At 45.5% G+C, this 63,445-nt stretch overlaps 5 protein-coding genes across 7 annotated transcripts; 1 reads left to right on the top strand and 4 right to left on the bottom strand.

The window, feature by feature from the left end:
* Positions 1–2,802: 2,802 nt before the first annotated feature.
* LOC124655657 (probable amidase At4g34880) lies at positions 2,803–7,895 on the bottom strand. 2 transcript variants are annotated; one of them, XM_047194519.1, is made up of 5 exons: positions 7,371–7,895; positions 7,068–7,282; positions 3,561–3,794; positions 3,258–3,456; positions 2,803–3,159 (listed from the first exon to the last, which is right to left on the bottom strand). In XM_047194519.1, exons 1-5 carry the CDS (start codon positions 7,893–7,895, stop codon positions 2,803–2,805), a joined length of 1,530 nt encoding a protein of 509 aa, XP_047050475.1. The 2 variants fall into 2 exon arrangements, with proteins under 2 accessions (XP_047050475.1, XP_047050476.1); XM_047194520.1 differs by having other exon boundaries at positions 7,068–7,161; positions 7,388–7,895.
* A 15,925-nt stretch (positions 7,896–23,820) lies between these two features.
* LOC124655656 (probable amidase At4g34880) lies at positions 23,821–29,282 on the bottom strand. 2 transcript variants are annotated; one of them, XM_047194517.1, is made up of 5 exons: positions 28,758–29,282; positions 28,455–28,669; positions 24,580–24,813; positions 24,272–24,470; positions 23,821–24,177 (listed from the first exon to the last, which is right to left on the bottom strand). In XM_047194517.1, the coding sequence occupies exons 1-5, from the start codon at positions 29,280–29,282 to the stop codon at positions 23,821–23,823; spliced, it is 1,530 nt and encodes a 509-aa protein (XP_047050473.1). The 2 variants fall into 2 exon arrangements, with proteins under 2 accessions (XP_047050473.1, XP_047050474.1); XM_047194518.1 differs by having other exon boundaries at positions 28,455–28,548; positions 28,775–29,282.
* A 10,756-nt stretch (positions 29,283–40,038) lies between these two features.
* On the bottom strand, positions 40,039–40,707 carry LOC124657174 (skin secretory protein xP2-like). The gene is made up of 2 exons (XM_047195771.1): positions 40,665–40,707; positions 40,039–40,464 (listed from the first exon to the last, which is right to left on the bottom strand). The coding sequence occupies exons 1-2, from the start codon at positions 40,677–40,679 to the stop codon at positions 40,039–40,041; spliced, it is 441 nt and encodes a 146-aa protein (XP_047051727.1). The 5' UTR covers positions 40,680–40,707.
* A 12,044-nt stretch (positions 40,708–52,751) lies between these two features.
* Positions 52,752–54,264, top strand: LOC124658329 (bifunctional peptidase and (3S)-lysyl hydroxylase JMJD7-like). The gene has a single exon (XM_047196686.1). The coding sequence runs from the start codon at positions 52,752–52,754 to the stop codon at positions 53,808–53,810; it is 1,059 nt and encodes a 352-aa protein (XP_047052642.1). The 3' UTR covers positions 53,811–54,264.
* A 480-nt stretch (positions 54,265–54,744) lies between these two features.
* On the bottom strand, positions 54,745–55,158 carry LOC124651714. The gene has a single exon (XM_047190755.1). It carries the CDS (start codon positions 55,156–55,158, stop codon positions 54,745–54,747), a length of 414 nt encoding a protein of 137 aa, XP_047046711.1.
* Between the last annotated feature and the right edge of the window lie 8,287 nt (positions 55,159–63,445).

Genomic DNA, 63,445 nt, shown 5'->3' with positions numbered 1-63,445 from the left:
ACGTCGTCTTCATCAACAACCGAACGTGTGACCGAGTACGGAGGTGCTGCCCGTTCGTGGCGCCGGAACCGATCGTGATCAAGATCTTCTACGCGCTTTTGCAAGCGACAAGTGAACGTCTACCGCAGCAACAAGAGCCTCATCTTGTAGGCTTTGGAATCTCTTCAAGGGTGAGACTCGATACCCCCTCGTTGCTACCGTCTTCTAGATTGCATCTTGGCTTGGATTGCGTGTTCGCGGTAGGAAATTTTTTGTTTTCTATGCTACGTTATCCTACAATACATATCCATACCATGATTGTTTCTTAAAGATATTGTGGGGCTTCTCATATTCCACAAATGGTGCACTTCGCATTCAAACGCAAATTCTCCAAGTGCACACATTATGGTGGAGTTGTCTTAATATCTTATATGGAATCAAGGTTTTAGCTTATCATAATATCTATATGTGACTCTAGCTCGGTTTGTCATCGTATACCAAAAATGGGGAGATTGTAAGGGTATTTTACCCTTATCCATTATTTTGGTAACAATGACACCGTTGCTAGAGTAATTGGACTAATACATGTCTATGAGATTATTCCCAGGTATTAGCCAAATAGGCATAATGGTGTATCAATGGAACAAGAAGGAAAAAAGAGACCCCCCACTTCGTCAAAAATGAAAAAAGATCTCCTCAGCAACAGGCCGGTCACCGGCCCGGTCAGATCGGCCGTGGCACCGGCCAGCCCGGCGCCGACCGGCCCCTGGACCGGTGCACACCGGGCACAGCCCAGGGGACTTTTCCCTTCGTCCGGTTTGGACCGGCGTCGTCCGATCCCACGCCCAGCCAGACCGGGCTCTGGACCGGGCGCCCCGGTCCGGACCGGCTTCAACACTGGTGGCAGCCGAGGGCCATGTACTGCGCGACAAGTTTGGCCCCGGTCACGACTCGGCACCAGGTCTGGTCTGGACCGAACGGTCCGGCCCCTGGCCCGGTCTGACCGGCCCATACACCGGGTGGCCCGGTCCCAGGCCCGGTTGACCAGGTTCCTCTAAGAAATGTTGAGGTGGACAAGTTGCAACGGCCAGATTTCAAGTGACACTATAAATACTCGTTCTCCTACCTCTGAACAGTTAGGCACTACACTACAAGCTATTCTTGAGCTCTCTCTCTCATACTCCATTGATAGAAACACCACAAGCCTCAGATCTCCCTCCTCCTCCACTCAAACTCAAATCCCTCCGGGAAAAAGTTAGAGGAGGCCCTGATCTACCGTTCTACTGAGCCAAATCTTGTTCTCCCTTGTATTCATCAAGAAACTTGCTCTCTAGGGTTCCTTGGAAACCCAAGGTGGGCAAAACAGGTCCGGAAGCATCCGGTTGTAGATTTTCTTCTGACAAGATTGTGAAGGTTTGGAGGCTACCTCAAAGTCTACCACAATTGAGTGAGCTATTCCTTCGTGAGATAGGCTCCGGGGAATAGGGTGAGCCTTCGTGGCGTTGGGGAATCCTTCGTGGGACCTCCACCCCTCCAAACGTGACGTACCTTCTTGCAAAGGAAGGGAACACGAGAATAAACCCTCGTCTCCGTGTGCTATCGGTTATCTCTATCCGAACTCCTTACTTGTGATATAAATGCCTGTGAGAGCATTCGTGCTCGAGTTACTTGTATCATCATATAGGGTGCCTCACCTAGTTTGCATTATGCTCACCTTTATATTTCGCAAGGCCTAATATTGCAAAAAGATAATTAAAATTTGTAAAAACCTATTCACCCCCCCTCTAGGTTTACCATCTCTGAACTTTCAAAAACAGTAGCAACAAAGTGAACAAATCACCACAGATATCTACACAAAATCCCATCAATTTTCGATATGCGGTGGAACAAACCTCGCCGGACAACCAAATCGGTCGACGACTACTACATCGAACCAGATCTGGCGACTAGATCCCGTTCGAATACTGACCTGACAACGGCGGAAACGATTCACCCTTGCTTCTGAACTGAGGGCGGATGATATCGAGGTCGCGCGCTCTCGCCACAGGGAATCGGCCCCTCGCCGTCGCCGTCGCCGTCTCCGTCGGTCCTGAATGCCAGGAGAACAGAGGAGAGAAAAGAACGGGCGGAAGGAGGGAAATAGATTTCCGATTCAAAATATTTCGAAAAAGCCGGGCCAAAAAATGAAAGATGAACGATTTCCAAAAAAAGAAAGGGACGAGGCGCGCGAAATGGGAATTGACTTCGCGCTCCGCGCGAGCGCTTCACGCCGACAGAAACCAACCGCTCGAGCGGTTGAGTGCCAGGGAGAGAATTCGTGTTGTTTGCCCCCTACATCATTAGGCTAATCTAGAGCGTTTGATTTAGCAGTTCTCCCTACAAAAATGTATAACCTTTTATCCATCTTATAGATTCACTCATTTTTTTTTGGTATCTTGTCTACTTTTAGTGTGTAGGTTCACTCCATTTAGTTTGTATCTAGTCTACTAATATAAATCTAAAACATCTTATATTAGTGCACAAAGGAAGTATCTTATAAGCTAGTCTCCATCTTTTTTTTTGTCATTGTAGTACTTCCTCCGTCTGCAAAAAGATGTCGCAGATTTGTGAAATACATATGTATATAATTGCGTTTCAGTATATAGATAGATGCAAATCTAGAGAAATCTACGATATCTTTTTTTTAAACAGACGGAGTACTAAATTTTATTCAATGTTTGAAATAACTGAATGGCCACGTGTACATATAAGCTTCAAAACACGAAAATTCACAAAAAAGAAAAAGTCACAAGAACCCAGTTCCGTCGCGGCATGCGCTTCTTCTTATGCCATGAAAGTCGGAGCCTTCCTGACCTTGGTAACTTGCTCGAATGCATATGCCATCTCGATCAGCCTTGGCTCGTATCCCTTCATTCCACCGAAGCACAGTCCGAACGGCACCCCCATCTTGCCGTACCCCGCCGGCACGGTAATCCCTGGCATGCCGCCAATGGCAAGCACGCGAGACAAGAAGTCGTTGGGCGTCACGACAGCGTCGAGCTTGTGCTCTTTCATCAGCTTCTCCAGCCCATCGGTGGAGAGCTTTTTCAGCTGCCTGATCGCCGCTTTCTCCGTGGCACCGATGCCAGTCGTGTTCTCGGCCACCAGCAAGATGAGCTGCCCGACCTCCTCCAGCTTCTCCTGTCACACGCATAAATATTTTCAAATCAGATGCATGCCATTAACGATGACAAAATGCATACAAAATCAAATTAATGAATCTGAAAGCTGGAGCTGACCTCAACGGGATGTGCGATGTTGAAAGCTATGACCTCCGCAAGCGATCGGACTGGGGAGTATGTCAAGTCGGAAAGGTATGCGTTGAGGCTCAACTTGAACTCTGCCGGTAATGCAATCTGTTGACCATTGTTTAAGGTATCCAGTATGGTGCTTAGGTTCTCTATGTCAAGGTTCTCGATAATGATCGCGCCTTGTTCCCTTCAAACAAATGTTGCAAATGTAATAGTACGGTATATGATTTTATATTTAAACCACATATAATCTTTCGTAACATCCTAAGACAATAATGTGTAAACTAGTACCTGATCGAATTGAGATGTTGCTGGTAAAGTTGCAGCGTCCCGTTTGGGTTGTCGAAGAAGCCATTGGGTACACCAATCCTCTTCCCCATTAGTCCATCATTCTTCAAGAACTGCATGTATCCGCCATGAGGGATGTACTTTGAAGCTGCCCTCGTGGCTGCCGCGTCGAGGGCGTCGTAACCGGCGATGGCGTCCAACACGCGGACCGCGTCCGTCACGGTACGGCAAATGGGCCTGCGGATTGATAAGAATAAACAATTACTCAATTGATATAAATATGCAATTTACTTGTTTTATGCACGTAGAGATGATAATTTGTATTGTATGAAAATATTGCAAACACATAGTAGGAGTGTAGGACATATGGTATTAAACCTCTTGTTAAGTTGTACAATTATACTTTTTGTTGGGAATTTACACCTGTACTTGATTTTTTTTGTGAAACACGGTACGCTCACATATGCGTACATACACTCACGCATATAAACGTACGTAGGTACCTTGATTAGCACAGTACAAGATGTCACCTAGGGATGCAGTTTGTCTAACTTGAACCATTTTCTAAGAAACATGCAATTCATATGAAAACTGGGTTCTAGTTGCGCATTTCTTGTGAAAAAATGTAGCTCATAACAAGTACGGGTTGAAGCTGCACATTTCGTAAAAGAAAGTGCATCTCGTATCAAAAACCGGTTACTAGTATATATTTTCTCAAAAAATGCAACTCGTTGCAAAAACATGTGGTTAATTGTGTGTTTGGAAAGTGCACCTTGTATCGAAAACAAGTTGGAGCTCGACAGTTCTGGAGAATACGGAAGCTCCTATGCCACAAGTGTTACTAGTTGCGCATTTCTTTCGAAAAAAGTGCTACTCGTATTAGAGTTCGTCATTTCTTGTGAAAAGTTCCGCTCGTATGGAAAATTGTTTGCTACTTGTATATTTCTTGTAAAAAAGTACATAAAAATAAGTGAGCCTATCTCACTTGGTTAGAGAAATGAATGTACAACCCAGCCACCAAAGTTCAAAACCCTAGGATTTTATTATTTTGAATAAATATTCGATGTAGCATCTACCGCATTCCTTTAAAAAGAAGGTACGAATAACGGTTGCTAAAAATGCAACTCGTATTGCATACATGTTAGAGTTAATTTCATATTTCTCGAGAAAAGTGTATATCGGAAACCAACTTCTAGGTCCATATCTATTCTATTCTATTATATACTAAAAGCAAAATATGGATGCAAAATAAAGCAACCACGTTTGTCCACATATGCTTAAAATATATACTATGTTGATCCTTATTTTAACGTTTGAGATTAAAAGATAACAAGTGTTTCGTGCAACAATAAACACGTACATATAAGTACTTGACACGTGAGTACAGAAGGAAAATATTTAGAATATATTTTACTGGATATCACATAGCTATTACCATCAAAGATCTCGTACGATTTTAATGGAGTGTTTAAAGTAAAGATGGAAAGCAATCTGACCGGACTCCCTAATTCCATGGGACGTGCAAGGCAATGCCTTCCCATCAAAGATCTCATATACTATTTTAATGCAGCGTTTAAAGCAAATATGGAAATAAATCTGACCGGACTCCCTAATTCCATGCGACGTGCAAAGCAATGACAGTTTGAAACAAAATGCTGGTATACAATTTTGATGGGGGGAAATTTGACCGGCCGGGCTCCCTAATTTCATGGGATGTGCAAAACATGACCAACGGTATAGTTTGAACAAGAAAAAATTCTGATCGTGGTGTTTCTCTAGATAAAACACTTATTCTTTTTGAGAAAAAGTTGCAAGGCTTATCCCAAAGGAGCATAGCTCCGATCGTTAAAAAATCAGGCTAGAATTAGAACGTGGTGAGATGGTTGATTTGGATGGACTATATGGATATAGTAGAATAAAAGAACTCCTCAATAAAATAAAATAGACTAAAGGAACTCCTTTCCAACATTAAAGAAAACGTGATAAAAACTGAGCACATCATGGACATAGCATTTAATTTCCTAAGATTCAGAAGATTCATTTACATGTAAAAATACCGAGTATAGGACATAAATGGTGTCGGATAAGAAGAGTAGTCTGTAAAATTCCAAATACAAAGTGGAAGAATAGTTCCAAACTAGAATCAAAGATAAATCGACTAATATTAAAAGATTAAAACATATTGTGGCTGCAACGAACAAGCTTGAAGAAACAAATCCTACAAAATATTCCAATTTACAATGTTTCATATGTTCTAAGCATAGTGATTGGCATAAAATGAAAGTTATCACGAATGTGAATGAAAATGGGCACTTCTAAATTTCTAATCAACACAAGTCTGTAGCTACAATATATTAGAAGGTAAAATATAAGAAACTAAATTTGATAACTAAAAAAATTAGTAACAACAATATTTTAAAATGGGAGGAAACAAAATTTGACAACAGAAGAGAAATATAAAGAAGTTTGATAGGACAGAACAATCATTGATGAGAGTAATTTTAAAAGTATTTTAGGGAAGAGGTTATAAGGCGTAAATCATCCGGAAATGGAATAAGGCATATTGGTTGTTCTAAGATGTATAAGTCCTTACGAAAAACCGGGTACTATATATCATAAAGAACAATATGTGAAGTGTGTGAATTTAAGATAATATGTACTAAAAAATTATTTATTATACGGTCGAGCAACATACGTAATTAGATCTAGAGGTGGGAAAGGATGCGTGAGCATGAAATTATTCTAATGGAGAAGTCTTACTACGATATGTTTATATCTGAGACTTTTTTTTGTGTGTAATTAGGAGTTGATGCCAAAATAGGTGTAGAAGAAATTAAGTCCAAGTGGTCTCTGAAAGTGCAATCAAGTCATATGCTTAATTTTTTTTCTGTGTATAGTTAGTCGATCATGTCTACACTTTAGAAAAAGAAATATTCCAAATATTGCAATTTTAAGAATAACTAAAATCTAGCCGCGCAAATGCGCGGGTCACGCAGCTGGTTTTTAGAGAAAAGTGCAACTCCTTTCGAAAACCAATGGCTAATTGCATGGTTCTTGAAAAAATTATCAGCATAAATCTGTTAGAGTTGCACATTTCTTCAGAAAATGTAACTCATATAAAAACTAGTTGATGGTTGGTTGCGCATATCTACTGAAAATGGTGCAACTTGCATCGAACACCAATTGGACTTGTTCATTTTGTGTGGCAGGTGCAACTCATACACCGGCTACTAGTTGCACATTTTGTTTAAAATCTCTGTTCGTACCCTGGCGGCTGGAAATTTTGTTTCAGTTTTCGTCCCATATTAGCACGTTTTTTGAAGAAATATCTGACCATTCTGCAGTCGACTGAGGCTTAAAAAAATCTCAGCGGGCTGCTATTTATCAATCCGTTAAAAATACTCCAACTTGTCTTGAGAGAGAAGTTTGCGTGATACTTCACAGTCACTAGTAAAAATGCATGATTTCAGCAAACATGCACACAAAGTGAAATACGGCCAAGCATCTTACCCGACGGTGTCTTCCCTAGGTGTGATTGGGACAACCCCGGCCCGGCTGGTCAACCCCACCGTAGGCTTGATCCCGACCACCGAGTTGAGCGACGCAGGGCACAGTATGGAGCCGTCCGTCTCGGTTCCCAGCGTCACAGCCGCCATGTTCGCAGCTGCCGCGATGGCCGACCCCCCGCTCGACCCGCACGGGTCAGCCGACAGCACATACGGATTCTAGAGCCAAACAAGAAGATCAATATACACATGCTTAATTACTAAATGACCTATCCACCGGAGCAGAACAAGAACGCGATCGAATTACCCTGGCCTGGCCGCCGCGCGCGCTCCAGCCGTCTGTGCCGTCGAGGCTGCGGAAGTTGGACCACTCGTCCATGTTGGCCTTGCCCAGCACTATGGCGCCGGCGCGCCGGAGCCGGGACACCACGCCGGCGTCCCGCTTCGTCCTGGACCCGAGCAGCGCGAACGACCCGGCCGTCGTGTTGAGCTCGTCGCGGGTGGCAATGTTGTCCTTGAGAAGGACGGGAACGCCGTGGAGCTGCCCGCCCCTGCCGCCGATGGTGGAGAATTTCCCGGAGCGGCGCTCCGCGTCCGCGCGCTCGGCCTGGCGCAGCGCGTCCGGGTTGACCTCGATGACGGCGCGCAAGAGCGGGTTGAGGTCGTGAATGCGGTCCAGGTAGAACTGGACGAGGCAGACAGAGGTGAGGCTGCCGTTTCTGAAGCCCTGCTGGATTGTGTCGACGGTGGCTTCTTCGATCTGGAAGCCATGACCGCCAACGGCTGCGAGCAGCACAAGGGCGGCGGCCACTGCCAGGAACAGACGCGGCATCTCGTCAATGTTTTAGTCTCTATGTGTGTCTACTGAACTGTGCTCGGCTCGTCAAGCTAATATGGGTGTTGATCTATCTATCATCTTCCGAAGGGCCTCTCCCTATATATATATATCTTCATTCAATTCAATTGTTATGTTTCGTGGAAATGCCTCTTTTCTATATACTATTCTGTTTTGTTCGAAATATTTATTATGTTTTCGTCCAACAACTTGGAAATTAAACGACCTCTTACTTATAGGAAGCTGTGCTCTGGTAAACAATGGTTGTTTTGCTAGGAACACACCACGCAATGTCGTGGCTATTATAAGTATATGCGGCAACTCGCCTGCTTGACAGTGGATAATACAAAAGACACATGTGGTCATTATAAGTTATGTTTGACAAATGGCAGTCGACAACAAGCTGCTTCTTTCACAACTTTTCACCAAATTGTTTATTGGCTTAGCCAATTATTATGGTGTGGAACCAAGAAGAGCATAAAGGATATTCCCAAGAAGTTGCTTGTTACTCCTATGTACATATGGATATAAACTAATTGTATGTTCTGAGGGTTGAACATTGGCGCTCTCAGCTCTTTCCAGCATCTCGACATGTCTCTTTTCCGGTAAAATAAATAACTATTACTACCTCCATCCTAAATTTAAGGCTTATATTATTTTTAGAAAGTAAAACTATGTTAAGGTTAACTAAGATTTTACCAAAAATCATTAACATGCCAATTAATATCATTAAATAGATAATAAAATATATTTTCATATGGTATATACAAAATATTCGATTTGTTGATAGATTGTTTTAAAGTTTGGTTAAACTTTACTTTGTTTGACTTTTCAAAAAAATATGCCTTAAGCTTTGGATGGAGGTATTATGTTTGACCCGTTAAGCTTAGGAAGACACCATCCAACATCGTGACCAAACGTGCAATGGAAAATTAGCAATAAACAGCCACCCAAGTCTCCAAATTATACAAACTACAACTAGCTATACTAGGGAATTATAAGTTTTGTTTGACCAAAGGGAGTCGGCAACCTATTTTAATCAAAAAAATTATATTCTCCTTCAAACAGGTTTTTGCTGTACTATATTAATATAGCAAACACACGATACAACCACGGTAGTCTCAAAAGGAAATCAAATGCTGGGGCAGCAGCAAACACATGCCCCAAACAAACAAAAAAAGAAGAAATAAAATGGAGAAAGAGGCGGAATAACTAAACAAAGGTGGCCCGAAATAGCTGCGTCCTCCGGAGAAGTACCACTACGCTCTCAGCAGAGGCTCATAAAGTACCAACAAACACCTTCAAGAAGGAAAGCAACAACATTGTTGCCCGAACCAGATGGTCCTAGAGTTTCCCCCAGCACACTGGGGAAAGTAGACGCAGGGTAGCCATAATTCCCTCTAGGAAGGAATGGAGCCATGATGTCTACGGGTGCTTCTATTCTTGTAGACAGTGTTGGACCTCCAAGAGCAGAGGTTTGTAGAACAGCAGCAAGTTTCCCTTAAGTGGGTCACCCAAGGTTTATCGAACTCGTGGAGGAAGAGGTCAAAGATATCCCTCTCATGCAACCCTGCAACCACAAAGCAAGAAGTCTCTTGTGTCCCCAACACACCTAATAGGTGCACTAGTTCGGCGAAGAGATAGTGAAATACATGTGGTATGAATATATATGAGCAGTAGTAACGGCGCCAGAAAAGTGCTTGCTGGCGTGTGGTTGATGGTGGTAATATTGCAGGAAGTACAGATGCAGTAAAACAGTAAACAAGCAGCGGTAGCAATATTTAGGAACAAGGCCTAGGGATCATACTTTCACTAGTGGACACTCTCAACATTGATCACATAACAGAATAAATAGATAGATGCTTGACTCTACACTCTCTTGTTGGATGATGAACACCACTAACTGTGTAGGATTACACGAACCCTCAATGCCGGAGTTAACAAGCTCCACAATATTCGATGTTCATATTTAATAACCTTAGAGTGCACGACAGATCAACATAACCAAACCAAGTACTAACATAGCATGCACACTGTCACCTTCACGCTACGAAAGGAGGCATAGATCACATCAATACCATCATAGCAATAGTTAACTTCATAATCTACAAGAAATCACAATCATAGCCTACGCCAAGTACTACACGATGCACACACTGTCACCATTACACCGTGCAGGAGGAATAAACTACTTTAATAACTTCACTAGAGTAGCACACAGATAAATTGTGATACAAAACACATTGCAATCATAAAGAGATATAAATAAGCACTTCACTATGCCATTCATAACAATGAATAAGTATTCCGTGAAATATAGCCTAAGAGACCCACACGGTGCACACACTCGTCACCTTTACACACGTGGGACAAGGAGTCTCCGGAGATCACATAAGTAAAACCCACTTGATTAGCATAATGACATCTAGATTACAAGCATCATCATATGAATCTCAATCATGTAAGGCAGCTCATGAGATTATTGTATTGAAGTACATAGGAGAGAGATGAACCACATAGCTACCGGTACAGCCCCTTAGCCTCGATGGAGAACTACTCCCTCCTCATGGGAGACATCAGCGTTGATGAAGATGGCGGTGGTGTCGATGGAGGAGCCTTCCGGGGCACTTCCCCGTCCCGGCGGCGTGCCGGAACAGAGACTCCTGTCCCCCAGATCTTGGCTTCGCGATGGCGGCGGCTCTGGAGGGTTTCTCGTACCGTGGCTTTTCCGTATCGATGTTTTAGGTCAGGGACCTTTATATAGGCGAAGAGGCGGCGTCAGAAGGTCAACGAGGCGACGACACAACAGGGGGGCGCGGCCCCCCCCCCCTTGGCCGCGCCGGCCTACTGTTTGGTGGGCATGTGGCCCCCCCCGCGGCTCTCGGGTGTTCCGGAAGCTTCATGCAATCCTAAGATGCTGGGCGTTGATTTCGTCCGATTCCAAGAATATTTCTTTACTAGGATTTCTGAAACCAAAAACAAGCAGAAAACAGAAGCGGCCCTTCGGCATCTCGTCAATAGGTTAGTTCCGGAAAACGCATAAATATGACATATAATGTGTATAAAACATGTAGATATCATCAATAATGTGGCATGGAACATAAGAAATTATCGATACGTCGGAGACGTATCAAGCCACCATCGAGCGGCACCGCGCTGGTGTTGAGCAAGTCGACAAGGATTTCTCTTTAAAAGACCCTATCCATGACCCCAGGACAATCCGTTGCACAAGATTGAGCCCATTTTCAAAACTAGGACAAGTCAACTCTAATAGAAAAACATGAAGAAACAAAGTGCCAATGCAACATGAATGCAACTAAACTCAAGAAAAAAAATCTAAGAAAGACACCTAAAGACTTTCGGGTTGCCTCCAGGGAAGTGCTTTCTTAAAACCAAGTAACCAAGATTTATTTGCTCCAATCTTATTTAAATATATGTAAACCAGAGAATTATTTATTCTTGCCTCCCATGGAGGTTTGAAGCATTTACTCTCACAATTCGGTTGAAGTCCCACCCGCTTAGAGTGTATCAGAATCTTGTAAATAAATAGGTACTTGTTTCCAAGTGAAGATGGACGCACCAAGCGTGGTAAACATGCCTCCCTAGATAGCTTCAATAAGCACATTAAGTGGAATATTATTTGTAAACCAAAACATCAGGGTGGTGATTATGAGTGGAGTTTTTAGAGTTAAAGAATATGAGCTTACTTAGAAAGTGACTATATAAACTATTGAACGAGCTAGGAATGTGGCAAGAGTTGCTTCACAAAAAATTTGCAATCTGAAACTCTATCTCAGGTTTCAGATAAACCAACTAACTCACCAATTTTGAAAAGAACTAATGAATGTAAAAGATGAATTCTTCAGGAGAGGATCGCTAGCAATAGGTAATGGTTAGGACACCAGTTTTTGGGAAGATATACATCTCTATATAATATTGTCTATCACAAAAATGTTACAGTTCAAAAAGAGGAGCTAAGAATGCTAGGCTACAATTGCGGGGCTGTTGTAATTAAAACTCTTCTTCTATCTAATCGATTGGTAGTTCGACTGCCCGTTCCTCAAAATAATGTTACAGTTGCAAACGTTTCTGCATCGCCACCTCTAAAAGTAGGTTTAGGAGGACTTTAGCCTAATAACTATGATTGGTGGATTCACTTAGTTCGGCAACTAATGTTAGTTCAGCTATCAGCTATTTTGATTTACTCGGCAACACTGCTTATCTTAAGAAGTACATTTGGAAGATTAAAGTTCTACTTAAAATTCAAAATTTTATATGGTTCTTACACAGGAGGGATCCTTACTAACGATAATCTTATTAAGGGAAATTAGCATGGGTGTACTAAATGTTGTTTTTGTGATCAAGAGAAGACAATGCAACATCTTTTATTAGATTGCCCTTTTGCAAAAAATATTTGGAGGATTTTATACATGACTTTCAACATCCATCCTTCTATTAATATTACAAACTTTTTGGTAATTGCCTGAATGGTGCCGCAAAGAAAGATAAATAACAAATTAGAGTTTGTGTGTGTGATTTATTATGGCTTATGGAATGCTCGCAATGATTTTACCTTTAACAAAAAAAGCATCATTTTTGCATGTCGTCTCTATGGCTATACATTGGATCCATGTGATCCTATCTCTAGCCGACAGAGAAGCAGCATGCCAAGAATATTCAGTGCAACCGGTTGGCGACGTTATCACGGAATTTCTACAGCCGATACGTGAAAGACAATTAACATGAAGATGTTAAAGCATAGATGGATTTGTGTTCCTTTTAGATGGCTTGTTCATGTTGAGATCTTGAGTGACCCTGAGATGTAATAATTTGTAATACTCTTATCATAATAATACATTAAAGAGCCGTATGCATCAATTGGTAGTACTTTTTCCGTGCAGAAATGTAAGATATTTTAGTTTTTTATAGGCTCACTCACTTTTGTTTGTATCTAGTCTACTTTGAATCGTATAGGCTTGCTCTTTTTAGTTTGTATCTACTATATTTAAAAATATCTAAACCATTTTATATTAGGGCACGGAGGAAGTATATCACACAGCGAACACACATACTAGTACTCACTATCCATCGTTCATACGAGAACCGACACACGACAAAGGTGCGACGACGCTGACGCTGACACTGGTCATCCACACTCGAGCACACTTTATTTAGCCCCCGTCACGCGACACCGCGCACACCACCCGACGCCTAGTAAAAATTAGCACTCCACTCTGCTGGCTGACAAAGCATCACGCCGTGCCACGTAGGAGTACAAGACTGCCAGTCTGCCACCGTGGCATGGCAGAGACGCGACGCTGAGCCAGCTCCTCCGCGCTCGCTCGCGCGGGCGCGGGGTCTCACTCGGTGGCCTCCGCGGCGGTCACGGGCGCCTCCTCCTGCGCCGGTGCAGCCGGTGCTTCTTCAGCGACAGCGGGAGCGGCAGCCTCTGGCTCGGCAGCCGCCGTTTCCTCGGCCACCGCTGCCTCACCCTCCTTGGTCTCTGCGTCGACCGCGGCTGGTGCCTCTACGTCTGGTTCCTTGGGCGCCTCGGTCTCCGGCTCGGTCGCGGTTGCTGGCTCTGGCTCCTTGGTCTCCTCCGCCTCCTTGGCCTCAACGGGGACAGGCACCTCGGCTTCGACCTCAACCGGCGCGGGGGGCTCCTCCGTTTTCGCGACCTCCTCGGCGGCGACGGCCGGCGGCGGCGTCTCCACTGCGGGCGCCTCCTCGGCCAGCGCGGCGGTCGGGTTCTGGACCTGCACGTTTGCACGACGCGCACACATGTTAGCTCTCAGATCGGTCGAGCTCGATCATGATCAACATGACCCGTTCGTTCGATCACATATGGAGATCAAAACATAGACCTAATCCATCGAACGGTCGAATCAATCGGAGCATATGAAAGAGAATAGAAGAGAGCGAGCTACGTACATCAGCGGTGGCCATTGCTAGCTGTCGTTGATGCAAGGAGATGTACAAAATGGAGGAGAGTGGCTAGCTGAAGCTAGTGCGCTGCTACTGTGATGACACTGATGATTGATCGGAGAGTGTGTGTCTGTGTGGAGCAATGGGTCGGGGAGGAGGGGCTATATATAGTGGCCTGGGAAAGTGTTGAAGGCCAAAACGGGGAGAACGAAAACGCAAATTGCACACGAAAGAAAAGAAAAACGAAACGGTTGTGTCGATCGATCGAGAGACTGTTGAACTCCAGTCCAGTCCACCTCAAGATCATGATCATCATCAGGAATCTTTGCGAGCTGGATGTGCAAATAAACATGTCCTGACGACGTGCAAGCGTACGTTCGTCACGCAGCCCAAAGGTGTCTGTCCGTGAGTCATGACCACTACTAGACCAGGGTGGTGCGCAGCAACAGTACGTCGATGCACGGCCGCCGTGTAGTTTATCTCGCTCAGCTTATCGCGAGGCCGACAGGGATCATGTCACATATTCAGCAGATCATACTACGCATCCACAGATCGATGGATCGATCGGTGTGCCGTGAAAGTGCCAAGCGAGAGCTGGCAAAGTCTGATCGAGCTGGTCGCGCGCGGTGGCAAGTGGGGGAGCTTTTGCGTTGCGAGATTGGGGATCAGCGGCAGCGCGTGCAGGGTCTAGCTCTGGGTTGTGCATCTCATCGTTCTTGCTTGCACGTTCTGCCCTGTCATTGCCATCGAATCATCGAGCTCTAGCCGATTAAACGAGGCTACTAATTCATTCTGTGAGCTGGATCAAAACGTATTGATTAGTGTTTGTTTCTGTACGAGATTATATAGTTGCGTGAACAGGGGCGGCTGTCGGGTTAGCGCGAAGACACTGAAACTGGAACAGACAAATGTGCGTACCTGAATAGCAGTGATTCGATTTTTGGAATGAAAGCATCACCACTCGTTGGCGCTCCCCACGCCTAAATCCGGACGAAACAACCGCCGGATTGGACGAAATTAAGTCGTGGGGAGTACCGTATTTCCAGTCGTCCACCCGAAGTTCGGCGGATAGAGTTTAAATTCAAACAAATCGCCGTCCCGCGCTACAAGTACGGCCAGTTGATCGGCAAAAGGAGCAAAAGGATCAGCCACAGATCGGCGATCGGAGGGAAAGTACACGGAGACGAGGCTCGTCGGCGGTCCCGGCTGGCACGGCGGTGTCCGACGGACCAGTTCCCTCACACGCCGTGGCCGAAGCGGCTGCGGCGGGCGACGAGGAAGCAGCGGCAGTGGACGTCGAAGCAGCCGCAGTCGACGAGGTAGATGGTGAGGTAGACGAGGTAGGAGCCGGCGGAGACGACGAAGGACTGGCCGGAGTGGCTCGGAGGATGTCGCTGCGGTGGCCCTGGTACCAATTCCTCGTCTCCTCGTCCATCAGTTCCATGTCGCCGCCGCCCATGAGGAACGCCAAGTCTGTGTTCCTCTTCTTCGCCGCCGCCGTCGTCTTCGACGAGGCGATCCGGACGCCTTGGTTGGCGAGCATCTCCCGCCACCTGCCGTCGAACTTGTCGTTCCTCCCGTCGGCGTGCGACCTCAAGTCGGCCCAGCACTTGTCGATCGACGCCCGCATCCTGTCGGCGGGATTGTCCGTCCGTTTGAGCTCTTTCGGCTTCTTCGGCCGAGTTCGGGCGCCCTTCCGCCGCGCAAGCCGCCGGAGCGTCGGGGTTGTACTGCTCGGTCTTGCTCTTCGAGAGGGTCGTGCGAGTTTCCTTCCACTTCTCGCAATTCTCGAGGCGGGCGTAGACGTTGAGGAACTTGAACTGCAGGCCGGTGTCGTCCGTGTACATGTCCAAAGCTCGGCGCAGGCTGGGAAAAAAGAGCACGGCGATACGGGTCGGGTAACGACGATGTACCTCGGTGATGCGGGGTCGGCGGAGCATACCTTTTGCTCCAAGTCGTGGCCGCTGATCGGCCGTTTGTCGACCTCCTCCCGTATGCCGTGCCATTTGCTGCACGCCGTCCGCATGATCCCCCAATGGGTGGCCATTGCCTTCTCTCCCCGGTACACGTTCATGTTCGTCTTGTTGAAGTAGGGATCGACGAGTTTGCGTTCCTCGTACGCCTGCTTCACTCGAAGCCGTATGTGTCGAACGACCGATTGGCCCCGATTATGCCGTTCGTGGACACGGTCATCCAAGCTTCGGCGAGGCACTCCTCTTCCTTCGGCGTCCATTTGATACGCGGTTCGGCAGGCGGCGAGTCCTTCTTCCTCTTCTTCTTCCCCTTCGACGAGGTTGGCGGCGGCTTGAGTTGGCTCTTCTTCTTCCTCGTCTTCTTCTTCGACGGCTTGGCTTCCGTCGGCAACATCCTCCCGATGCCCGTTGCGCGCCGCCACGGCTGCCGTCGCCCTCGTCTCCTCTTGCGTGAAGAACCCCGGGCACGCAGCGGCGGCGGCCATGAAGAACCCCGGGCTCGCAGCGGCGGCCATGGAGCCGGAGGTGATCATCTCGTGGATCTCCTCTTCGTTCGGCGCCGCCATCGCACCGAACGGGAGCGGCCCTCGTCGCAGGGCCGGCGAGGTGTCCTCGAACAGGCCGCCGCCGCCGACGTCAAGCTCGGGCGGCGACATCGTGGACCTGGACGGTTGGACGTAGGCGCCCTCTTGGAACACGGCAGTCGGCGACGGCGAGTACAACGAAGGGGAGAAGGACGACGGGGAACTGGTTGTACCTTGCGTCGGCCATTGGCCGGGGAACACGCTGCCGCCGCTCAGGGCCATGCTGATCATCCTCGCTTGTTCGTCCTGGGCCGCCGCCGCCGCCCTCTTGACGGCGGCTCTTTTCACCCTCTCCGCCCTGGCGCTTGTTTCCACCTCGCGCCGTTTCTCGTCCGCCGCCCACTCGGCGTTCGACATGCCCGGCGGCTTCGTCTTCTTCGCCCGCATCTTCCTCGCCGGCGCCTTTGGCGGCATTGTGGTGGACGAGAAGACGAGCAGGAGAGTGGTGGTGGACGAGAAGACGCCGCCGGGAACTGGAGCTGGAAGACGAGGAGACGAGGAGATTGGGGAATTTCGGCGGGAGAGAATGGGGATATGCAAGCAAATTGGAGGGAATGGGGATATGCAAGCAAATTGGAGGGAAAATCGGCAGGATTTGGTTTTCCAGTCGCCGACTACGCGGGTCCACACGACGTTTCGCGCCAAAATCTTTCGTCCGGAGTCCCCGAGCGCGCCCGGGGGCCGGGGATGGCGTGGGCTCGCCGGATGGATGAAGGGCCAAATCCGGACGAAAACGAGGAACCGGGGGCGCGACTGGGCCGAATTTCGCCGTCCGGATGGAAAAAACGCTCGCCGGGGGCCTGTTCGGGGGGACGAGTGGAGATGCTCTTAGATCTCGATCTCGAAGTGGCCACCAGAACTATGCTAGTTAGACAGACTTTATTTTTCAGCAGTTTATTGTTAGCATTAGGATTCAACATAATTCTCCTAATCGTCATCTAGAACACCAAAACAGTAAATCGATAGGGGTTAAACTAACCAGAATTAGGAGAGTGTCCATGGCGATGGACATGACCTCATTGTGGCGTCGAGCTTGTCGAGGAAGAGGAGACAGAGGGCCGTAGTCATTGACGAAGCCCATGGACGCCAGCACTGGCCGTGGCCGGTGGTGGTGATAGTCTTCTGATCCCCTTGGCCCTCGTTTTAGGATCTGGTAGTTAGGAGTATTGGGGTTTTTGACCCGTACATGTGTGTTTTCCCAAAGGGGCCTTCCTCCTCTTTTTATATGTGCAGGGCCAGGGGACAGGGACCTAAACCAGAACATTGTTTTGGACCTCCGATCAAGGCTCCAAGGTGAGGGGAACGTGGTAGACCATTATATTTCTCTCGGTTTGTTTGTTACCTGAGAGCAGTTCCAACATTCTCCCCCTTGATCGTAAGGATAACAAACATCATAAGACCACTCTCAATAGAAATAACATACCAAAATAAAGTGTTACGATGACCAATGAAATGTCATAGAACCTCTTTACCTATAGTACATCATTCTATATCAAAACGGAAAACATATTACTTTACGAGAGTTGGTTTATTTGACGGTCCTTATTTCCAGGATCAAAAAGGCTTCCCATCAACCCATGCCGACAACATAATCGTAAATATGGGTGATAAGCCTTCGATTAAATGGATCCATACAAAACATATTGATATGCTTAACATTAATACGTTGATCCTGGATTCTATCTTTCACAACACAAAACATATTGTCTATGATTTTGGCAACACCATTTGACTTGTTTTTACTCGCATAGAAGACTGCGTGTCACAATGCAGTAAGTGGTTAAAATATTGTCTACCATTTTAGTTTTGGGAATAAAACTTCTTTGACATACAACCTGCCCAATAGCCTCATAACATGCCACTTAATAGTTTGCATCAGTACTCATGCCATCAATATTAAATTTGGAGCTTTTCCACGATATAACTCCACATGCGAAGGTGAGGATTTAACATGACGCGGAAACTTTAATATCCACACACCTCGCAAAAAAAGTCTAAATAACCCACAACCTCTAGGTTACCAAACATCATATTAATAAGCATGTAAATTTTATTGTCTTGCATGTAGTGCAAAAGATCTTTTGGCGGCTTTTCCAGTGGTGTATTGCTGGACTTATTGTACATTTTCCAATTATCCTAATCATAAATAGGGCATGTTCATTATTGAATAGACATGTTGCTTATGCCAACTAAAACATAAGGAACCGATATTATCTGATCAGTTTAAATGGTTCCTTGGATATATAAATGTCCACCTTTATCGTCCTTAACTTTAGTAGCAGGTGAGACAAAGTACTAGTGCATAATATTTTTCGTTCGTACTCCATCAACATGTATAGCATCATAATAGAACTTATACTCCTTTTGGATCGGACTTATATATTGGCGAACCTCAATACAATCAAGGTATGAGGCATTACCAAGACCCTTCATATCATAATAGAGAAGACTGAAATCTCTTGGATAGCTAGTAAGATTCAATCTACATAAAATAGTGAAGCTTACTCCCCCTCGTCTTGAGGTACTATTGTAACAAGATTTCCTTAGAGTCAAATTTAGTTTTGTAGGACCATATATGGCCTACCATTATTTAACTCATTTAGCAAATTCTGTTAAGTTCCATACATCAGTAAATCTCATAATCTTCATCATACATGGCAAATTCACCAAGATAAAATGTCCATACACATTATTTATCACAGGAAATTTGTTGAGGCTCAACACCAAGTGTTGCATTAGGGACTGCATAACTCTCAACATAACTGATGCGTATGAACAAATATCTCATGGAATTCTCCTTAAGATTCATGCTCATAAGCTCAAGGTCCCCGTGATCACTTTATTTAGGAGAACATGGCTCCAAAACTTGATAGTGCTTCATTTCAGTTCTAAACCACAACGCCATTGGGCAGAAGGTGGAAAAGAACTTGATAAAATTATTGCGGCACATGATTATAAACGACGTTGGTCAGAATTACAATCATGAGCCACATGGTACTGACAAACTTGCCACTTTTAGTGAAGCAAGACAAATGATCATAAACAACGTTGGTCAGAAATATAACCATAAGCCATATACTACACCATAAACAACATTAGAATGGCCAACTTGCCACTTAATCATTCATGTGTGTTTCATAGTGTTCATAAGGGAGTAAGAACACATTAACATGAAAAAGGAGTCAAAGTTTTAGTGTGATTTTTCATTCATTCTCTCCAAATAGGATTTTTTGGTGTTTCGATGTCAAAGGGGGAGAAGAGAGTAGAGTCTAGGATCACGGGGTTCCTTGGTTGCACAAGCCATGCTGATACTTTATTTGCTTCTTATTTGGCTTGTGCTTATTTGCTTGCTTTTCATTTGCTACTTTGAATAATTCGTGTCTGGATAGGTATTTGTATTCTTAATCTCTATGTTGGCATGATTATGCTTTATGCTTATATATCTTGATATATACATATACATACCATGCTTGTTTCCTAAAGATATTGGGGGGCTTCTCATATTCCACAAATGGTGCACTTTGCATTCAAACGCAAATTCTCCAAGTGCACACATTATGGTGGAGCTGTCTTAATATAATCTTATATGGAATCAAGGTTTTAGCTTATCATAATATCTATATGTGACTCTAGCTCGGTTTGTCATCGTATACCAAAAATGAGGAGATTGTAAGGGTATTTTACCCTTATCCATTATTTTGGTAACAATGACACCGTTGCTAGAGTAATTGGACTAATACATGTCTATGAGATTATTCCCAGGTATTAGCCAAATAGGCATAATGGTGTATCAATGGAACAAGAAGGAAAAAGAGACCCCCTGATACGTCTCCAACGTATTTGTAATTTCTTATGTTCCATGCTACTTTTATGATGATACACATATGTTTTATACACACTTTATATCGTTTTGATGCATTTTCCGGAACTAACCTATTAACAAGATGCCGAAGTGCCAGTTCCTGTTTTCTGCTGTTTTTGGTTTCAGAAATCCTAGAAAGGAAATATTCTCGGAATCGGACGAAATCAACGCCAAATATCTTATTTTTCCCGGAAGCTTCCAGAGCACCAAAGAGGGGCAAGAGGGGAGCCAGGGGGGCCCCACCCCACAAGGCGGCGCGGCCAAGGGGGGGGGGCGCCCCCTATGGTCTGGCTGCCCCAGGACCCCTCCGAGGCTGCCCTTCCGCCTATATAAAGCCTCCGTCGCGAAAACCCTAAAGGAATAAGCCACGATACGAGAAAAGTTCCAGAGCCGCCGCCATCGCGAAGCCAAGATTCGGGGGACAGAAGTCTCTGTTCCGGCACGCCGCCGGGACGGGGAAGTGCCCCCGGAAGGCATCTCCATCGACACCACCGCCATCTTCATCGCCATCGCTGTCTCCTATGATGAGGAGGGAGTAGTTCATCCCCGAGGCTAAGGGCTGTACCGTAGCTATGTGGTTCATCTCTCTCTCCCATGTGATTTTTATGTGATCATGAGCTTTGTGATCTAGTTGAATATCATCTATGTGCTACTCTAGTGATGTTATTAGAGTAATCTATTCCTCCTCCATGATGTAATGTTGACAGTGTGTGCATCATGTAGTACTTGGTATAAGCTATGATTGTGATCTCTTGTAGATTATGAAGTTAACTATTACTATGATAGTATTGATGCGATCTATTCCCCCTTTCATAGCCTGACGGTGACAGTGTGCATGCTATGTTAGTACTCGGTATAATTGCAATGGTCTATTATGCATTCTAAGGTTACTTAAATATGAACTCCAAATGTTGTGGAGCTTGTTAACTCCGGCTTGAGGGAGCTCTTGTAGCCCTACACAATGAATGGTGTTTGTCATCCAACAAGAGAGTGTAGAGAAAGTAGTATTTGTTTATTCAGTTATGTGATCAATGTTGAGAGTGTCCACTAGTGAAAGTATGATCCCTAGGCCTTGTTTCTAAGCATCGAAACTCCGTTTATTTACTGTTCTACTGCATGTTTACTCGCTACCATATTTTATTCAGATTGTTATTACCACTCATATTCATCCATATTGCTTGCATCTTACTATCTCTTCGCCGAACTAGTGCACCTATACATCTGACAAGTGTATTAGGTGTGTTGGGGACACAAGAGACTTCTTGTATAGTGATTGCAGGGTTGCTTGATATCTTTGTCCTCTACCTCCCTAAGTTCGATAAACCTTGGGTGATTCACTTAAGGGAAACTTGCTGCTGTTCTACAAACCTCTGCTCTTGGAAGCCCAACACTGTCTACAGGAATAGAAGCGTGCGTAGAAATCACCCCCACTTCGTCAAAAATGAAAAAGATCTCCTCAGCAACATGCCGTTCACCGGCCCGGTCAGACCGGCCGTGGCACCGACCAGCCCGGCGCCGACCGGCCCCTGGACCGATGCACACCGGGCACTGTCTAGGGGACTTTTCCCTTCGTCCGGTTTGGACCGGCGTCATCCGATCCCACGCCCGGCCAGACCGGGCTGTGGACCGGGTGCCCCGGTCCGGACCGGCTTCAACACTGGTGGCAGCCGAGGGCCATGTACTGCGCGACAAGTTCGGCCCCGGTCACGACTCGGCACCAGGTCCGGTCTGGACCGAACGGTCCGGCCCCTGGCCCGGTCTGGCCGGCCCATACACCGGGTGGCCCGGTCCCAGGCCCGGTTGACCAGGTTCCTCTAAGAAATGCTGAGGTGGACAAGTTGCAACGGCCAGATTTCAAGTGACACTATAAATACCCCTTCTCCTACCTCTGAACAGTTAGGCACTACACTACAAGCTATTCTTGAGCTCTCTCTCTCATACTCCATTGATAGAAACACCACAAGCCTCAGATCCGCCTCCTCCTCCACTCAAACTCAAATCCCTCCGGGAAAAAGTTAGAGGAGGCCCTGATCTACCATTCTACCGGGCCAAATCTTGTTCTCCCTTGTATTCATCAAGAAACTTGCTCTCTAGGGTTCCTTGGAAACCCTAGGTGGGCAAAAGAGGTCCGGAAGCATCCGGTTGTGGATTTGCTTCTGACAAGATTGTGAAGGTTTGGAGGCTACCTCAAAGTCTACCACAATTGAGTGAGCTATTCCTTCGTGAAATAGGCTCCGGAGAATAGGGTGAGCCTTCGTGGCGTTGGGGAATCCTTCGTGGGACCTCCACCCCTCCAAACGTGACGTACCTTCTTGCAAAGGAAGGGAACACGAGAATAAACCCTCGTCTCCGTGTGCTATCGGTTATCTCTAACCAAACTCCTTACTTGTGATATAACTGCCTGTGAGAGCCTTCGTGCTCGAGTTACTTGTATCATCATATAGTGTGCCTCACCTAGTTTGCATTAGGCTCACCTTTATATTCCGCAAGGCCTAATATTGCAAAGAAATAATTAAAATTTGTAAAAACCTATTCACCCCCTCTAGGTTTACCATCTCTGAACTTTTAAAAACAGTAGCAACAAAGTGAACAAATGACCACGAATATCTACACAAAATCCCATCAATTTTCGATATGCGGTGGAACAAACCTCGCCGGACAACCAAACCAGTCGGCGACTACTACATCGAACCAGATCTGGCGACTAGATCCGGTTCGAATACTAACCTGACAACGGCGGAAACGATTCACCCTTGCTTCTGAACTGAGGGCGGATGATATCGAGGTCGCAAGCTCTTGCCACAGGGAATCGGCCCCTCGCCGTCGCCATCGCCGTCTCCGTCGGTGCTGAATGCCAGGAGAAAAGAGGAGAGAAAAGAACGGGCGGAAGGAGGGAAATAGATTTCCGATTCAAAATATTTCGGAAAAACCGGGCCAAAAAATAAAAGATGAACGGTTTCCAAAAAAAGAAAGGGACGAGGCGCGCGGAATGGGAATTGACTTCTCTTCCGTGCGAGCGCTTCACGCCGACAGAAACCAACCGCTCGAGCGGTTGAGTGCCAGGGAGAGAATTCGTGTTGTTTGCCCCTACATCATTAGGCTAATCTAGGCGTTTGATTTAGCAGTTCTCCCTACAAAAATGTATGACCTTTTATCCATCTTATAGATTCACTCACTTTTTTTTTTGTATCTTGTCTACTTTTAGTGTGTAGCTTCACTCCATTTAGTTTGTATCTAGTCTACTAATATAAATCTAAAACATCTTATATTAGTGCACAAAGGAAGTATCTTATAAGCTAGTCTCCATTTTTTTTTTTGTCATTGTAGTACTTCCTCCGTCTGCAAAAAGATGTCGCAGATTTGTGAAATACATATGTATATAATTGCCTTTCAGTATATAGATAGATGCAAATCTAGAGAAATCTACGATATCTTTTTTTAAACAGACGGAGTACTAAATTTTATTCAATGTTTGAAATAACTGAATGGCCACGTGTACATATAAGCTTCAAAACACGAAAATTCACAAAAAAGAAAAAGTCACAAGAACCCAGTTCCGTCGCGGCATGCGCTTCTTCTTATGCCATGAAAGTCGGAGCCTTCCTGACCTTGGTAACTTGCTCGAATGCATATGCCATCTCGATCAGCCTTGGCTCGTATCCCTTCATTCCACCGAAGCACAGTCCGAACGGCACCCCCATCTTGCCGTACCCCGCCGGCACGGTAATCCCTGGCATGCCGCCAATGGCAAGCACGCGAGACAAGAAGTCGTTGGGCGTCACGACAGCGTCGAGCTTGTGCTCTTTCATCAGCTTCTCCAGCCCATCGGTGGAGAGCTTTTTCAGCTGCCTGATCGCCGCTTTCTCCGTGGCACCGATGCCAGTCGTGTTCTCGGCCACCAGGAAGATGAGCTGCCCGACCTCCTCCAGCTTCTCCTGTCACACGCATAAATATTTTCAAATCAGATGCATGCCATTAACGATGACAAAATGCATACAAAATCAAATGAATCTGAAAGCTGGAGCTGACCTCAACGGGATGTGCGATGTTGAAAGCTATGACCTCCGCAAGCGATCGGACTGGGGAGTATGTCAAGTCGGAAAGGTATGCGTTGAGGCTCAACTTGAACTCTGCCGGTAATGCAATCTGTTGACCATTGTTTAAGGTATCCAGTATGGTGCTTAGGTTCTCTATGTCAAGGTTCTCGATAATGATCGCGCCTTGTTCCCTTCAAACAAATGTTGCAAATGTAATAGTACGGTATATGGTTTTATATTTAAACCACATATAGTATAATCTTTCGTAACATCCTAAGACAATAATGTGTAAACTAGTACCTGATCGAATTGAGATGTTGCTGGTAAAGTTGCAGCGTCCCGTTTGGGTTGTCGAAGAAGCCATTGGGTACACCAATCCTCTTCCCCATTAGTCCATCATTCTTCAAGAACTGCATGTATCCGCCATGAGGGATGTACTTTGAAGCTGCCCTTGTGGCTGCAGCGTCGAGGGCGTCGTAACCGGCGATGGCGTCCAACACACGGACCGCGTCCGTCACAGTACGGCAAATGGGCCTGCGGATTAATAAGAATAATCAATTACTCAATGGATATAAATATGCAATTTACTTTGTTTTATGCACGTAGAGATGATAATTTGTATTGTATGAAAATATTGCAAACACATAGTAGGAGTGTAGGACATATGGTATTAAACCTCTTGTTAAGTTGTACAATTATACTTTTTGTTGGGAATTTACACCTGTACTTGATTTTTTTGTGAAACACGGTACGCTCACATATGCGTACATACACTCACGCATATAAACGTACGTAGGTACCTTGATTAGCACAATACAAGATGTCACCTAGGGATGCAGTTTCTCTAACTTGAACCATTTTCTATGAAACATGCAATTGGTATGAAACTGGGTTCTAGTTGTGCATTTCTTGTGAAAAAAGTGTAGCTCATAACAAGTACCGGTTGAAGCTGCACATTTCGTAAAAGAAAGTGCATCTCGTATCAAAAACCGGTTACTACTTATATATCTATCTATTATATACTAAAAGCAAAATAAAGATGTTTTTTGAGGCATCAGGTTGATCCACGTATGCTTAAAAAATATAAACCGATGATATTAATCTCAACGTTTGAGATTAAAAATTAAAAGATGTTACGTACAATATTATATGTGTACAAAACTAAATATATGTCACGTAAACCCAGACGGATAGATGCGTTCTTTAAAAATAACAGTACGTGACATATCTTGGTGACATATCCGGTTGATCGGTTTCTTGCTAAATATTGCTATAACAACTAAAGTGGTTTCCAGGTTAGGCACGAGACGGAGCTACGTGGATACATGCATGTAAGTAAAAGTATTCCCTTATCAGGCAGGGGTTCAGCTGCACATACAAAAATTAGTTACTCGCGTTTTGCATATTAGATCTGCTCCAGCACTTCACCAATTTGAATTGCCAGATCCACCGCAGGGACACTTCACACCGCGGAAACAAAAAAAAATCCATAAATCAAAAAAAAAACTCAGAAAATCAATAATTATCTAAGCAACTTCCTATTTTAAGCGACATAGTTTTGATTTCCTTCGTCTCTTCCAGTTAAGATCCTATTTATTGGCTCTCTATACACTCGCTTGTACACATCACTAAAATATCGGCCTACATTAGTGGATCATATTTTGTCTCCACTTTTTATGCGTTAGATTAAATCACGCTATCTGTGTCTGTAATTTTTTTTACGCTATAGGCACATGGTAGCTTCGTGCATACAAAAAAGCTAGCTAGCTTGAACCTGATGGAAAATGTATGATACAATCTCAATTATAAATTAACGAATATATCTATATGAAGTCGAGTATGCTGATCACCGATGTATACCAATATGTATTTATGATTGAGTATAAAAAATATAATCTCGAGAAAATACATTTTTTTAGTTTAGAACAAAACATGCAAAGGGATACCAATGTTTCAAAAATATATTTTCTAAAATATTTTGCCATATCCAAGAGTTGGAGACTGCGTACAACTATACCCAAATAATCTTAACGGATCAATTCTGTAGGTGAGTCTCCACTCGGACTACAATATTCCAATTTGCCAATGAAGAGTTCTATCTTAGACGGTTTTATATTTTTTTAGAATTTAATCATCTCTATATAATTGGCCATCAATATAAATAAATAATTAAACTAAGCACATGTTATTTTCTAAGGAACTTCCTATTTTAAGTAACATAGTTTTGATTTCCTTCGTCTCTTCCAGTTAAAATCCTATTTATTGGCTCTCTATACACCCACCTGTACACATCACTGAAATATCGGTCTAGATTAGTGGATCATATTTTGTCTCCACTTTTTTTGCGTTAGATTAAATCACGCTATCTGTGCCGTAATTTTTTTACGCTATAGACACATGGTAGTTTCGTGCATACAAAAAAGCTAGCTAGCTTGAACGTGAAGGAAAATGTATGGTACAATCTTAAGTATAAATTAACCAATATATCTATATGAGTCGAGTATGCAGATCACCGATGTATACCTATATGTATTTATGATTGGGTATAAAAATTATAATCTCCAGAAAATACATTTCTTTTTTAGTTTAGAACAAAACATGCAAAGGGATACCGTTGTTTCAAAAATATATTTTCTAAAATATTTTGCCATATCAAAGAGTGGGAGACCGCGTACAACTATACCCAAATAATCTTAATGGATCAATTCTGTAGGTGAGTCTCCACTCAGAATACAATATTCCAATTTGATAATGAAGAGTTCTATCTTGGACGGGTTTATATTTTTTAAATTTAATCATCTCTATATAAATTGGCCATCAATATAAAGAAATAATTAAATTAAGCACATGTTATTTTCTACTTCTTTTGTTGTTTATTACTTTTAATGTAAGATAAATATTTATATACAATACAATGCACCAATTGGACTTGGAGTACGCATTCATATTAAGAATGTACCATATTTTAGAAGAGTGTCATGGATTTTTAATGGGTATAGAAAATGAGAAGAAGAAAATTACACCCAAGGCAATAAAGTTTCTCATTAGTTAGTTTTCCTACCAATCAACAAACAATAACTTACTTTCAATTAATTGCATCATGAACAAATTACTTTGCTATTATATTCAAAAAAATATTATACGTTAATGATGATACATGTAACATATAGACTTATCTTTCACACAAACACTACAAAGATGCCCTCGCATTTGCGAGGGCCACCTTCCTAGTTTTCTCAAAAAATGCAACTCGTTGCAAAAACATGTGGTTAATTGTGTGTTTGGAAAGTGCACCTCGTATCGAAAACAAGTTGGAGCTCGACAGTTCTGGAGAATACGGAAGCTCCTATGCCACAAGTGTTACTAGTTGCGCATTTCTTTCGAAAAAAGTGCTGCTCGCATTAGAGTTCGTCATTTCTTGTGAAAAGTTCCGCTCGTATGAAAAATTGTTTGCTACTTGTATATTTCTTGTAAAAAAGTGCATAAAAATAAGTGAGCCTATCTTACTTTGGTTAGAGAAATGAATGTACAACCCAGCCACCAAATTTCAAAACCCTATCTTACTTTGGTTAGAGAAAAGTGAGCCTATCTTACTTTGGTTAGAGAAAAGTGAGCCTATCTTACTTTGGTTAGAGAAAACCAATGGCTAATTGCATGGTTCTTGAAAAAAAAATAAGTGCAACTCCTTTCGAAAACCAATGGCTAATTGCATGGTTCTTGAAAAAAAAATCAGCATAAATCTGTTAGAGTTGCACATTTCTTCAGAAAATGTAACTCATATAAAAACTAGTTGATGGTTGGTTGCGCATATCTGCTGAAAATGGTGCAACTTGCATCGAACACCAATTGGACTTGTTCATTTTGTGTGGCAGGTGCAACTCATACACCGGCTACTAGTTGCACATTTTGTTTAAAATCTCTGTTCGTACCCTGGCGGCTGGAAATTTTGTTTCAGTTTTCGTCCCATATTAGCACGTTTTTTGAAGAAATATCTGACCATTCTTCAGTCGACTGAGGCTTAAAAAAATCTCAGCGGGCTGCTATTTATCAATCCGTTAAAAATACTCCAACTTGTCTTGAGAGAGAAGTTGGCGTGATACTTCACATTCACTAGTAAAAATGCATGATTTCAGCAAACATGCACACAAAGTGAAATACGGCCAAGCATCTTTTACCCGACGGTGTCTTCCCTAGGCGTGATTGGGACAACCCCGGCCCGGCTGGTCAACCCCACCGTAGGCTTGATCCCGACCACCGAGTTGAGCGACGCAGGGCACAGTATGGAGCCGTCCGTCTCGGTTCCCAGCGTCACAGCCGCCATGTTCGCAGCTGCCGCGATGGCCGACCCCCCGCTCGACCCGCACGGGTCAGCCGACAGCACATACGGATTCTAGAGCCAAACAAGAAGATCAATATACACATGCTTAATTACTAAATGACCTATCCACCGGAGCAGAACAAGAACGCGATCGAATTACCCTGGCCTGGCCGCCGCGCGCGCTCCAGCCGTCTGTGCCGTCGAGGCTGCGGAAGTTGGACCACTCGTCCATGTTGGCCTTGCCCAGCACTATGGCGCCGGCGCGCCGGAGCCGGGACACCACGCCGGCGTCCCGCTTCGTCCTGGACCCGAGCAGCGCGAACGACCCGGCCGTCGTGTTGAGCTCGTCGCGGGTGGCAATGTTGTCCTTGAGAAGGACGGGAACGCCGTGGAGCTGCCCGCCCCTGCCGCCGATGGTGGAGAATTTCCCGGAGCGGCGCTCCGCGTCCGCGCGCTCGGCCTGGCGCAGCGCGTCCGGGTTGACCTCGATGACGGCGCGCAAGAGCGGGTTGAGGTCGTGAATGCGGTCCAGGTAGAACTGGACGAGGCAGACAGAGGTGAGGCTGCCGTTTCTGAAGCCCTGCTGGATTGTGTCGACGGTGGCTTCTTCGATCTGGAAGCCATGACCGCCAACGGCTGCGAGCAGCACAAGGGCGGCGGCCACTGCCAGGAACAGACGCGGCATCTCGTCAATGTTTTAGTCTCTATGTGTGTCTACTGAACTGTGCTCGGCTCGTCAAGCTAATATGGGTGTTGATCTATCTATCATCTTCCGAAGGGCCTCTCCCTATATATATATATCTTCATTCAATTCAATTGTTATGTTTCGTGGAAATGCCTCTTTTCTATATACTATTCTGTTTTGTTCGAAATATTTATTATGTTTTCGTCCAACAACTTGGAAATTAAACGACCTCTTACTTATAGGAAGCTGTGCTCTGGTAAACAATGGTTGTTTTGCTAGGAACACACCACGCAATGTCGTGGCTATTATAAGTATATGCGGCAACTCGCCTGCTTGACAGTGGATAATACAAAAGACACATGTGGTCATTATAAGTTATGTTTGACAAATGGCAGTCGACAACAAGCTGCTTCTTTCACAACTTTTCACCAAATTGTTTATTGGCTTAGCCAATTATTATGGTGTGGAACCAAGAAGAGCATAAAGGATATTCCCAAGAAGTTGCTTGTTACTCCTATGTACATATGGATATAAACTAATTGTATGTTCTGAGGGTTGAACATTGGCGCTCTCAGCTCTTTCCAGCATCTCGACATGTCTCTTTTCCGGTAAAATAAATAACTATTACTACCTCCATCCTAAATTTAAGGCTTATATTATTTTTAGAAAGTAAAACTATGTTAAGGTTAACTAAGATTTTACCAAAAATCATTAACATGCCAATTAATATCATTAAATAGATAATAAAATATATTTTCATATGGTATATACAAAATATTCGATTTGTTGATAGATTGTTTTAAAGTTTGGTTAAACTTTACTTGGTTTGACTTTTCAAAAAAATATGCCTTAAGCTTTGGGATGGAGGTAGTATGTTTGACCCGTTAAGCTTAGGAAGACACCATCCAACATCGTGACCAAACGTGCAATGGAAAATTAGCAATAAACAGCCACCCAAGTCTCCAAATTATACAAACTACAACTAGCTATACTAGAGAATTATAAGTTTTGTTTGACCAAAGGGAGTCGGCAACCTATTTTAATCAAAAAAATTATATTCTCCTTCAAACAGGTTTTTGCTCTGCTATATTAATATAGCAAACACACGATACAACCACGGTAGTCTCAAAAGGAAAGCAAATGCTGGGGCAGCAGCAAACACATGCCCCAAACAAACAAAAAAAGCAGAAATAAAATGGAGAAAGAGGCGGATTAACTAAACAAAGGTGGCCCGCAATAGCTGCGTCCTCCGGAGAAGTACCACTATGCTCTCAGCAGAGGCTCATAAAGTACCAACAAACACCTTCAAGAAGGAAAGCAACAACATTGTTGCCCGTACCAGATGGTCCTAGAGTTTCCCCCAACACACTGGGGGAAGTAGACGCATGGTAGCCATAATTCCCTCTATGAAGGAATGGAGCCACCATCGAGCGGCACCGCGCTGGTGTTGAGCAAGTCGACAAGGATTTCTCTTTAAAAGACCCTATCCATGACCCCAGGACAATCCGTTGCACAAGATTGAGCCCATTTTCAAAACTAGCACAAGTCAACTCTAATAGAAAAACATGAAGAAACAAAGTGCCAATGCAACATGAATGCAACTAAACTCAAGAAAAAAAATCTAAGAAAGACACGTAAACACTTTCGGGTTGCCTCCGGGGAAGTGCTTTCTTAAAACCAAGTAACCAAGATTTATTTGCTCCAATCTTATTTAAATATATGTAAACTAGAGAATTATTTATTCTTGCCTCCCATGGAGTTTTGGAGCATTTACTCTCACAGTTCGGTCGAAGTCCCACCCGCTTACAGTGTATCAGAATCTTGTAAATAAATAGGTACTTGTTTCCAAGTGAAGATGGACGCACCAAGCGTGGTAAACATGCCTCCCTAGATAGCTTCAATAAGCTCATTAAGTGGAATATTATTTGTAAACCAAAACATCAGGGTGGTGATTATGAGTGGAGTTTTTAGAGTTAAAGAATATGAGCTTACTTAGAAAGTGACTATATAAACTGTTGAACGAGCTAGGAATGTGGCAAGAGTTCATTCACAAAAAAATTGGAATCTGAAACTCTATCTCAGGTTTCAGATAAACCAACTAACTCACCAATTTTGGAAAAAACTAATGAATGTAAAAGATGAATTCTTCAGGAGAGGATCGCTAGCAATAGGTAATGGTTAGGACACCAGTTTTTGGGAAGATATACATCTCTATATAATATTGTCTATCACAAAATTGTTACAGTTGCAAACGTTTCTGCATCGCCACCTCTAAAAGTAGGTTTAGGAGGACTTTAGCCTAATAACTATGATTGGTGGATTCACTTAGTTCGGCAACTAATGTTAGTTCAGCTATCAGCTATCTTGATTTACTCACTGGCAACACTGCTTATCTTAAGAAGTACATTTGGAAGATTAAAGTTCTACTTAAAATTCAAAATTTTATATGGTTCCTACATAGGAGGGATCCTTACTAACGATAATCTTATTAAGGGAAATTAGCATGGGTGTACTAAATGTTGTTTTTGTGATCAAGAGAAGACAATGCAACATCTTTTCTTAGATTGCCCTTTTGCAAAAAATATTTGGAGGATTTTATACATGACTTTCAACATCCATCCTTCTATTAATATTACAAACTTTTTGGTAATTGCCTGAATGGTGCCGCAAAGAAAGATGAATAACAAATTAGAGTTTGTGTGTGTGATTTATTATGGCTTATGGAATGCTCACAATGATTTTACCTTTAACAAAAAAAAAGCATCATTTTTGCATGTCGTCTCTATGGCTATACATTGGATCCATGTGATCCTATCTCTAGCCGACAGAGAAGCAGCATGCCAAGAATATTCAGTGCAACCGGTTGGCGACGGTATCACGGAATTTCTACAGCCGATACGCTTCGCCACGTGAAAGACAATTAACATGAAGATGTTAAAGCATAGATGGATTTGTGTTCCTTTTAGATGGCTTGTTCATGTTGAGATCTTGAGTGACCCTGAGATGTAATAATTTGTAATACTCTTATCATAATAATACATTAAAGAGCCGTATGCATCAATTGGTAGTACTTTTTCCGTGCAGAAATGTAAGATATTTTAGTTTTTTTATAGGCTCACTCACTTTTGTTTGTATCTAGTCTACTTTGAACGTATAGGCTTGCTCTTTTTAGTTTGTATCTACTATATTTAAAAATATCTAAACCATTTTATATTAGGGCACGGAGGAAGTATATCACACAGCGAACACACATACTAGTACTCACTATCCATCGTTCATACGAGAACCGACACACGACATAGGTGCGACGACGCTGACACTGGGCATCCACAACGAGCACACTTTATTTAGCCCACGTCACGCGACACCGCGCACACCACCCGACACCTAGTAAAAAGTAGCACTCCACTCTGCTGGCTGACAAAGCATCACGCCGTGCCACGTAGGAGTACAAGACTGCCAGTCTGCCACCGTGGCATGGCAGAGACGCGACGCTGAGCCAGCTCCTCCGCGCTCGCTCGCGCGGGCGCGGGGCCTCACTCGGTGGCCTCCGCGGCGGTCACGGGCGCCTCCTCTCGCGCCGTGCGGCCGGTGCTTCTTCGGCCGACGGCGGGAGCGGCAGCCTCCGGCCCGGCAGCCCGCCGTTTCCTCGGCCACCGCTGCCTCACCCTCCTTGGTCTCGCGCCGACCGCGGCTGGTGCCTCTACGTCTGGTTCCTTGGGCGCCTCGGTCTCCGGCTCGGTCGCGGTTGCTGGCTCTGGCTCCTTGGTCTCCTCCGCCTCCTTGGCCTCAACGGGGACAGGCACCTCGGCTTCGACTTCCACCGGCGCGGGGGCCTCCTCCGTCTTCGCGACCTCCTCGGCGGCGACGGCCGGTGCCGGCGTCTCCACTACGGGCGCCTCCTCGGTCAGCGCGGCCGTCGGGTTCTGGACCTGCACGTTTGCACGACGCACACACATGTTAGCTCTCAGATCGGTCGAGCTCGATCATGATCAACATGACCCGTTCGTTCGATCACATATGCAGATCAAAACATAAACCTGATCGATCGAACGGTCGAATCAATCGGAGCATATGAAAGAGAATAGACGGGAGCGAGCTGAGAAAATTACAAAAAACCACCACATTTCGGGCAGACGTTTCAAAAAGTCACCACTTTACGATTTTTTTTCAAAAAACCACCACTCTACGGTTAACACGTAACAAATAGCACTAATTCGTATGTAATGTTCTTTTAATCACAAAACTGACAAGTGGGTCCTGATGTCAGGCTGAGGTGGCACAACAGTAGTGAGAGAGGGTGCTAAATATTAGACATTTACAATTTCTGGACCACTTTGCAATTTTCCAATTGCCTTGGTCGCCTCTGCACAGATCCCGCGCATCTGCCGCGTTCCCCACTCGGGGACGAGCTCCGGCCAGACTAGGGGAGGACATGGCGTTGTGCCGGTTGGGTAGGAGGAGGAGAAGGAGGGGCCGGTCCGGCCGCCGGCGCCGGTGAAGAGGCCCACCCCACCACCTCCTGGATCCCGCCCCGTCCGCACACGAGCTCACCCATCTGCGCCCTGGCAAAGCTCGCCGCCGCCTGCCCGCGCCGGCCCTGGCGGAGCTTGGCCTGCGCCCACCTACTGGTGTCGGCACCTTCCCCACGCTCGCCCGTCCGCGCACGACTCACCGGCGCCCGCCCGTATGCGCTTGAATCGCCAGCGCTCGCCCGCGCCGGCCCTGGCGGAGCTCGCCGGCGCCTGCTCGTCCGCGCCCGAGCTCGGCCGTCTGCACCTCGCGGCCTCCCGTCGGCGCCCGACTCGCCGGCGCCCGCCCATCCGCGCCCGAGCTCGGTCGCCTGCACCTCGCGCCCGCCAGTCTGCGCCCGACTCGCCGGTGCCCGGCCTGGAGGACCTTGCCCTGCGCGCGCCCGTCCGTGCCCGAGCTCGCCGGCGCCCGCCCTGGCTCGAGCGCCGCCAGCGCTGTGGCGGTGGTGGGCTGCAACATTGACTGGTAGCGACAGGATAATAAAAAAACATGTCACACGTTGAAGGACATGAGCCCCATATGATTAAAATTTAGAACGTACAAAGGTGTTTTTTGCAAAATACATATGCCACATCAGCCTGACGGCAGGACCCACATGTCAGTCTGGACATTAAACCTTACTAAACCAGTGTCAGAGACGAATCAGTGCTATTTGTTACGTGTTAACCGTAGAGTGGTGGTTTTTTGAAAAAAATGGTAAAGTGGTGGTTATTTGAAACGTCTGCCTGAAATGTGGTGGTTTTTTGTAATTTTCTCGAGCGAGCTACGTACATCAGCGGTGGCCATTGGTAGCTGTCGTTGATGCAAGGTGATGTACCAAGTGGAGGAGAGTGGCTAGCTGAAGCTAGTGCGCTGCTACTGTGATGAGACTGATGACTGATCGGAGAGCGTCTGTGTGTGTGTGGACTGTGGAGCAATGGGTCGGGGAGGAGGGGCTATATATAGTGGCCTGCTGGGAAAGAGGGAAGGCCAAAACGGGGAGAACAAGAACGCAAATTGCACACGAAAGAAAAGAAAAACGAAACGATTATGTCGATCGATCGAGAGACTGTTGAACTCCAGTCCAGTCCACCTCAAGATTATGATCATCATCAGGAATCTTTGCGAGCTGGATGTGCAAATAAACATGTCCTGACGACGTGCAAGCGTACGTTCGTCACACAGCCCAAAGGTGTCTGTCCGTGAGTCATGACCGCTAGACATATCAGGGTGGTGCGCAGCAACAGTACGTCTATGCACGGCCGCCGTGTAGTTTATCTCGCTCAGCATATCGCGAGGCCGACAGGGATCATGTCACATATTCAGTAGATCATACTACGCATCCACAGATCGATGGATCGATCGGTGTGCCGTGAAAGTGCCAAGCGAGAGCTGGCAAAGTCTGATCGAGCTGGTCGCGGTGGCAAGTGGGGGAGCTTTTGCGTTGCGAGATTGGGGATCAGCGGCAGCGTGTGCAGGGTCTAGCTCTGGGTTGTGCATCTCATCGTTCTTGGTTGCACGTTCGGCCCTGTCATTGCCATCGAATCATCGAGCTCTAGCCGATTAAACGAGGCTACTAATTCATCTGGCTGTAATTCTGTGTGCTGGATCAAAACGTATTGATTAGTGTTTGTTTCTGTACGAGATTATAGTTGCGTGAACAGGGGCGGCTGTCGGGTTAGCGTGAAGACACTGCAACTGGAACAGACAGTGTGCGTACCTGAATAACAGTGATTCGATTTTTGGAATGTTGGTTAGATCTCGATCTCGAAGTGGCCACCAGGCCTATGCTAGTTAGACAGACTTTATTTTTCAGCAGTTTATCTGATATATGTGTTCTGTTAGGTAGGATATATCGATGTGGTTCTGATTAAGGTCCTAATTACGATTGTCATCGCTATTCACTAAGTTGGATTGTAAGCCCCTGGGAGATCTGACCCCACCACCATCAAACTAGTTTCGACTACTTCTAAGAAAAATAATCCGACTCGTTAGACTTGTTTTATGATTTCTGATGAATTGCAGCTGAGATTTGATAAGATCATCATCTGAATAGGTAAGTTCTTAGTGGACTGAAAATTAGACATACCAAAAACACAATTTTAGTAAAAAAAAAAATGGTTTGGACATAGCAACCAGTGTATACGTAAATCGCAACTAACCAAATAATGTTTATAGAAAAAAAAAGTAAGTTATCAAACTATTTTTGTAATGTCAAAAAGTTATTTTCCAAATTTAGGTACCAGGTTGGAGATTACAACAAGATGGTGCCGAATGGATCAAAGTTTATTAATTGTGAATACACATCCAAATCTCCCTAGCAATCACGGCTGGAATCATGTCCCTCTTCTAGCAGTAGCTAGCATGTGTCATGCTTCAGAGTTCATCGGCAGCCATTATGACAGCAAATGGAGGAGGCCCCTGTCAACTTTGGGGCTCGTCTAGCTAGCCTCTTGCGTTGGCCGGCGGCCACCTTTACCGAAAAGCTAGTGCTGATATGTGCAAGCCGATAACCACTGCACCGCTGGAGTAGTTGTCCATGGATCACCTTGGTCCTGTAGAATAGCATAAAAGGAAATGGGATTTCATCAGCATGACAGCGAGATTACACTCGATCGTTTCGAAGTAGCGCTACATTATTGGCAATTTGGCATTGACGGCGCGTCGCCACCTCATTGAATTTCGTGCACCGCGGCCGAAAGGTGTGATCGAGAGAGAAACGTATATGCACATGGGGTAGCTGAGCTCAACTGATCGGGTATCGATAAAAGTAAATGTTCACCGTTTCAGCAGGTAATATTTCCTCATTCTGTAAATGTTTTCCCCAAGATGATATTGACGCCGAAGTTGGGAAGCTTTCTTGTCGTGAAATTCTCGTGTCAGTCATTTTCGTCGCTTTAAGCCGGCCATTTGGAGGTATTATCGTCCAAGGCGTTGAATCAAGACGAGCAATCACAACACAAAACCTTGGTAACACGGTTCAGCGATCAATGTCTACATTCGCGGGCATGATTAATGTCGTTTCTCCACAAATACTATCATAGTACTCCCGTCGTTTAAAAATAATTGTCTCAACTCTATGTAGATACGGACGTATCTCTAACTAAAATGAATGTAGATTTATCCGTATCTAGACAAACGTGAAATATCTATTTGTAGATGGAGGGAGTATTTTTGACGATAAATTCATAGAGGTGTAAAAACACACCACACATACAAACGGCACACTCATCGCCACTACCATGGCGTCGGACGTCAACTTGAAGCTGCCTATAACACCCCGTAGTTTGAGAGACTCGAAATGGGTAGAATATAGATATGTGCATTTTATTAATGTATGCAAAATCTAAGGAAATTTAAAACTTTTTGATAGAACCTGTTGAAGTGATTGAAGTTTCATCCAAACTGATGACGTAGGACTAGTTCATCAAGCTGAGTGTTAAAACTTTGAAATACCCCTTGGAAGAATTCTATTTTATGAGGATATAAGTAAGACTAGTAAATAAAAGTGAATAAACACACAACACATCCTTAAGGGACAAATAAACTTGATGCTTAATTTATCTTATCTAACCATCAATTAACACATGTGCTAAATAATTCTCTAGCACATGATCAATCAACCGAATATCAGATCATTTGTATTCTTAACTTATTTTATCTCATCCCATCTTATCTTATCTAAACATCTTAGTATCTATCATCACTTATGCTGGACAAATTATCAAATATCAAGTAAACGATTAAAGTCATGCATTATCCTAATTTACATTAACCAAATATATTTTTTATAAGAGAATTTTTACCACAAACTTTATACCAAAACCTATTGCACCAGAAATCCAATACCAACTTGACCTAAACAGATTTATGTCTTCAATTATACCCTAGTTGAAATAAACCGTGTTGACAACTTATTATGTCTTCAATTATAACCTATTACTTGAGAAGACATTTCAAACCAAGTTGGACTGAATCCCTTAACATTAGTGATCCCTTTATGAAGCCTAAGCCATGATCCATATCACCAAGTTAATTATCAGAGACAAATTGGATTCTAGAATAAGCCATCGATGCTAGTAGAAGATAGATAGTTGACAAGCAGGACATGATTACTGACGTGATACTCCACAAGTTGTAGTGATCTAGGAATACCATCCTATGACCATAGGTCTTAAATTCGAGAATACGAAAAATAGGAAAATCTATCTAGTGAATCTCAAATTGGATCAACCCAATCTTATCCTAACCTTTAAATATTTTCCAAGTTCCATTGGATTAATCATCTATCCAAAAGTAGGGGAATAAAACAACTATAGTACATGTACATGTACTTAGTTGTGAATAGAAAACTACTCTAAATATTCTTTGTACAATGGTACAAACATTCAATCTTCTAAATATTTTGTGGAGCAAGACCACTATTTAAAAGAAAGAAGATACGTGCACAATCTATACTCTATTCTAAACTCGGTTACATACATGCCTTAGTGATCCATAACACAAGTCAATTCTATGTTTCCGTCATAACCTTTTGACTTAGCTCTACTAAATCAATCAAAGGAATAATTCTTTGATTGCAAGAAAACCTATCTTGCTTAATCAAAAATCCTTAACTCAAGAATTGTGTTGAGATGAACAATACATCACACTTTTGTGAATAAATTCTATGAGTAATCCAATCTCTATAATATTAATCAATATTACACTTGTGTGTAATGCCGACTGTCGAGGTGCACTAGAGGAGAACACTTTAGGTGACGATTTTCTCTAGCTTGCTATTGATTCCTTGGCGTTGCACATGCGTCTCGACCCAACGCCTTGGGCAGCCTTCTGCAGCGCTACGACACGAATCCTACCACCTAAATCCTTGTTGCACGCCTACCCGCCACACGCTCGGTCGCTGATGTACATCAACTAGGTGAGCCATGTGTTGCCGCCACATTCCTGTTTGCAGATCTCTTCTGGTTCCGATGAAAAAAGCTACTGCAAAGATATGACATTGCTTCATATTTTCCGCAGCGCGTCCACTATCATAACTTCAACGCTGACCTATCAAATTTCAGCACCATCCTCTAAATCAAATTTGTGACCTCCCATGTAACCTAACTATGGTTATTGTCGAAGGTGTCGAATCAATCATACGAGGATAAGCAACCGTAGCATGACAACGAGATTTGGTAACACAGTTTAGTGATCAACGCCTACATTCGCGGGATATGCTTAACTGACGACGCTGCTCTCCAAGTATCATCATAGTAGTGTCGATGACAAGCCTGCCGATCTACAAACATCACGACGTTCCAGTGCTACTGGACGCGTCGGACCATCCCCGAAAATTCTAACCTGCAGGTTGCGGCTAGTCTGTTTTAACCACTCTCAGTGTCTTTACATATTAGGCCAGGTTACAAGTGTTCGACTCGAACACGTAATCTTTCGTTAATTACAAGTCTAATTACATTACAACTCGTACGGGAGATGACATGTAAAGTGATGATGATGGAGCTGCTTTCGGAGAGAGAGTTCACACCCAACATCAAACATGCACCAGTATCACCATTCCCAGTACCCAGTAGGATGGTCGATCAGATGGTTTTTTTTTGTTGCGAAAGGTCAGCTGGTATGATTGGTGCCAAATCACTCTGAAAAAAATAGTAGTGTTGACATGGCCGGCTGTGGCAGTCACCCCTGTCCCCGCCTGCATATCCACTTCCGTGATCTCCCGTCACAACTCACTTTCGATGGCCGTACCATGTATGGCTGCCATCACCAGTCGACGGATGTGATCCTTGTTGGGCTTCTCTAGTAAAATTAACAACGAATTGCTCTGTAATTTGTATACCAACACAAGCTAAATGGCTAATCCTGGTAAGCTACTTAATGGTAATGGTTTTGTTAATCAACTGATGGGTTATTAGCTCAACATCATCCATGGCATAACACTGCTAGTGCTAGTATATCACACAGCCAACACACAAACTCGATATCCATCATTCATACGCGAAACAGACACACGGCAAAGGTGCAGTGCCGCCGACACTGGGCATCCACACTCGACCACACTTATTTAGCCCACGTCACGCGACACCGCTCACACCACCCGACACCTAGTAAAAAGTAGCACTCCACTCACTTGGCTGACTAAGCATCACGCCGTGCCACGTAGGAGCACACGCGATCGACTGCCACCGTGGCACGGCTGGCATGAGACGCTGAGCCAGCTCCTCCGCGCGCGGTCGCGAGCTCACTCGCTGGTCACCGCCGCAACGGCTGCCTCAGCCTCCGCTACGGCCACGGGCGCCTCCTCCGGTGCCGGCGCCGCCGGTGCTTCTTCAGCGACGGCGGGAGCGGCGGCCTCTGGCTCGGCGACTGCCTCGGGCTCGGCTTCCTTGGTCTCTGCCTCCACTGCGGCTGGTGCCTCTACCTCTGGCTCCTTGGGCGCCTCGACCTCCGGCTCGGCCGCGGCTGCTGGCTCTGGCTCCTTGGTCTCCTCCACCTCGGTAGCTGCTGGCTCAGCCTCCTTGGTCTCGACGGGTGCAGCCACCTCGGCTTCGACCTCCACCGGCGCGGGGGCCTCCTCCGTCTTCGCAACCTCCTCGGCGGCGACCGCTGGCGCCGGCGTCTCCACAGCAGGTGCCTCCTCTGTCAGCGCGGCGGTCGGGTTCTGGACCTGCACGTTTGCACAACGTATATATGTTAGCCATATATAGATCGATCGAGCTTAGGATCACGATGACCCGGCCGTTGGTTGGATCATGCATAAACAGATCAAAATATATGGGCCGATCGAGCAATCGAAATGATCGAGTATCGATCCAGCTCATGATCAAGCTGAACCGGAAAAAGAATAGACGACAGCGAGCTACGTACATCAGCGGTGGCCATTGCTGTCGTTGATGCAAGCAAATTCCCAAGTGGACTAGTGGAGGAGAGTGGCTAGCTGAAGCTAGTGCGCTGCCACTGTGATGACTGATCAGAGTGTGTGGAGCAATGAGTCGGGGTGGAGGGGCTATATATACTGGCCTCGGAGGCCAAAACGGGGAGAACACAAACGCAAATCGCACACGAAAGAAAAATGAAACGATATGTCGAGATCCATCGAGAAACTATTGAACTCCAGTCCACCTCATGATCATCAGGAATCTTGCGAGCTGGATGTGCAAATAAACATGTCCTGACGACGTGGGATTGTACGAGTGTCACGAAACCAAATTAATGGCGCTCGTCCGTGAGTCATGACACATGGAGAGGGTCCAAGAAACATATCAGGGTGGTGCGCAGCAACAGTACTTCGATGCACGGCCGGCGTGTAGTTTATCTCGCTGGACATGTTGCGAGGCCGACAGGGATCGTGCCACACATTCAGGACGCGTTTGGTAGGCTGCATGTTCCTTAGCTCGTATAGCTTTTTTTCACCGTTTGGTTATCTGGTCGACGCCGTGTTTTTGCAAAAAATCGGTTCTCAAAGCACCCTCGAGCCAGGCCATGGAGAAACGCCCGGTTCGACCGTTTCTAGCGAGCCACCCCCGTTTCCGCAGAAGTGGAGAACATGACGTCCTCGGAGAGCCACCGTGGGAGATGGCGCGGGTTCGTGCGGGACGGCAAAATCTCGGCGCCATGAATTCGGTCACTGCGCTTGAATTTTTGCCACCGTATATAGGGGCCGCTCTCTAACCGGCAAATCCAAATTCCCCATTTCCCCCTATTTCGAGCTCATCCAGCATCCCGATCTAGCGACATGGCCGGCTTTACCTCACCTGCACGGTCAGCGAGGCTTGCGGCGGCGACGGCGGCTGTGGCGGCGGCTAGTGTCCGCGGAGGATGGTCGTCTTCTTCGTCTTTGTCGATGACTTCGGTTGTGGTAAGCTTCTGCAAACCCTAGCCTTAGATCTAGATCTTATGGGTACACAACCGGGGTCTAAACAAATCTATTGTATGACATTCCTTCGTCGCCGGTGGAGGTTGTGGAGGTTTTCCAGGTTCCATCTGACTCTACGACGGGGACGGTGGTGCTGCCTGCATCTTTCACTGGAACGGTGGTGCTGCCTGCATCTTCGTCAGGGTCCCCTGCTTCCCCTACCTCCGTAATGTGTGTGGCTCCTTTGACTGTAAGGCCGATCTTACCTACCTCGGTGTTCTTTGATGTGGTACTGGTAGTTCATAGATCTGCTAGTGCTTAAGGATGTCCATGTGGTAGTTCATTGATCTGCTAGTATTTGTCATGTAGGCGATCATACCTTTGGGCTCCCCTGATCTGTCTGCGCCAAATGTGAATGCTTAGCCATCTCTGATAGCAAGCAGACCAGCCATGGTTTGGAAACCTAAGCTATCAGGGTTTATGCTGAACCGGTTGGTTCAGCTCGTCCATAGCGGCGTCTGCTTCAACATGTGATTCAAGGAGGAGCAGATGAAGAAGGTAGCAGCGGATGTTCTTGCATTCGCCGGCGTACATGTCACCACTCTTCAACTGTACAACCACATCAGAAACTGGAGGACGAAGTGGAGCGTCATCACGAAGATGAAATCCGATCGCATTCTAGACTGGAGCGAAGCTGGTTGCTACTTCTACGGCGGTGATGAAGGGGCGGCGGACGAGTACATCCTGGTGAATCCTCATTAAGCTCCTGCATAGATCTGAAAGTATATACATGTCAATGTCGTGTACGCTTACAGGTGTTCCTTGTCGATTGCAGCGGTACCCGAAGCACCGTTAGTACATCGGCACTCCGATCAGCAACTACGCTCAGATGAAGACAATCTTCACTCCCCGGTTCGTCTGCAAGGCGCAGCTATTCCAGCCTAACTTGCTGGTCAGGGCTATCGACTTCATTGCAAACAATGAAGCCGAGTATGCTTTCTACCGTAAGTTCCAGCCACCGGAGAGGAGGAGCTGGCTTAGGACTTGGCTCCGCAACCAGTTTCCTGCTTAGTGCTTCTGCTTCCTTCGTCATGATTCGCTGATTTTGGGAGGTGATCTTGTATCCCTCCATTAGCTAGGACTTGCTACAACCTGATCCCCGGTTTGTAATGATGAACTTGTTCGAGGTGGTATATACTAACTCCTCGTGACGAACCTGTGATGCATCACAAAGTAGTTGCTTCGTTCGTGATGCATCGCTCACTAAGTACTAGTTGATGTGTGTCGTTGCCTATTCGACGGTACTCCAGAGGTGGGATCCTCATGGAGGGGAGAAGAAGTAGGGGCCATTGGGCGGAGAGTCCTCGGGACGGTGGTACACGATTTACCCAGCTTCGAATCACCTGCACGATGGCAAGGCCTACTGCTGCTTGTTTGGAATTATCTGGGCGCTTTCGCATGGTTACAATGAGTTGTGGTTCTCTCGCTTCTAGCTCGAGATCTGCCTCTAGGGTTCCCAGGATCCGGCTTATATAGGCGCCCAGATCTAGGGTTTCTACGGAGAGTCCTACCCGGAATACAAGTTGCCTAACTACGGAATATTACATTGCCGTGAACGTCAAGGATCCACCTATTCCTAACTTTTCATCATGGATCCGGCTTCCTTCATGGGCCTTCACGGATCTGACTCCTGGCATAGACCTCTTTGGATCCGGGTACCTCTGTATGTCGGTTCGGACCCGGGTACCTCTGTAGGCCGGTTCAGATCCGGGTACCTCTGTAGGGCGGTTCGGATCCGTCTACCTTCGTAGGGCGGTTCGGATCCGGCTACCTTCGTAGGGTGGTTCGGATCCGGCTACCTCATAGGTCGGTTGGGATCCGGCTCCTTGTTCCTGGGTTGGACATCTTCCATCTTGATCAACAACAACTGGGCCGCCCGGTGGGCCATATGCCATCACCACCATCTGTGGGCCACCCGGGCTTGCCGGAATCGCACCATGTCGATGGTATACCTATGAAGTATATCCACAACAATGTGTATTACCAGCATCTTTCCTGATGAACTGAATCTCATGTGTGCTGTTATTCATTACTGGGTAACCTCACCACTCAAAGTGAAGTACAGCACTGAGCTATCTCCAACCAAACAAGCTGTAGGCTGCACGACCTGAGAAGAATGGGCTGAAAATGGGCAACCAAACGATGGGACTGGGTCCCTTCTCCGGCGGGCAAAAGGCCTCACAGGCTACCAAACGACCCACCAAAAGTGGCTCATTGCCCATTCACAACGCGCAATGCCTCCCATCTCGCTGTGGTAGGCATGCAGATTTTCGGCCTAGGCAACCAAACGCGGCCTCAGTAGATCACACTATGCATCCACAGATGGATGGATGTTGGGATTTGCCCACGGATCAATCACATCAAACTAGACGAACACACGCAGATACAAAATTTATCGCCAAGGGTGCGTGTCGCACCCTCTAAACTATTCTTTATTGCTTTTCTAATTTTCTTTTGGTACAACTCGATTACAGAAACCCACGTACTGCTGTGTATATATATACACGAACAGCCGACCTGACCACGTCCTAAACCTACTCTAACACGTAGACACACACACGGACCATGTACTAATCCTAACCGGAATACTACAGTACTACTACCTTAGACCCTTTTCTTTGTACTAGCTAGCTGGACTACTACGACCAATTCCAAGACGACTCGAACTGCAGCCACACACGGCAACTTGACACTAAACGAAACAACTCTAACTCTAATATGATTAAGGCAAGATTATTGCTAACAATCTCCTCCTAATCTTGACTATGTCGCATCCTCATACTCCTACCGATGTCGACTCTCGCAGCTTCACGTCACCTTCTTCATTATCTTCATTGTCATGTCCGTACAGTCAGTATGACCACGCAGGAAACATGCAGTGCACTTCCTTTGCTCTGCAATGTTTTGCCACCGCCATTGCCGGCCATCCCGCACTCGGTTCGCACATAGTGCCAGCGCTATTGCGGTTCTCGCACTCGGTTCGCACCATACTCCTCTTGTACTTGTTTACAGTAGCTTCTCCTCCTACTGCGCACACACCTCCTCGCTTTACGGTAGCTTTCCCTACCACCGTCCGCCTTCGGCATCGCACCGAACCCTGCTGGCCGCAACCAGGGCGCTCCACGAGGACATGGACATAACTCACGGAACACCGTGCATACCTCACACACTTGACGCGCTTCAACTGCAACAAATCTTCACGGAGACGAGCACTTGGACACAACGACGACTCACTGACATAACGACGACCGCACATGTAGACGTGGACACACTTGACTCTTTGACTCATCCGACTCCTCCGAAGACGATCTTGACGAGACTCCCGGCACCACACCTCGGCACCACCTCTCCCGTCAACGATCATCCGCAGCTCCACCACCTTGCGACGACAACTCTCCGCCGTCTCCTCCTTGTCGTTCCGCCGAACGACGATCGCCTGCCCCGAGGCGCTAGTACGGGTCGCCTCCCCGGGGCAAGTGTAGCTTCAAATCTTCGACCTCGCTCTGATACCAATTGTTGGGATTTGCCCACGGATCAATCACATCAAACTAGACGAACACACGCAGATACAAAATTTATCGCCAAGGGTGCGTGTCGCACCCTCTAAACTATTCTTTATTGCTTTTCTAATTTTCTTTTGGTACAACTCGATTACAGAAACCCACGTACTGCTATGTATATATATACACGAACAGCCGACCTGACCACGTCCTAAACCTACTCTAACACGTAGACACACACACGGACCATGTACTAATCCTAACCGGAATACTACAGTACTACTACCTTAGACCCTTTTCTTTGTACTAGCTAGCTGGACTACTACGACCAATTCCAAGACGACTCGAACTGCAGCCACACATGGCAACTTGACACTAAACGAAACAACTCTAACTCTAATATGATTAAGGCAAGATTATTGCTAACAATGGATCGATCGGCGTGCCGTGAAAGTGCCAAGTGAGCGCTGGCCAAATCTGATCGATCTCGTCGCAGGGGCAAGTGGAGCTAAGCTAGCTTTTGAGTTGTAAGACGAGGGCTCAGCTCGTGCAGGGCTAGCTTTGAGGCGGGTACACAAACTCTCATCGTTACTGCACGTTCTGCCCCGTCATTGCCATCGAATCGTCGCTCATATTGCGAGAGAGATATTCGATCTTGTGAGCTGGATCAAAACGTATATATTGATTAGTGTTTGTTTCTGTACGAGATTACGGTTGCGTGAACAGAGGCGGCTGTCGTGTTTAGGGCGAGGACAATGCAATTGGAGCCGACGAATGTGCGCGCCTGGGTAGCGGTGATTTGATCTTGGAATAATGTTGGTTAGCTCTCGACCTCAGGGGTGGCCACCCGTCCTACGCTACTTGCTAGCTAGCTAGACTTTATTTTCCAGCTATGTGATATTTGTGTTTTTTGGGGTACTCTAGGAGTATGATGTGGTTCTGACTAGAGTGTGGCTATCAGGTACGACTCATGTTGCAACTCATTACTAACATGAATTATGAACCAAATCTAATTGTTTAGAGTATTTTTCTTGCAATTGAGGAAAACTCAGTTGGGATCCAACTAGAAACACATATGCATGAATCACAATGCAATTGGATGATGTAGGATTTGATTGAGCACTACCTAAACAGAGCAAAACCGTTCTGATTAGTGTTTATGGTCGCTGAAGGTGTGCACGCGATTTTCTCTTTTTTTGAAAAATAAATAATATACATTCTTGCATATGTAGTTAGTAGAGAATGTTCTAACACATCTTAGTACTGTCCAATTTTTTGTTTTTATTTTTCCGCGTATTTGTGTACCACGCTGCACATTACAACACATTGTTGCAACAGTGTGGATTAAATTTGTAACTACAACAGATCTAGAGCAAATCCGTCAAGTTTTCGTATAGGTCAAGATGGCCTCAAATTTTCTTGCGAAAACATCTCCAAATCTCCCGAGCAATCAGGGCTACAATCCCGTCCCTGTTCTAGTGCCATAGCTCGCATGTGTGGTGCTTCAGAGTTCACCCGCAGCAATTATAACAGCTAGCAGAGGAGGAGGCCTCTGTCACCTTTGTTGCTCGTCTCGTCTAGCTAGCCTCTTGCTTTGGCCGGCGGCCACCTTTACCAAAAAGCTTTCATAGATATATGCATCGCAAGCGAAGTGATCACCGCTGCACCGCAGGGGTAGATCACCCCTGGTCCTGCAGAATGAGGCAAAAAGGCGAAGGGATTTCATCAGCGAGACAGCGAGATTACGCTCGATCAGCGCTACATTATTGGCAATTTGGCACTGACGGCGCCTCGCCACCTCATTGAATTTCCTCACCGCGCGGCCGGAAGGTGTTATGGCCGGGTAGATGAGCTCAACCGATCGAGTATCAAGAAAATAAATGTTCACCGTCTCTGCAGGTAATCTTTCCTCGTTCTGTGATGGTTCTCCTTCCCAGATCAGCTGATCTTGCTGTCTCGGCACCTGTAGGGTGATCAACCGATCATGATCGAGTTGGGCAGATTTCTCTTCGTGGGACTACTCTCGCGTGCGTCGGTTTCGTCGCTTTGAGCCGGCCATTCGGAGGTGACGTGGAAAGCGGTCGTGATGAGGCTGCTTTCGATCGGGGAGAGAGAGTCCAGGCCCAACATCCAACATGCAATTCTCAGTGCCCGGTAGGATGGTCCGCTGGTGTGATTGGTGCCAAATCACTCTGAGAGAAATAGTATGGTGTCGACATGGCCGGCAGTCACGCCGGGCCCCGCCTGCATATTCGCCGCCGTGGCAGCTCACTTTCGGCGGCCGTGCCATGTGTGGCTGCCATCACCGGTGGACGGATGTGATCCTTGCTATACTTCCCTAGTAAAATTGACAACGAAATGTCACAAACACAGGATTGCTGGCGCCACATTTGAAGCCACGGGATTGCTGGCCGCCATGATTGGAGCCCATGACCTTGAAGCGACGGTGACGTGGAGCCACAGCTAGGGGCGGTGGAGAGGGCCCCGGCTCACAGTCACAGTACAGTACCTCTGATGGAACAGGCAGCGATGTGATGTGCACGCACTTCCACTTCCACCTGTGAATGACGTGTGATGCGATGCCGGCGGTGTCCAGATCATCCTGCGACCACCTGCAATTTATTGACTGATCCCCGTTTCAGCGGTTGGTGCCTCCAAACGACAAGCCGGAATTTGTGCAATGTTGCTTGAATGATAGTAGTAGGTTTCGTGTGATAACCAACGTCTTGCTGTTGGTTTTTGTAGTATTTTGCTTTCGTCTGTGATTTGACTGAGATTTTTAATGTCTAAACGGATGATGTCAGTCAATATAGTGATAATACCACCACCTACTTGCGGTAAACGTAACATAGCGCGATACCAAATGATATTCTTTTCACCAAGCAAAGTACTAGTATCATGATTTATTTCACAAACCACAACAGGCTGGGGCATTGCCTTAGCGTCTAGCACGCTATTGGGGCTCTTCTCTTCTTCGCACTCCCTTATTTCCTCGCCAAACGCTCATTATACACCCACCCAATAGATGTTTGCAAGGTATGGGACCTGTCATCCAAATGGTGCGCAGTGGGAACATACTGTTAGAGTTGGCACATTTTCAAAATTTCTAGCACTCGAGGATCGTATGGATTCCAAGTACACCACAAATTTAATATGATTATATCGTTGTTTAATGCGAGGTGAAATCACACATATATCTTGTACAAATTGTCAATGGCAGACCTTTCAATCTTTGTTAAGTATATTGGAAGTAAAAGTGGACATTCTTCAAACCAATTTCATCCGTAAAGTTAACATCAATAAGTTAGTACTCCCTATGTCCCGAATTAGATATCACATATTTATCTAGATTGGCATGTATACATATAATAAAACATATCTAGATACGTGCATATCTACACAAATATGTGGAACTAATTTGGGAGGGAGGGAGTAGTGTATAGCTTCATTGACGATTAACAAACAACCGGTCAAGAAATTGCTCGACAATGGCCCCTATTCCTATCTCAGGAACTCATGTCGTAGTAACTTCCTAGCAATTAATTAGAATTTTCGGCTCAGTAAAGCAACACATATTACCCGCACACACTCTAACCACTTGACCTAGAAAATATAGTTGTACTAGAAAACTCTTGAGATATTTAATAGACAATGAAACACTAGAATATTTAGCATCACATGTGGAAATCCTATCAAACATATTCAAGATGGAGGCACCGAAAATATAGTTTTGACATAGATTTCCTAATAATGCAGATGCTTTAATAATACTTGTAAAGAAAAAAATTACAAATTTCTTTTTTTTTGAACAAAGGGATAATGTATGGTTATGGATGGATGATAAAAGGGCCAAATTCTCGAACAAACTAAACGTATTGCATACTTGGGGAACAAAATTTACTTAGTTTACTAAGAAGAAGAAAAATGATATGCTTACGAACCAAACAAAACTATGTGAGTATATCCCAATGTAATATGTGCCAAGCATATGAATCATATGACCACAGCTAAAAACTCAAGGATAATCAGTTAATCCAAAAATAATATGTTGAAGTTTTTTCTTTGAATTATTCTTTTCATTATGATGCCTTAAAAATAATATAATACTACTATCATTATGATTAATAGCGAGTAAATTCACGGAGTATGTGTAAAAGGGTGCAGTAAATGCAGTTTTGGGTTACCGAGCGGCACGTTCGGTGAGCTACCTATAAAGAAAAAAATGCAGTTTTGGGTTTCAGTTCATGATTAATTAGCAATAGATAACTTTAAGCTATCATAAAATAAAAATGTTGCCTACTTTCATATTAAAAATGTGCCATTTCTGCTCTCAAGTTGTAAGTATTTTATAATCTATAATATTTTAAATTCCCAACTTATCAAATGTACCATTTAATTCCATACATTTTGGATAGCTTTGACTGTTCATTACATTTTTTTATTAAGCGTAGAATGTTGAGAATTAGCTTTCGGTTCTTGTATGTATACTTTTGAAACTATGTTTTGATTTTAGATCATTTGTTGAAGATAAAATTTATTCAAGTTAAAAATATATTGAAAGAAAATATAGTATTGTAGTCTAGACTAACTTTATTTGATATCTCTACCTGGCGTAGAATGGAGATAAAATATTTGAGTTGGTACATTTTAGAAATTTAGAGCATGATCAGTGTTGTCATGGGATAAAAACTATGTTGCAATTTTAACTATGTACCATGGGCTTGTGCACTGCTATGGAGCACCTTGATACAATTCTACGTTATATTTGTTGAATGATACAACTTTTTGGGGGAAAAAAATGGTTGGCGAATACGGTTTTGCTTTGCCTTGCCTTGCTAGGACATACATTTATCTTCTTGAACTCCGGTGAATTCGTGATCCAATGTGTTCCTATAGACTACAATGGCTAATGTTGTCGCCGCTCCCACTCTCATTGTCTCTTGTGCTCCACTACATAACTCTAACCACTGCACAAGGTCTCGTTGGTTTTCTGCCCTTGCAGCTCCCTCTTCACCGTTGATTCTGCCTCATAATACTCACTACCCTATTAACCTAATCTTGGATAAGGTCGATTGTGTTTACAGAAATAAATATTGGACGTACTTAGAGAGCAATCGTAAACATATCGTTGTTAAGACTTAAGAGTTCTCATTGCAGTTAAACAAACTACATTTTTCGCAAAACAAATAGTTATAAGAGAGCAAGATAACAAACTACATTTTCCGGCCGGTCACCCATCCTCAGACTGCTCCCCGACGCTTCTCGGTTGGTCACCCATCCTCAGACTGCTCCTAGTGCAGTACGCTTAACTTCTTCATTCCTCCCGGATGAGCTTTTGGCGGAGGAGTTTTACTTTGTTGATAATAGTACCGTATCAATCCTATTATCCCTTGAGCCATTATGTCACATGCCTTTAGTTTTGAATTACAAGCAATTATTTGACTAAACAACAATGAATAAGTAATAATAAATCTTGAATTCAAATAAAATTAAATGAATTTTTATTTTTATTTTTTTTCATCAAAATCTAAACCCTGCAAAACTCCTATTTCCTTTTTGATTTTGAGCAATCTAAAAAATTGGTAAACGACCACCCAAGTCGCCACCCACGGGGACGCCCACGGGCGTCGCTTCCGTTCTAAGGGCATGGTATTGGTCCCAAATGTGCCCTCCTCTCCTCCGGTGCCAGGGAAACCCTACGCCCCGTCCACCGGACAAGGAAATGATCGATGGCGTCACATCATCGTTCTCTTATTGAAGTCATTATCTAGGCTACCTAGGGAGAGGCCGATGTGACATTTGGAGTCTGGGGCAATGTGATGCGCTACCGGTGTTGGCTGCTGGTCATGGCATGGGTCTCCGTGGCGTAATGTATGATCTGGTGGATACAACCTGGTCGGCGTCTTCCCCAAGTCCAAAGGATGATCATATCTACTCGTTAACTCCTCTAGGCTGAAGAGGGGCCGTACGGTGTCCGGGTTGCCTTGGAGTCTTAGTTGTGCTACGTTGGTGTCTTGGTCTGCGACGTGATCTAGAAGCTCCATGCTCCATCTCTTCACCACTCTTAGTAGGATGTTGGGCAAGGCTAGCCGTTTTCATCAGGACGTTTGTAGAGGGTGTGTTGTAAGACGCTTGATGATGCATCGAGTTGGATGCGTGGAGCTGTAGACTTTATGGTATTGTATTACCCGTCGGATTTTTTTTATATGAAATATAAGACTTCGTATTCTAGAAAAACTTTGTTCTATGAAATATAAGACATCATATTCTAGAAAAAACATATGAGAAGATATGGTGGAAAAAATGGGTACACACATTACTAGAGATGTGTATGTAGATGTACTTTGAGTTTTAAGAATGTGGCTTTTGAATTTCTTTAACAAAATGTATAATATTTTGTACATCATGTGAGAGCATCTCTAGTCGAAACATTAAAAATCGTTTAAGGGGTGGCTAAGTGCAGCTAGCCGATCCATTAAATTCATTAGAGGAGTAAAATCATAAGTGTCATACCTAAAAGGGAGGCAAACTATCTTACTTTTACTCATTTGCGGTGCCCGATCCTTAAAGAAGCGTCCACCTTTTCTCCCGTTCGTTGCTATCGGAACCCACGATGCCGGTCATCAGCCGCTGTGGTTATCGGGAAAATGGAACCCCCATCACCCTCACAACTGTGGTGATTCTCGTGGCACTGGAATCTTGCCGACGGCGAGGAATTTCGTAAAAAGAATCGACCGCCCCTAGTCCCTGATGCGGGGCTGCCCATACATATGTACCCACCGCAGAGCCTGGCTAGAAGGCCGTGCCCACCTGTGGGTATAGGTCCAACGACTGACACCCTTGTGTTCGCCCCGACGAGTCGAGCTTGTCCACGTGCCTAGGCGCATCGATTCGTTAGCGGCCAGTCGATGATAATAGGGCTTGCATTGTATATAACATCTTGATGACACTTCCACAAATTTTGAACGTGGTAAACTGCTATAAAAGTGGTAATCAAGTTGGCTGTCTAGTGGCTTCTACGTGACACGGAGAGCTAGTATCAGCGGTGCCACCATTCGGATAAAGCAAGTTAATTACACATTCAACGCTTTTCTCCCTTGATATTTACTATAAGTAGTATATTTTCGTCCATTTTAAACATACTATTCTTGTGTAAAAAATTAAATTTTCATAAATTGTACTGTTGTTAGCTAGAGAGAGCATTTTCTTTGTTATTGTTGAGCTTTTTGTGTTGTTGTTGTTGAGCAAAGCTGGAGACAGAGTATTTTTAGTGACCGTTTTCTATTTGATGGTGTAAAGTAAGTTCATGCACGTCCATGTTGATGTAGGCCTTGCAGCTTGCGCACACATAATTACAACAGCCCACAAAGAACTAGAACTGAAACAATGGCCCAGTCAATAGGTCTGGCCCGAATACCCAGTGGGCCAGCTTGCCTGTCTAGCCCTTGGACCGTTTGACGCGCGAGGCGCCGCCCTGCCGCCGCCACCGCCGCCAACGCCGCCGCCAGAATTTGCGAAACCAGCGGCGCCAAACCCGAGATGGAGCGCTCGGTGCGGGAGCTGTGGGCGGAGTCGCGCGAGCTTCTGGGCCTCCACGCCGAGGACGTGCCGCGCGCCGACCTGCCCCCGACGCCGCTCGCCTTCCTCCGCGACCACGTCTCGCCGGGCCGCCCCCTCATCATCTCCGCCGCCGCCACCCGCCACTGGCCGGCCGCCTCCCTCTGGCCCACCGAATCCTACCTCCCCGACGCGCTTCACTCCACCGACGTCTCCGTCCACCTCACCCCCAGCGGCCGCGCCGACGCCCTCGCACCGCACCCGCGCCGCCCCGGCGCCAGGTGCTTCGCGTCCGCGCACGTCCGCCGGGTCGACTTCCCCTCGGCCGTGCGGCTCATCAGGGGCTCCGACCCGGCCGCCGGCCTGGTGGCGTACGCGCAGCAGCAGGACGACTGCCTGCGCGGGGAGTACGCGGCGGTGGCCGGCGACGTGGACGCGCACGTGCCCTGGGCCAGCGAGGCGCTCGGCTGCCTCCCCGAGGCCGTCAACCTCTGGATCGGCAACTCCTGCTCCGTCACCTCCTTCCACAAGGACCACTACGACAACATCTACGTCGTCCTCTCCGGCGAGAAGCATTTCCTCCTTCTGCCCCCCACCGAGCACCACCGCCTCTACATCCGCGATTACCCCGCCGCCCGCTACGTCGCCGAGCAGGAAACAGAGGAGGTGCCCAGGCTTAAGCTGGAGATCGAAGAACCCGAGAGGATCGTGCCGTGGAGCAGCGTGGACCCATACCCGGCCTCGCCGGAGGAGATGGCGGCGCAGGCCTCGTCCTTCCCGCTCTACTTCAAGGGGCCAAGGCCGATACGCTGCACCGTCCGGGCCGGCGAGATGCTCTACCTGCCGAGCATGTGGTTTCACCATGTCAGCCAGAGCCCCGGGCCTAACGGGCTCACCATTGCCGTGAACTACTGGTATGATATGCAGTTTGACATCAAGTATGCCTACTTTAACTTCATGAGATCACTGGAGATCAAACATTCTCCGTCGGACACCAGTGATGATGCTATCGAAGGTGAGCTCCAGGAGAAGAACGATTGAGCTGACAGTCTGATGGTATTTGCATTTTGGACAATGCCACACGGGCAGTATTTTCAGAATATGTGGCTTGGGTTTATGTGGTATTATGTGAAAGTTCTTCAAGGTTTCAGTTAGTTATACAGAGCTTGGATCTGGGTTACTGTCGGCGTTTGTTGTACCTACGTATACAGGTGCCAATTGCCCATCAAGCTTGATTTACTAGCAATAGGACATTGTGAAAGGCTGTTAAACTTTTTTCAGAAAGCAGCATGAGTTGTTCTTTGTCGGATGGCTTACATTCTGCAGGTCTACTCTCTACACACGAAGTCTTGTGCAAATTACGCACATAAGGTTTCCGTACCAGATCAAGCATAAGATGGATGACAGAGAGTATCAGTTGATGAGCTGTTCTGAGTCTGAAAGTGTTATTAGTTCTGGTGCTGGTAAGGTAAACTACCTGGCTGCTGCCAGTTCTACACCGCGCATACATATTTTTCTTCAGTTCAATTGTTTGTAACAAAATTCTGTTAACTCTCTTCATACTCAAGTGAGTTGTTGAATTGAAAGGTACTTCCGTGAATTCAGATGTACCTGCTTGCTTAAATTTGTGACTGTTCTGAAGTTCATTTGAAATATATTCTGTCTATTTTTTGGTTGTCATAACATAATACTACGGTTTTGGGTAGCTGAAAAAACACGGGAATTCTACAGCTGGTAGTTTGATATTCCTCATGTAGGTATTCATAAGTATAGACTGGCAACATTTCTCTTTATATTATAACCTGCTTGTGATGATTTTGTGAATTCAACTCACATCGTAGCTTCTTCAGCTTCATCACTTATTAAGTATGAATAAATAGCAGTCGTGTAGTTATTTCAGTAAACAACAAGATTAGTAATGCAAAATTTAAAATTGTAGACATGCCACTTTTCAGAAGTTGTTGCAGACAGTTCCTCAAGCTGCTTTGGCCAGCTCCCGGTCCACAGCCACCTTCAGGAAGCTGCCTTCCTCGACCACCATCTGCACTGGCAGGAAACCGAGCCCATTGGCCACAGCAAGCATCACCTCTTTCATCTCAGCACGGAACTCCTCCAGGTCCACCGTGCCATTGCCGTCCCGGTCAAACTTTGCAAAGAGCCCACGGTAAAGCTCCACAAGCTCATCATGGCTCATGGCGGACTCATCAACACCAAAGTGCTTCTCAAGAACTCTGAGGCTCATGAGCTCCTGTGCCATCTCGGAGTAAGAGAGCAGGCCATCATGGTTGGTGTCGAGGGCCGCAAACCGGCCATCCACGGATGAGTTGAAGGCGCCTTCGTCCTCGACAAAGCTTTCGATGGTCTTGCCATCAAGGATTTCTACACTCATGTTGTTAATTCTGAGGGTGTGGATGCAGCAGGGTTCTTTTTTGGTTGGTTCTGAAGAAGTCCGAAGCTGGCGCGTGCTGCTTATATAGGCTAATTCGCAGGTTTTTTTTTTCTTCATGTGTGCGCTAATGCTATGGATTTTTCAGTCAATGTTGCCAACTCCTAACTGCCATTGGCCGGTCAGAAGCAGCCTGCGGTTTTTGGGCATTTCAGTGCTATATTGCCAACTGCTATAACTAGCGTCGGTTGAGAGAACCACCTGTGGTATTTTATAGCCTGTGGTATGCTACGGACATGGATTGCTTTTGAAGCGGCAAGTTGTTCTAATATTTAATTTTTTTTAATCTGTCATTTGCCGTGTAGTTTTCCATTGGCAAAATCTGAAGAAAAGTCTCTGGTCCGTCCGGTTTTGCCATGGTCGTTTCACGTTTTGGTTCTAGAGCAAATTCTATTCCCTCCGTTCCAAAATAAGTTTTACGGAGTAAAAAAAGTAAAAAAAAAGTGGCGCAGATTTGTAGATTCACGTATATATCTTGACGTGCTTCTGTGGTAAATACACACTCTCTCCGTTCTAAAATAGTCTACATCCTATCTTCAAAATTTATTTTGAAATAATCTGCATTCTAGCTTACAGAAAAACACTTCAAAAAACAATAACACTAAAATCGAAATGGTTTTACTCTTATTGGACGTTGTTATTATCAACATAGTTTGGATTGGTTGTTTACATATCTAAGTAGTACTAATAAATGAAACACTAATTTGCTTTATTTTCTAGAATGTAGACTAAATCAAAATCAGGACGGAGGAAGTACGAATCTAAATCATATAATAAAATTATTTCTTGCCATTTAATAAATCGAAGGAAAATTGTTCAAGTCATAAGTTATTGACTAGGAAACATACCCGTGCGTTGCACCGGGAGAGAAAAACAACTTTTAGACGAAAAATGCCACAAGGTGATCAACCTAAATGCCCCAAGGTAATCAACCTAAGTAAATCTAGCCTCAATTTGTCCTTTTGTTTTTTGTCGTAATCTTTAATTTTTTATCTTCTTATTGATTTACTCTTTTATACTTTATTTTTAGAAGTTCTATTTTCTACTGTTTTAGACTTTCTATTTAATTTTAATGTTTTCATATTTGAGACAACCATATATGCAATATAAAATTGAGATGTATCATAGATAACAACCATCCAAGGCTTTTTGAAAAGAAAAAGATTGATGACATTGTTATCAATGCACAGGTTAAATCAATTAAGTTTGTGATGTATATAATTCCCCATTGCGGAAGAACCGATCAATGCTTAATGTCTATGTATAGTGAAGAGTTCCAACAATAATGCTAATTTGAAAACCTGGAACCAACTTGTTTTGCGGGAAAATAACCTGAAACCAAGTTGTTTTGTGGAAGTTCTGAATAGATGCAACAACACATTAGCTACTTGTCTTTGCTCATTTACACATAAATGCAACATAGCACTTATAATCTCTCTCAAAATAAAAGCAATGTACATACTAAGAAAAGCAACCAACGAAAGTTTTGGAGTTACCAAAGAGTACACAATTGAAGTTCAGAGATGTGCATGTATGATCTGCTATGCAATAATGACATCAAATCTGACGCCACGGGCCATAGCTTAGACACACGCCGCACATCAGGCATTGCATTGTCTTGGAGGTAGTCTAATATCCTGCTAAGCTTGTTTATTCATCCACCCACATCTGGCCAGACCATCGACAACCATGACCAAATTAAGATCTGGCACGAGCTCCAAATAGCTTCGCTGTAGCATATAGCATTGTATAACTGAAATTAACAGCATAAATTCGTTTGCAGATTAGTAGTACGTAATTTAAAATCTATATCAGCCAACACAGAATGCACATCTTGATCAGTTGAGACGCACACATCAAATCGATAAGCAAAATCACGGCGACAGTTCAATTGCAGCTAAAATTAAAAGACATGGGTGGGATTAGACAGGAAGTACCAGATGTATAGGCAGCGGTGAAGAAGAAGACAGCGATGTTATCGGACGGAAGTGATTCAGAGGCAGGGCAAAGCACCAAGGACGGTGTACTTGTTCCTCGACACAACGCCCGGCGCTCGCGAGGATGCAGTTCTGGACCAAGTGCGCCCGCATGGGTCTTTCCACTTTCTCTCTTTGTGCGTGAGCCTAAGCACCCCACCTCGCCGCCATTCTGGAAAGTATCCGGCACCACCCATCTTACGCCGAAATCTGGCGCCGCCCGACGGCACCGCATCTCACCGGCAACCTGTCCCTCGGCACTGCATCTGACCGCCGTCCCCGTGCCTGGCCCAAGCTCTCGGCTTCTTCCCGGCTGCTGGTGCTCCAATCCGGATGAGGCCGCCGCCCGCCTCGATCTCCATCGGCTGCTAGCGCTCCAAGCCGGATGAGGCAGGGGAGGGGGATTCGTGGGTCTATTTCAACGGGCTGTGATTTGTTTGCCAGGAGGGGTGGTTTGTTCGGGAGAGAGAAGAAGAGAAAAGAACGGTTAGATGGCATTGGTGGGTAATATGTAAATTGGTGGGAGGGCAAAACGGTCCAATGAAAAGTTGGACGAAAATTTTAGCAGAAACCTTAGCTCCTTTATTATTAGGTATAGACTAGGACACATGCCCGTGCGTTGCAACGGAAGAAAAAATATTTCATGGATCACATGTAATAATGGCATCTCCCGCGGCTCGACACAAAACGGTCGTTTGCGTCCGTCCAGTCGAAAAATGGGTCTGCACTCCAGCCCAATGGTCCAATGCAAATTGACTGGGCTATTGGGGGACACAAACATGTCCGAACTTTGCTTCGCGAGCGTCCGCGCATGTCCTCCCCTGCGTCTTACATGGCCCACCCGTCAGTGGTACAGAAGCCAATTCCACTCCGGCCACTCCCAAAAATCATATTCGGTCGGAGGCCCTCGCCACCGTCACCGCCTTGGAAGCCGAGGAATCCACCGCAGTCACCGCCAGCGTCGTCAACGAGATGGCCCCCATGGCGGGCCCAAAGCCCTTGCGTTGAGCGAGGCCTTGAAGGCGATGTTGGCTGACTCTCAAGACGCCATGGCCAAATGGGACGAGAAGATCATGCTTGCCGACTTGAGCAACATGGATGACGCCAACGCTCAAGGTCTGAGAAGAAACGAGTCGAGATCCGCCAACGGGGACGCATGATCACCCGTGAATATGAATACATCGTGAGCACTATAGCCTCCTTCTACCCTTGCTACTCATGGCCCTCTTATGCCCTTTTAACGACGAAAACGAATGCGCACGGTCACTTTTGGTGACTAAAATATGTTGGACCGCTGGCATAGTTGCGACGTGTTGCCGAAATTAGCGGCTTCGCCCCACGCACCACCACTTTGCCTCCTCTTGACTCCAACAACTCTGATGTCGAGGTATTGGTTGATAAATTTCCATCAAATTCAACTGTCATCAACATAGGGTTGGACGAGGGTGTGATGGATGAAAAAAATGAGGAAAAAACTTTCCCTCCCACCGGCATGTACTCGACATCCTGGTGCTCCATAGTGGACGAACAACCTTCTCCTTTCACCAAATTTATCACATCAAAATTCCCATCAATAGCAAGGAGCATACCAGTACTTTTTCATGCACATGTGGCTGATACCCATGCTCTTGACTCCAACAACTCTGATGTCAAGGTATTGGTTGATAAATTTCCATCAAATTCAACTGTCATCGACATAGGGTTGGACGAGGGTGTGATGGATGAAAAAAATGAGGAAAAAACTTTCCCTCCCACCGGCATGTACTTGACATCCTGGTGCTCCATAGTGGACGAACAACCTTCTCCTTTCACCAAATTTATCACATCAAAATTCCCATCAATAGCAAGGAGCATACCAGTACTTTTTCATGCACATGTGGCTGATACCCATGGCCAGCTACATGAGAAAAGAAATGGACACACGTTAAAAGAAAATCAAGTGACCAGAACATGAGGGAACCCTGTTCCTCTCTTCGTCGCGGTGTTCCTCTCTTCGTCGCGGTGTTCCTCTCTTCGTCGCGGTCGGCTGCGCTCTGGCCTTCTTGCGGAGGATCTGGGGGAGGTGCGTCCTGGCTCCGGCAGTCCTCGCCGGTTGATGTGGGCGTGAGCGAGCCCGGATCTGGCGGAGGTTCACCGGTGAAGACTTTGAAGACGGCGGCTTCTCCTTCGACGCGTAGGGCTCTTGAAGCCCCTTTCTGGAAGGACTTCCGGCTGCTTGCCGATGCAAAGCTCCCCGGAGCGAAGATGGCGGCGGCGTGTCTTCCATGCGAGTCGACGGCGGCGGCGGCCGGCTCTCCCAAGGACTATGTTGTTTTTTTCTTTCTCAGGGTGTTTATAACCGGTGATTTCTCTTAATAAATCTGGGATTTTGGATTAAAAAAAAAAACATGAGGGAACCGCACAATTCATGAACAGTTTTTCGATCAGCTATGCATGAGTCAATTGGAGGTGGAACACATCACACGTCGGACCAAAATAATTTGGTATTTATTCATCCATACATCACGATGAAAAAAAGAAAAGAACATATCTCCCTGAACCCAAGCTAGCACTGAGAAATCTGATGGTTAGATCTGAAGACAAATCAACATACAGGCCACATGTAATTATGAATCGTAGGAATCATGGGGATAAGTAATTCTCCTGCAGCCTGAGCCTTCCGCCATCGGCCTTGCATGAATCACCACACCAACCCTCCTTGATTTCCTCTGCTATGTTCACATCGTCATTGTCCGGCTGTCGTCTTCAGTCTTCACACGAATTGCTTCACGAAATCATGAAACCTGTAGGGTATCTCAAACTCCAGGGGAAACGAAGCTGGATTATGAACTCCGGCTCCTCCGCTTGCTCGGCCTGCTCCGCCACCCAGGCTTGCTGTTGTCGTGATAGCTGCCCAAGTTGGGCACGGCGACGTTGATGGGCCGGCGCCGGCTCTGCACCCGTAGGCGCGCAGAGGAGCTGGTCGCCGTAGCGCCTGGTGTTCCAATTCGACCGGGAATCCGCCTCCCCTGCCGCCGGAGCTGGTCGCCGTAGCGCCTGCTGTGTGGGGCCGCCTCCAGGAATCCGCCTCCCTTCCGCTGGAGCTTGTCCCGGAACGCCTTCTACGGTGGGCGCACCTTCGGGAGAGTGGTGCTTGCGGGTGGACTGGAGCAATTGGAAGGGGAGGCGAGGGTGACGTCCGTCCGTGGAGGAGGTAGAGGGAATCGATGGGTTCGGTGGTGTAGCAGTGGGGAGCGATTCCTTTCAGTGTGGGAAGAAGAAGCAAATTGAACCGGTACGGTGGCAACAGTGTGGTATATGCGGTTTGGTGGGAGGGTAAAACGGTCCCAAAAAAAGCGTTGACGAAACTTTTTGGCAGAAACCTTAGCTCTTTTATTATTAGGTATATAGATAGAGCATTCAAGTATGAAACTAAGTTCTTGTCCTCGGTGTGTGGCCCCCATATTTTTAAAAGAAATCGATTGTGGAATAAATTCAGCCACGAGATAAATGTTAGTTGGGTGTAACAATATTTGCCCAAATTCAATTTTTAATGAAATATTTGATCGTGGGATATAATGGGATAGAAAGAAAAACTAGTGAGTCTTGACATCGCTCAAATGAAAATATATGCTAAATTAAATAAGACGCGCATGAATAATTCACCTTGGTAAGCATAAAACAGGTCCACTGAATTACATGCGCCATGTTTTGATAGCTCAAGGCGTAAAATAAATGGCTTATATTATTATCCCAGTTAAGATGAAAATATAATAAATGACATAATGGCTCCACAAATGCAGCGCACAACAAACTTCCAAATTTTAAGAGCATGAAGAAAAGCTGAATAGCGGCTCATGCAAATAAATTTGGAGGATTACAACTCGATGTTGGCATGTCTTGCATGTGAAGTATCCAATGCTGCATATTTAAAGGGTGTGCCTACGTCTCAGTTGACTGAGATTTTCTTAAGTCACAGTCAACTCAGAAAAGTGCAACTACAGTTTAAAGAAAAGTGCAACTCGGTTCAGTTGCACATTTCTGTCAGAAAAGTGCAATTGCACTTTTTTAACAGAAAAGTGCAACTCAATGCTATTTTTTGTAAGTGACTTAGACTTAAGAAAATCTCTGAGACATAGCAAAACCGATATTTAAAAGCTTGTTCACGTTTATGTCTAATGGAGGAGCCCATATGTAGTTCATTAAAACAAGATACAATTTTCTAATTTGGCGTTGCATGCCAGTTGTTCAAAGCCTCAAAAATCTAATCAGCCCCAATTTCTAGTGCTGAAGTTTTCCTTTCGGGGGCTTCTAGTTCTTCAACAGTTTTGGAGTTAATCTCATATAGACTATCACGAAGTTTCTTGACTTCAGACTGCTTAGCTGAATACTTCAAGTTCAATCGTGCAAGATCCTTTTCACCTGCGGGTAATGCCATATTAGCTTCATTAAGTTTGACTTACATCATTTCCACCGGCTTGTGACGCTCAAGTTGTTTCTCTATCACAGATGATGCCACATCTGACTTTTCTTTTAAATCATCGTCAAGGGTTGTAACCTTCCTCTCTGCGCTAGTCATGGCTTCAGACTATCTTGATGATGCACCGGCAATTCCTCCTCTAGCTTCCTGCATTTCAGTGGAGATAAAAAGGAGTATTTTCAACTTCTCTCGTGCAGAGGCGACTCAAGACAAACATGGGAAATTTGAAACCAGCCCCTGCAAGATCTCCTGGCGTTCAGGTTCAATAATAGTGGAGGCATTCGACGCAACGATGGTCTTCTTTAGTGCTAACTCGGTGGCATCCGAAAGGTTGCGTGAGGGAAGAAACGTCCATAAGAGGCACTATGGTTGTTGACATTTCCTTGGCACATATTCATGTAAAAAATGAATGAGCACTATGACAAATAAAATGCAAGAATGTTTATAGAACTACCATGAGGAGATGAAGATAAATGACTAGAAATATCAGTCATTGGGGGCTGATACATTGCAAACGTATCTATAATTTTTCATGCTTCATGTTTGTTTTGCACCAATTGTTATATGTTGTGTTTACACTTCGTGGTATTTTTATGTATTTTTTTTGGAACTAACCTATTAACAAGATGCCACAGTGCCAGTTCCTGTTTTCTGCTGTTTTTTGTATTTCAGAAAAATTGTTATGAAAATATTCTCGGAATTGAACGAAACAAAAGCCGAAGTTCCTTTTTTCTGTCATGAAGACGGAGTCCAAAGGGGAGACGGAGAAGAACCGGGAGGCGGCCACACCACCCCTTGATGCGGCCCCCCTAGCCGTGCCTAGGCATGGTGTGGTCCCCCCGGGAGCCCACCTACATCGCCCTTTCACCTATATATTGCTCCCAACGCGAAAACCCTAAAAGAATCAGCCTCCATCCACGAAAAGTTCCGTAGCTCCGCCGCCATCGAAGACAAGTTTCGGGGGACAGAAATCTTTTCCGGCACCCTGTCGGGACAGGGAGTTGCCCCCGAAGCCATCTCCATCAACTCCACTGTCATCTTCATCGCTGTTGCTGACTCCCATGATGAGGAGGAAGTAGTTCTCCCCCGAGGCTGAGGGCTTTACCGGTAGCTATGTGGTTTATCTCTCTCTCCGATGGTGTGATCTTTATGTGATCATGAGCTTTATAATCTAGTTGAATAAGTAGGTGTTACTCTTCATCTATTATGCTACTCAAGTGGTTTTATTAATGTGATCTCCGGAGACACCTTGTCCCACGGTGTGAAGGTGATAGTGTGCGCACAGTGTGTGGCTCTTAGGCTATAGATTATAGAAATACTTATCATGAGTTATAATTTGTGTTGGATGTCTTTATAAAATTGTGGTGTTTGTTAGTACTATCCAAAAGACAGAGTGGGGTGTCCCTAGGTTTGAAATGCGAACTTTAAGGTGTGCTTGTGCAGCCCTACGCGGTGAATTGGTGTTAAGCCCTTGGCATCACAGTATCCAAAATTAAAACCCACATAGTTCGAAATCACAACAATGTTTGAAACAAAAAAGCATAGTCCCGACGAGGTAGCATACGATGCACGAAATTTTGGTTAATCATGATGAATCAAATCGAAGGACGACCATTGCCGCCATCAGCACCAAACGACGCAGCAGTAGCCTCTTTTTTTTGCATTCTTTGCTTCCAAGATCTCGGTCCTCGTGATCTCCCACCATTATTTGGTGAGAACATCCATAGTAGTTGGATCCATTATCATCACTAGGTTCTCCTATTTTTCCTCCTCAAGGCCGCTCCTTTTATCTTCA

The sequence above is a fragment of the Lolium rigidum genome, chromosome 5 (genome assembly GCF_022539505.1).
Source record: "Lolium rigidum isolate FL_2022 chromosome 5, APGP_CSIRO_Lrig_0.1, whole genome shotgun sequence".
Lineage (NCBI taxonomy): Eukaryota > Viridiplantae > Streptophyta > Magnoliopsida > Poales > Poaceae > Lolium > Lolium rigidum.
The sequence above is the reverse complement of the archived record's forward strand: the minus strand, read 5'-3'. Positions and strand labels throughout refer to the sequence as shown.

What these genes read in the sequence shown, in the direction of transcription:
- LOC124655657 (XM_047194519.1), bottom strand. Translation starts at nt 7,895, where the DNA reads ATGCCGCGTCTGTTCCTGGCAGTGGCCGCCGCCCTTGTGCTGCTCGCA. An exon ending in CGCGCGGCGGCCAGGCCAGG is followed by an intron (nt 7,283 to 7,370) that starts GTAATTCGATCG and finishes GTTTGGCTCTAG; the next exon opens with AATCCGTATGTGCTGTCGGC. An exon ending in CCTAGGGAAGACACCGTCGG is followed by an intron (nt 3,795 to 7,067) that starts GTAAGATGCTTG and finishes ATCAATCCGCAG; the next exon opens with GCCCATTTGCCGTACCGTGA.
- LOC124655656 (XM_047194517.1), bottom strand. Translation starts at nt 29,282, where the DNA reads ATGCCGCGTCTGTTCCTGGCAGTGGCCGCCGCCCTTGTGCTGCTCGCA. An exon ending in CCTAGGGAAGACACCGTCGG is followed by an intron (nt 24,814 to 28,454) that starts GTAAAAGATGCT and finishes ATTAATCCGCAG; the next exon opens with GCCCATTTGCCGTACTGTGA. An exon ending in ACATCGCACATCCCGTTGAG is followed by an intron (nt 24,178 to 24,271) that starts GTCAGCTCCAGC and finishes TGCGTGTGACAG; the next exon opens with GAGAAGCTGGAGGAGGTCGG.
- LOC124658329 (XM_047196686.1), top strand. Translation starts at nt 52,752, where the DNA reads ATGGAGCGCTCGGTGCGGGAGCTGTGGGCGGAGTCGCGCGAGCTTCTG.
- LOC124651714 (XM_047190755.1), bottom strand. Translation starts at nt 55,158, where the DNA reads ATGAGTGTAGAAATCCTTGATGGCAAGACCATCGAAAGCTTTGTCGAG.